A 72089-nucleotide genomic window follows, 5' to 3' on the forward strand; every position below is an offset into this window, starting at 1 on the left:
AAACCCTGCTAAGATTTTGCCTCTTAAACTAGCTAGCTGCTTTTGAAATATAATCTAGTGATTGCTAGATAAAGAATAGTGAGTAAGAACAAACCCATCCCCACTACTGGATCAGCGGTTCAAAACACAAATCCAGCTGATGGTGGACGGAAGCTGTCATAGTTATACAAAGAATAGTGCCCGCGTGGGAATGAAGGTACCAGCTGCGTGAGAGAATGTCTGGCAGCAAATCCACTCCTCCTACTAGCGCAGCACCGAACCCTGCACTGAGAAACCTTCAAAGTCCTGCGATGGCAGGGAAGGCATTCAAGGCAGGAAGTGCAGCACAGGCAGTTAAATGCAGAGGTTGTGCTCCCTTGATTTTGTAGCCTTAGAAAACCGGCGATTCCATTACTACTAATAATGTAGGCAGAGGAGCAAAGACGGGAGTGCTTTGCTTTTGAAGAGAAATCCCCACAGGAAAGCTGCTTTGCTCTATGTAGGTAGAAACAGACAAAGAGTTGCAAGAAAACAGTCACATTCTCTAACACTTTTATCTCCTTGCTGCCTAGCGACTTTCATAGGTAGTGTGGAGAGGAAAAATTCTCATGAAAGGCTGAGGATAAGCAGGCACCACGTCTGCAGTGCCATGGAACACGACCTCTGAAGAGCTGCCCCGTGAGAGAGCAGCTGCGCCTGGCCAGTACTGTTTGGGGGAGTGTTCTTACCTCTTCGTGCACAATCTGACTTTGGGTTGGTTCTTTAGGCTTCCTCCTTGGGCTGCCAGGAGGTGGAGGAAAGCTGTGTTATCTGAAGCCAAAGGAATATTATGGTTTAAAAGTAAGCAACAGCAAGCTTGATAGCATCAATTTCCACCACCTCCTCACTCTGGTGTCTCGACATGACGGTCCCTGTTTCTGCTGCCGCCAATCCATTGACAGGGAGAGCAGCTTGCTCCCTCTGTCCTGAGCTCCTCTAGCTCCTAGAAAGAGCAACCTAATCTTAAACCCAAATTTGACTTTCAGAGATCCTGAGAAAACAGTAATGTAAGACAGGAAAAAGCATAATTGAATAGAAAATATTCCCTTCAGCAGAGATCTGAAAAACCCACTAACTACAAAGTAGGATTTTTTAAAAATTCCTAAATTCAAACAATACATGTATCCAGAGGTATTGTGAAGAATTTCTGATTTTCAGATCTAGTAAACTAAAAAGTGTAGAGTATTAGAAAATTAACATTAAGAAGGATGATTTAATAGAGATCTATATGTGCACAAATAGCTTTCTATTCTTTAGAAAAATAGACATTTACAAATGCTTCTGGAACAAAATTTATTTAGGTATTAAATTACTAAAATCCTTTTAAGACTGCTAGTTTTGAAAATGTAGTTGTGTTCTGCTTTAAATATGCAATCAAACTGGAATTAAGTGAAAACAAAAATATACATATACTAACCACTTGGAAATTTTAACAACAAAAAATTCTTCATTCAGGAAAAAAAACCCTGAAGTTAGAGACTTTTCAGAAATAAACAATGAAAATATTACTAGGAATAAGCATTTGTTACCTGTGTGTCAAACACTGTTTTCATTACTTTATATTTAATCCTCATAATAACTCTATGAGGTAGTTGCTGTTTCTTCATTTTTCAAGTGAGGAAATGAAGGCACATAGAGGTCAAATAATTTGCCCAAGGTCATATAGCTAGTAAGTGGCAGAGTCAGAATTTGAACCGAGGCAGCCTGGTTCTAAAGCCAACAACCTTAACCACTACAATGTATGACTTCATATAAAAATGGCCAAAGCCATAGAAAAAAATTTATACTCTTAATAGATTTTTATATTTTAAAAAATAGATTGGCCGGGCGCGGTGGCTCACGCCTGTAATCCTAGCACTCTGGGAGGCCGAGGCGGGTGGATTGCTCAAGGTCAGGAGTTCGAGACCAGCCTGAGCGAGACCCCGTCTCTACTAAAAATAGAAAGACATTATATGGACACCTAAAAATCTATATAGAAAAAATTAGCCGGGCATAGTGGCGCATGCCTGTAGTCCCAGCTACTCGGGAGGCTGAGGCAGTAGGATCGCTTAAGCCCAGGAGTTTGAGGTTGCTGTGAGCTAAGCTGACGCCACGGCACTCACTCTAGCCTGGGCAACAAAGTGAGACTCTGTCTCAACAAAAAAAAAAAAAAAAAAAAAAAAAAAAAATAGATTAGTTAACCCACAATTGCAACATGATGGCATACTTAGTAAATGAGCCAATTGCCTCCGTCTGTACCGTCTAGAGAGGAGAAAAAAACAGAAGAAAGGAAAAGAAAACTGGAAGTTGTATTGCCCTGGCTGAGGATTTGCAAGTGTCTCCGTTGATGGCTGATGGCGTCAAGGTGAGAAGTGCAGATCTGCATAAACACACAGGCATAAGGTAAAAATTGGTTGGAATCATGGCTTTGGCTAGCAATGCCATAATTATATCAGTGCACATTGAGTCAAAATTATTATTTCTGTGCATATTGAGTCAAAATTGAGTTCTAAATGATTGCATCATCTCTGTAAATGGGAATTGCAGGGGTTAAGAGTCCAGGCGGTGGTGTCAGACCTTGACTTGAATCTGTGGCTTGGCCACCTGCTAATTTTAAGACCTTAGTAAAGTCACTTAACTGCATTTTCCTCTTACATAAAATGGCAAAAATGACAACCACCACCAATCTACTATCTCCCAGGGCTGTTGTATGGGCTAAGTAATTAAAAAGCACTTATGATGCTACCTGGCACAGAATAGCTTCCTTCTTTCATTTCATGTGCATTCCATACACATACTGCACTGGAACGTAAGAAACTGCTACTAGCAGACCAAAAATGGAAGAATACCAAACCTCCAAAGTCAGAAAGCCAGCAGAAATAAATCGTCAGAGAAAACTGTAAGACTTTAGATTATCTGTAATAATGGGCTAGGATATGGACAAGATCTCTTGAAAACAAAGCAAAAACAAACCTTGAATCTCTGGTTAAATGTTAAAAAAAGAAATGCAACCCTTTCTTAAATGTAACAGGAGCTAACAACATAGCTATAATGGAAGTTACCAGAACAAAAGGAACTCCAGAGGTAAATGAGCACAGAAGCCACCTTTGTCTGGAGGGGATTTGTTGCTCCCACCAGACTTGAACGTGCGTGTGAATGACTTTTGGCTGGAAAAGGGACATGTATCAAAGCCCAGACCCACATAAGGTGGTGAATCTAATGGGAGACTCTCCCCTCAATCAGCTGGGGCTGGAAGGGGAAGATGAAGCAGAGGAACCCAGGCCTCCTGTGAGATCTTACATCCTAGATGGTCCCAGAAACCAAAGCCTTGAACTAGGAGTAGGGTGGTCCAGTACTGGACTTGCCCTCCGGGGCCTAGCAGAAGCAAACTCAGGTACTCTCTGAAGGACTGTAACTTTGTTCTAATTATCCACTTGTTTCTAGGGATATTTCCAAGGCAATAGTCAATAATCAATGATAAGGACACACATTAAAAACAAATCACCATGAGGGGAAAAAACATTATGCACACACATGCATATACAGACACACACCCCAGATTTGGACTGACTGTAAGAAAACTCTATTATGCTTAAAGAAATATGAAAGATATGCTTGAAAACATCTGCAGGGAACAGGAAACTATTACAAAGTGATCTAGCAAAGGAGAAAGAATCACACAGAACTTCTAGAATTAAAAAAATGTCATAACCAAAGTTAAAAACTCGAACTTTAAAGAAACCTGGCCACATGGACTGGATGAGGATCGCTCCTCGCTGGCCAGGCTAGGACTGGACAGAGAGGTTGCAATGAGGGTGGTCTGTGGAGAAGGTGCTATCACCCCATAAAAAGGTTAAATTAAAAAAAAAAACTCGGTGAGTAAGTTAACAGCACATCAAGCACATTCAAGAACTGGGGGTCGGGGCGGGGGGACAAAAGAAGTTGTCCAGAATGTAGCCTCAAGAGACAAACAGAAAATGCAGAAGAGCCAGTAAGAAGTAGAAGACACAGAGGTAGGTCTAAGGCATTCAGCTGTGGTCCTGGAAAAAGAGTGGGACACAGACCAGATCTAAAGAGACAATAACTGGTTGGGCACACTGGCTCACTTCTGTAATCCTAGCACTCTGGGAGGCCGAGGTGGGAGAATCACTTGAGGTCAGGAGTTTGAGACAAGCCTGAGCAAGAGCAAGACCTCGTCTCTATCAAAAACAGAAAAATTAGCCCAGCATGGTGGTGGGACCTGTAGTCCCAGCTACTGGGGAGGCTGAGGCAGAAGGATCGCTTGAGCCCAGGAGTTTGAGGTTGCTGTGAGCTAAGCTGATGCCACGGCACTCTAGCCTGGGCAACAGAGTGAGACTGTCTCAAAAATAATAATAATAAAAAAGGAGACAATAGCTGAGAATTTTTCATAACCAATCCAGATTCAAGGAGCTCAATGAATTTCGATCGGAATCAATGAAAATAAGCCCATGCCTAGATACAGCGTAGTGAAACTGCTGCAAACCAAAGATGAGAACACTCCTAAATGAAGTCAATGAAAAAAAATCAACAGATTTTCTTCAAAAGAGTGTCAGATTGACAGCAGCAAGACAGATAATGGTGGAATGATCTTTTTAGTAGGTTGAAGATAATTGTCAACCTAGAATTCTATTCCCGGTAAAAATATTTCTTGAACAAGGATGAAATGAAGATATTTTCAAACAAACATAAACAGAGTTTTTCCATTCAAATAAAGGAAAAGTTAACAGATGCCCCTCAGGTCAAAATATTAATAGAAATGATTCAAAGTGGAAGATAAAAGATGGGAGAAGGATTTGTGGGCTCATCTAAAGATTGAATGCATAAAATCGGTCTTGTGGGTTTGAAATACAGAAATAAAATACATAACAATAACATATAAATTGAGAGAGGATATGTAGAGTTAAAACATAGATCGCTGCGTTTTCCAGGATGGTAAAGTTACCAATTAACTTTAAACTTTGATATATGCTGTAAATCCTAGGATAACATCTGAGAGGAATGGAAAAAGAATGTAGACTGTTTTAACTAGTTGAGAAAAAATAGAATTATAAAAAAAATTGAAAAATGCAAGAAAGCAGAAAGGGTGCAACACAACAAGATAAGCACAAAACAGAAAATAAGATGTTAGATTTAAACCCAAATCAGACAGTGATGACAATCTAATTAAAACATACAAAGAATGAGGAAGATCTCTATAAGATGATGCAGGGTGGCCTTCAGGCTGTATTTTTAAGTGCAAAAGAATGTATACCATCTTTTGTGTAAGAAAGAAGAAACAAGGAGATAACAAGTTTATTTTTGCAAAATAAAACAAAGTATAAATGAAATAAAATTAGCTACCTAAGAGTGGAAGAGGTTGGTATTCATGGGGGAAAAAGAATAGGAAATGGAATGAGACTTCTGACTATACTTTCTTATGTAATTTTAACTTTTGAACAATGTTCATGTTTTATGTATTCAAAACTAAATAGAAAATAAGAATGGGGAAAACTCTACAATCGAAAGCAAACAGATACAAAAGAACCAAGCTATATATCACGCAGAAGGAAAAGAATTAATCTAAATAACTTCTGAATACGGTACTCTGACAATATGCCCTCAGTAAAATACAGTTTAGTCTAAGGACAAAAGAAAATTGCAAAGAAATCTTAAACTTGGCATAGCAAGTTTGTTGTTGAAGCACTTATGAAATGTTTTGAATTTATGGCAGGACTGAGCAATATATTATTGGGAACCTAGACTCTCACTGTGGGAGAAGAGAGGTACAAATACCGAGTGTGGGCAGGAAACGTGGTGTTGCAATGGAATCGGAGGTATCGTCAGTATAAACACAAGATTCATGATTAATCTCTTAGTTTTTCCCACAGAAAAACTAGAACCTAGAATAAATTAAATCTCTATGCCAAAGAACACACCTCGAGTCCAGATTTTAGTTTCTAAGTACCATTCCCCGCTACAAAGGAGAAATGAACTGATCACAGGGCTCTTTTCCTGAGACAGAGAAAGTAAAAAAGACGACCTCACACCAGAGAGTGAAGAAGTGCTCACCAACGGATGGGAGTATCAGGAGGACACAGGATCCCCTGACACAGCAGCCTGAAAGAGCTCTCAAGGGCCACATCTAGGATAATTTAAACTTCAAAATGAATAGTGACAGGAGTGGATTATAATACTGAATAAACAAAATAATTCATGAATCCATGCTGATACTGATGATTTCTTTTAAAAAGGATGAGGCAAAGGAAAAAAAAGGGAAAGCCCTTTCTTTGAGTAGAATGCCAACTAATAAGTGTTTAGAAGCAATGGTAGAAACAGATTCTTTTGTAGCCAGTAAAAAAAAAAAAAAGAAAAAAAAGAAAATCAACAAAGAATAAAATATTGGGTAAGAGACTGGTGGGAAGCAGAAGGTGGAGAAATCTGACAGGCACTCACCTTAAGCAAGTGATCAAATTTGCGTCACGAACAATGGCGTCAATGGTATCATGCACCCCTAACATATTAATACCACACTGACAAGAACACAACATCATCTATCTATGTATTAACAGTATTCTTGCCAAAACTGGTTGCCTAGACCTGATCATGAAAGGGGAAAGAGTCAGATAAATCCACACAGAGAGACACCCAGGAAAACAACTGAGTTGAATTCTTTAAACAAAAAAGAAAGAAAAAGAAGAATAAATGCCATGGAAAACTAAAAAGAAAAGAAAAGGAAAAAAAAGAGTCTGGGGACCTGTCTTACATTATGGGACATTACAGGAGACTAAGAGTAAATGAAAATTAAATGCAGTTCGTGACCTTTGGTTGGATCCTCAGTAGGGGGGAATATTTAATAAAAGACCTTATTGGGATAATTGGGGAAATCTGAATTTGGATTGTATGTTAGATAATAATGTTGTGTCAACGTTAAAATTTTACAGTAATTATATTGCAGTAAGACAATGTGCATGTTCCTGAGAGATAAAGAGTCAACTCTCATACAGTTCATAAAAGCATATATACACATATTTACAAATTTTATGTAGGCATTTGTATACACACATATTTATAGAGAGAGAATATGGCAAAATGTTAATAATTGGTGAATCTAATTGGTGCTTATTCATGCAAATTTTCTAGAGATTCAAAATTTTTCAAAAGAAATTTGATTTAACTTTTTTTTTTTTTTTTAAGAGACAATAAGAACAATCTTTAAGCCTCATACTTCACCTATGCCCTAACTGTCATGGTACTAAGACACAGTCAGCCATATTATTTACACTGATTCATTACCATAGAACGCAACAAAATTTAGCATATCACTGTTCCTACTACATCCCTCCTCATCAAAAAAGTAAATAAACACCACACAAAATATCAACTTGCCCCAAATAGAAGCAATAATCGATGAGGGATTCTACTGTACTATTACTACCTAACCCAGGATATTTTAATCCTCTTCCTATCTATTTACAAAATATCCTCACAGAGTTCTGGATGCATTATAAACATTGTTGTATTAGATACTTTTTTTTTTTTAAGATATAAAAGTAAAATGTATTTTATCTTAGAGGAGAAGAGAGAGAAAGCTAGATTCCTCTTCTTGAGGTAGTTCAAAGTTTAAACACAGAAGATTTACCTATTTTTCTACACTACCATTGTGGGGCAATTACCATAAAAGGCCTACAAGCTAAATCCTCATCCCCATTCTCAGACTATGATGCTTTTTTCCCCCACATAGAACAAACTAACTGGAAACATAAGAAGAAAAATCATGCAAAAATTTAAAAGGCAAACAATCTGTAAGTATCACCATGCAAAGCCTGTGGCAAACTGTCTGCAGCTGCCTCACACTGGCACACTCTCAGGCTGCCGCTGTTGCCCTCTCCCTCAGGTCAGCTTCAGAGGTGCAGGGACAGTGGCTCACGCCTGTTGTGGGCAGGCCAAGGAGACCTCGGGAATGTCCGCTGGCTTTTTGTGCTGCACACTGGTGTCCTCCAGCACCTGCTGCCAAGGCAGCTTTGTAAAGTGCGTCTGGACCAGCACATCTTTCCGCTGTAATTCATTCCTTAGCTGTAAGACATCCTCTTTGATAAGTTGTTCTCGACAGATTACCTGCAATCTTTTTTGTAGGAAAAAACCATTCTGTCTGTCTTACAATATCTAGAAATTTCTGGATACACTGATCAACACCGAATCGAATTTCTTCATGATCAGTGTCATTGATGCAGTCCTGACTAGCCAGAGAAGCAAAACCAGCCTCAAGAGATGACTCCAACTCGTCCATCAAAGTACTGTTAGACGGTTTCAGAGTGCCTGGTGCTGCCCAAAGAAGCAAATCCTGGCCTGGGAGTCCCGGCGGAGATGGTGGAGGCTCTGGTGGCTGCCCAGAGAACATACTGGCTAGTGGAGCTGTCAAGTCCAGAATCAGCACCTGCCTTTAATACCTGTAAGATGTATGGAGGCCAGGCTGGTGCTGTTACAATGCCCTTCAGTCAGCTTCTTCGGTGGGGCTGGCTGCTGGGAGATAGAGCTGAGCCGTGGCAGGACATGCTCCATGTCCTGGAGATACTGCTTAGGTCTGTGGAGTTGAGAGCTTTGCGATAGCAGCCATTAGACCTCCCTTCCAAAAGCAGCTGCTGTGGGGCTCCTCGTACTCCTGTACTTCTTTTTGCACATCTTGTCTCTGCCTGGAGCAGGGGTTGGGCAAGAGTCCGTTCTTCTGAAGAAAAAATTACTTTTAGATTTTGCAACTCTTGTGGTTTTAGGGATGTTCTTGCTACCTTTGTGCTTGTTCATTTTTCACTCCACACTTTAGATCAGGATTTTCCAGAACACTGTAACCTATATGGTCAGGGGTTATAACACGTGGACATTGCTTCTTGACCAGAAGGGGGCACCAAGGACAAACAGCTCATACAACTGGAGACAGTTAACATGGAGGCTTCTGGAAGGGCCTTTGCCTTGGGCTATAGGACTATGCTTACGGCTTTCTGAAACTTAGTACTACTTCCTGGACCCGCATCCTTGGTCCCTCTCAAGCCAAAGCTGCTGCATTTGAGCCCTGGGTTGATCTGAAGTCCCTTGGTGCCCGTCTTGCCCCAGAGACAGCAGCGGTGGCTGCTGCATTCGAGCCCTGGGTTGATCTGAAGAAGCCCCTTGGTGCACGTCTTGCCCCAGGGACAGTAGCGGTGGCTGCTGCATTCGAGCCCTGGCTTGATCTGAAGAAGCCCCTTGGTGCACGTCTTGCCTCAGGGACAGCAGCGGTGGCTGCTGCATTCGAGCCTTGGGTTGATCTGAAGCCCCTTGGTGCACGTCTTGCCTCAGGGACAGCAGCGGTGGCTGCTGCATTCGAGCCTTGGGTTGATCTGAAGCCCCTTGGTGCACGTCTTGCCCCAGAGACAGCAGCGGTGGCTGCTGCATTCGAGCCCTGGGTTGCCTCTCTTGATAATTCTGAGGCTGTTGGTGCTGCTTCAGGTGATATTGCCAATCATTCTGCTGCTGTCCTTGCAACAGTGAACAATGAGGACGTTCTTTCCCCTGCTCTTCCTGCTCCTTTCCCACTCCATACTCACTATGAGCATAATGTGAATGAAACAGTCTTGCATGCTGGCTTTCCCTGGTCTCGGTTCTTTTTCTGACACAATAAGGCATAGAAGATATAGGAGGAACAAGGTATGTTACTGAGCTGTAGCTTGGAGAATGCCCACTTCCTGTGTTACCTTGATCCTCCAAAACACCACCTGGTTGGTTTTTAGTGCCTAGGCCCAGACAGGAGCAACTGGAGCCCGCTCGTTGACTGGGAACCCCGTGTTTCTCCAGAGAGGAGGAACCAGCTCTACCCATCAGAACCTTCTGGGCACAGGAGAGGCTCTGCTTGGTGTCATAGTTGGGAGCAGCAGCCTGGGTATCCTGGAGGCTTAAAAGTGGATGGGTTTGGACTTGGAAATTGTGTTGTTTCCATGTAACAAATATTCTGCGTCTCTCCTCAGGTGGAAGTCTGGCTCTGGTATTCTGGAACCAGTTATCGATGACGTTCAATTGACAATGGAAGTTTTTGGCCAGTTCATCTCTGGTTGTAAAATCAGGATAAGGGATGCATGTAAATATTTCCTTAAGTTTCTGCAGTTGTTCCGTAGTAAATTTATGTCGGTGTTTTGTTTTCCTTTTTTTCTTTGTTCCTCTTTCTTCCTTATGACCATCCTCATCTTCTGGAAAACCAGGGCCGGGGGAAGCCATGTGGATGGACTCTCTGGGCCAGGGTCTCTCCAACTGCACCCAAGATGACAAATTCTAGAGCAGAATTACTTAAATACTCACAGGTGCCCACCCTGATCACACCTCCACCACCCTAGTTGAGCCTTCTTGGATTTATTTACAGACCCCACCTTTTAAAATCCTATCTACCATTCATTTAGCATCCGCAACCACGAATTTTCTTCTTTAATTCTCGACTATCACATTTTATCCCCATTTTAGAGCTGAGGATCCTTGGGGCAGAATGGTTCAGAGCCCAGAGTCAGCTCTCTGACCCAGGCAGTCTGAACGAGCACCGAGCCCCTGATTTAACTTTTTATGAAAAATAAAATTTAACTGAAACATTTATCCACTTAAAAGGCAAAGTTTGTTATTAAAAAATCCAACTTTATGCAGTTTACTTATAAGAGCCACATTTAAGCTGAAGGATACTAAAAGATTAAAAATAAACAAGGTTAAAAAAAGAAAGCTGGGGTGGCTCTATAAATATCAAAAAAGATTTTTAAATAAAAGGCATTACCAGAAAAAGAGGATTATCTCAATGATTTTTTAAAAAGTTCAACTTGCCAAAAAAAATGCTAGAAAATTCTTAAATTATTTGTACCTAACAAAATGGCTTTAATATAGAAAGCAAAATTGACACATCTATACAGAGGAATAGAAAAACCTGCATTCATAAGGACAGACTTTAACCTAAATCTCCGTTAATGATGGACCAAGCAGCCAAAGTAGCATTCAAATGAGGGAAGCAAAGTGCAGACATGCAAGGAGCTGAATTTTAGCATCCACGGATACCTTCTGAAATATCGTTAAAGGTTGTTCTCTTGCCAAAGAGAAAAATAAATCCAAAAGGAAGATGTGAATACAAAAAACAATGGCAATCAAGAAGGTAGTAACACATCCTCTAAGAATTATTTATTATAGAAAAAAAAAAAAAAAAGCCCCAGAACTGAGATCATCATTCATTCATTCATTCATTCATTTGTTTTTAATGTAAGAGACAGGGTCTCACTCTGTCACCCAGGCTGAAGTGCAGTGGCAAGGTCATAGCTCACTGCAGCCTAGAACTTGTGATCAAGAGATCCTTCAGCCTCAGCTTCCCAACCAGCTGGTACTACAAGCACCCACCACCATGCCCAGCTATAGCTGTATCTGAGATTATTTTAACGTAAGAGATAGAAGAAATACAGGAAAAAGAAACTGAAAGCACACAAGTGTTCTTATTTCATGCAAGAGGAAGCTATATATTCTGATTAGAGGATAAAAAATGTTTAGATACGTGTCAAAAATTTATTGTTTCTGAACCACTAGAGTGAAAAAATAGAAACAAGAATAAAAGCAAACAAATGAACAAAGACAGGAAAGGGAAAAAAAACAAGAAAACAATAAACATGGTAAAATATGGCGTGTCAGTCTAACATGTCAGTGACTGCAACAGAAGTCTTACATAAAGGGAAGCAAACCTATGGCCTATTTACAATAGATACCCCTAAAATACCACATTAAAGTCAAATGGATAAATAACAGAAAAATGCTACCTACCAGATGAGTGCGATAATATCAATAGCTGTTTGAACTCTATTTTGCCCATTACCAAGAGAAAACAGAGACTGTTTTTATTTAAAAAATCACAATCCACAAAAGTTATAGTAATCACAAAGAGTTAATGCATTTTTCCCAAAACTTCAAAGTACATAAAGCAAAAAGCCTTGTAAAAATATAAGGTGGAGAAAATCCATAACCACAGTAAGTCAACACCCTTAGAATCCACTCCCATACTTATTCTCTAGGTTTCTCCTGATATATTAGCAAAGCCCTGCAATTCGCTTAGTGTGTGAGTTACTTCTTCCCAGATCTTAATATAGGCCAGTCCCTGCAGCATGCTGAGAACTGACCCTAGTTACAGGGCTTAGGGTAACAAGGGAGAATTGTGGCTGGTCTTAAAGACAGCGAGCACCCCCTTTCACGGCATGCCCCAAGAGAGGTGATCACAGGGTTTTCAAGCAAAAGGCAGCTAGTCTCTTCAGATATTGGAGGACAGTGGACTTCCACTGGCAAGGGAAGCTCACAGGGACTTGGAGTTTCAAGATTGTCAGTTTTACCATAATCCAATCAGATATTCCAAGTTTCAGAATGCTATTCTGTTCCTGCCAATGCCCTAAACTTTAACATGAGATACTTGGCAACAGTGAGAATTTAACAATCATGATTCAACAACCTACACCATTAAATTTTGTGTCTTATTTTCAGTAAGATCAGCTCTGTGGCCGTAAGTAATAAACAATTCTTTTAGTGCTGAAATAGATCTCTGGTTTTTAGACCATGACTTGAGCTTAGCATTAAAGGGCCCAAGACTGTCATTTTCCCTCCGTAAATACGCTAGTAAACTCAGGAAGATCCACCCCACATCACAGCCCATGTAGTCGTCATTACTGCCGTAAGAGTCAAGTCAAGCGGTTGCTTGGGATTCCAAGGAGTTCCCTTCCCTTGACATTTCATGACAATTACCCACAAGTGACAGCTTGATTAATTGTGACACCACTGTATGCCATAGATTACTTTCATCCCATTTCCCATTGGCAGCAGCTGAGCACTACACTTAAACCCAAACAAATCCCCAAAAACCATGTGTGTGTGTATGTGCTCTTGGGAGGGTCTGTCTTGTGGGACAATACCCTATACCAATTCTGAATCAGCTAGGGTCCAGGCAGGAGACAAACTCCCCAGCAAATTGAAAAGAGAAAGTTTAGCATGAAGAACTACTTATAGGGAGTATATACTAATAGATAAAGAATACCAGAGGGGTGAGAAGAGTAGCCAAGGAAGAAACAAACTTGGCAGGGCCACCCCTTCCCAAGGCTGGGATTCAGACCTCCTTTGAGAAGTGGGTGGGAGCTGGTCCAAACTCAGGGAGCTGAGGCAGGTTGGTGGCCAGAAAGCCTCCTACCAGGTGCTGCAGGCAAGCACACAGGCTGGGGACTGGCAATAAAACTTGCTGAAGAGTCAATGCCACCTGGTGTCCCACATATATGCTGCTGGCAACCATGGAGCAAGCAGAAATAGGTGCACACTAAAAACAGGAAGAGAGGCCCTTTCCTCCTGCAATGTCCCTCCAGCATCCTCTACTGACAAAGTGTAACATTGTGCTGGACGGCAAAGAAATGTGTACAGTCTAGCTCCATCATCAAGGCAATGAAGGGTGGACTCAGAGGTGAGAGTTAGGAAATTGATAACTGTTTAACTTATTCACTACCCATTGCCCTTTTCCTTCAACTAGCTCCACAGCCATCCAGGGCTGTTTACCTGGAACAGTAACCTGAACCCCCATTCCCAGTGGGGGCTGAGCCCTGGGCAGTGCTGCCTGGGGAGCATTGCAGGAGCTGTCTGGGAAACTTTGCTATGGGCACAGGCATAGGAGTCCAAGGACAGACCCCAAGGCAAGCCCTGAAACCTTCCATTTGCATTTCTCTGAATCCTCCTTGGGCAACAGTGACCCCTAACTTTCCCTTGATAGTTTCATCAATTACTCCAGCCAACGAGAGGTTTTGTTGTTATCCATTTTTGTCTGTTGACCTAGTAGTGACCCCAGAAGCTACAAATGACCAGGTGGTGCTTTCAACATACAAATTCAATGGAAGTATCACTGTACTCCAGGTAGAAGTATTTGTCCCTTGAACGCTAAAATCTCTAAGCTTAGCAGAACCCAGACTGATGGAGACAAGAAATACTTTGTAAGTGGGTTATCATATAATCGTTCGGAGTGGAGGCAAGGTTACAGGAGAGGAAATTGAGGCACGTGGAAGTTACATAACTTCACAGCTTGCATAATTAAAAATAGCTGAACTGGAATTTAATACCACGTTCAACTTCAAAGTCCACTGTTGTTTCCTACCGTCTGCCAAGCTGCTATGAAGTATTCATGATTCATTAACACAATGTCAAAGCCCAAACACCCCATGCTGTCTCTCAGCATGTAAGATAATCACCTACATCTCAGACACACGACACTGATGCTCAGCTGCTTGAGTATGTCCTGTCCGCTTGTGTGTTCTTTATTCAAAAAGCAGCACCAAGGCCAGGCGCGGTGGCTCACGCCTGTAATCCTGGCACTCTGAGAGGCTGAGGCGGGAGGATTGCTTGAGCTCAGGAGTTCGAGACCAGACTGAGCAAGAGCGAGACCCCTGTCTCTACTAAAACTAGAAAAATTTAGCCGGGCGTGTTGGCCCATCCCTGTAATCCCAGCTCCTTGGGAGGCTAAGGCAGGAGGATTGCTTGAGCCCAGGAGTTTGAGGTTGCTGTGAGCTAGGCTGACGCCACGGCCTGCAACCGGGCAACAGAGTGAAACTCTGTCTCCAGAAAACAAAAACCAGCACCATTTAACCAAGGATGGCAAAACCAAGTCTCTCACCTTTATAGCTAAAGTGGGCTTACCTTATCCCAAGCTGAGGCTTTTCCAAGCTTGAAGATGCAACAGCAAAAACTAGTTCATGAGTCTAGACCGTTGGCAGTTGTATTAGCACATTTTTTATCCTGTGGGCAGCAAACACTCGGCTAGTCTGGCTTAAGTGTGGTGTTAGCGGTTTCGCAGAAGAAAGGCAACAAGCTTCTGATGGAGGAAAAAGCTGACCTTTAAGGACTCCTCTAATCCCAGGCTCACCTGTTGTTCAGAAAAGGAGCAGCTGTGAAGGAGCTCCGCCCCCGCCCTCGCCCTCGCAGATGGTTGAATGCTACCAACCCTCTCCTTTGCAGCCTTGGAATACCTGTTTTAAGACAACCTCTACCTCCGGGGCACACTGATGGGGCTTGGGGAGACACATGGCCGAGATTTGGAGAAAACATTAACTGGGACCTACAGTAAATGCAGAGCCCTTTTGTTTTTAAGAGGCAGCTGGCCGTAATCTAATAGGGAAAGAAATGGCCATGATGTAATTATTCTTCTTGAAGATGAAACTTCATAGTAACATCACTTTCATTTGTAGAGGCATCGCCAAGACCAGGCTCCCACGTGGGCTTCAGAGACTTGATTGAGCGTGTAGAGCTCGGGCAGGGTCAGGTGTTACTCCTCTACCCCTTCCAGTTCACCAATGAGTCAGGGGAGGTGTGGAGGCAGAGTGCACCTTCGGAAACGTGAAATGAGACAAAGTGCCTTCAGCTGCTGCCACCCGGCAGGGTGCCTCCCCTTCCACCCCTCCACCCCTCCACCCCTCACACAAGCCAACTGGGTCCCCGCCTTATTCAGCTCTGCTTAGCACTGGCGGAAGCCTATTTGTCCCAGGCTCTCAGAACCCAGCCGTCAAATCTGATTCACAAATCAGTGCGCATACAAAGAGGCAAGCAGGCAGCTTCCCACTATTTAAATCTTTAAAGATAAGACATTCATTGTTTCTACTATAGCAGTAGTTATCACAATTTTTGTGTTTATTTAACAAACATGAATATGGTAGTCATTATGCCACAGGCGCTGTTGTAACCACAAATACTCACTCATGAAGCCTCATAAAAGCCAACAGGAAATATGTTCTATGATTAGCCCTATTTTAAAGGCCAGGAAGCTGAGGCACAGAGAGGATAAGGAATTTACCCAAGGTCACACAGCTAGTAAGCTAAGGCCGGTTTCAAAATTTCAATACTTTCACTTATAGCCACTCATACAAGTTTGGCTTTTACCTTCTAAATGCTCTGAATGGCAAGTGTCTCTGCCCTCACAATTAGAGAAAAGGTCCCTATTGCAGTCTCAAGAGATATGAAGACATGTATGGACAAAAACCAAATAAGGATGCATTGTTTTCTTAGAAGCCAGGCCTTTTTGGTCTATTTGCTCTGTTCCAAACTAGCAGTAACAGCAGTCCATCTCAGAGGCTCCCATCATCTGAAGTCAGCCAGTATCTGATGTCACCATCCCCTCTTGCTTGCTAATAAGAAGCAAGCTGGAACTGACAATACCTAAGGTTGTTCTCCTTCCAGCTCAACACAAAATAGAAACCTGACCCGAGGGATGAGAATGGTAAGAACTGGAGGGTCAGGGACTGTGGCTCTGTCTTGGCCCCTCAGCGAGAGCCTCTGTGCATTCTGCAGCCACAGCCCCGGCAGCTGTGGAGCCATCAGGGTCCAGTGACAAGAGCAGAGGGAAATCCAAGGACACTCACACTCAGCTGAGGCCTCCACAAGCTGCGTGGCAGACCCTGTCCTCACCAAAGTGTTTAATACTCCTGTAAGGATGAGTATTTTTAGCAAAGCATAGCTGTTCACTTGTTAAGTGACAAGTAATTGGAATCATTCTGGTTTTTGTTTTAATGTAGTCAAATTTATTATTTCTGTCTCTGCATTTTCAGTTATATTTGGAAAGCCTTTATGTACATCAAGGTTAAAGAGGAAATCATTCATTACTTACATGGTATCATTTTTTACTTTTAAATCTCTAACTCATTTAGAGTTTTTTCTTGCACATGGTATAAAATGTGGGTCTCATTTTATTTTTCTTTTATTTTTAGTTGATGCATAATTATTGTACATATTTTGGGGATACAGAGCGATCTTTGGATACATGTATACAATGTGTAATGATGAAATCAGGGTAATTAGTACTTTCATCACCTCGAACATTTATCATTGCTTTGTGCTGTGAACATGCAAAATCTTCTTCCAGGTTTTTGAAAATATATACTAAATTATCGTTAACCCTATTCACCCTACAGTGCTACATAACACTAAAAACTTATTCCTCCCACCTAGCTGTAACTTTGTAACCATTAACCAATCTCTCCCTGACCTTCCCTCCCCACTCGCCTTTCCAATCTTTAATAACTGCAATTCTACTCCCTTCTTCTATGAGGTCAATGATTTTTTAGCTCTCATATGTGAGTGAGAACATTCAGTATTTATTGTTCTGTGCCTGACTTATTTCACTAGGCTCATTCATGTTGCCATAAATATAGGATTTCATTCTTTTTTATGGCTGAATAGTATTTCATTGTATATATGTACCACATTTTCTTTATCCATTCATCTGTTGATGGACATTTAGGTTGATTCCATATCTTGGCTATTGTGAATAGTGCTGCAATAAACATGGGGGTGCAGGTATCTCCTCAATATGCTGATTTCCTTTCCTTTGGATAAATACCCAGTATTCACTTGTTTTCAATAGACTGAAAGAGGGAAAGTGCCCCAGACCTGATCCTAAGCCCTGCACTGCTGAACAACTCTAGAGTCCATGAATAAATATCAATATACTAGCCCTTTGGTGACTAATAATGGGGATTCTGGTCAGGTACTACTTTCAGAGCCTGCAGGATATTTTAGGGGCAAATAGAATTCTCAAAATTCCTTATACCATGCCAAGCAGAGCACATCTGCTCTACCCCTGTACAGCCCTGGAAAAGGAATGATGCCTGCTCTGCCCACATCCCCTTCTCAGAGAAACATCCTGAACAATCCTACAGGACACCACAGGATTCTACTTCCTCCCCTCCATCCACAACACTGGTGAGCATCTGACCACAGGGCAGTCAGTCCAGACTTCTGGTCTGGCTCAAAAAGATGAACTTTGCAAATCATATTCTTCTCTTGAGAATTGGAAAACTGAAAGCAACTAGAATGTCACACAGCTAGAAAGTCACATACCCAGGGCACTGTGGTCTAAAAGAAACTGAGAAGTGGGGGCAGGAGAGAAAGAGGTGGATGACTGCCTGGGAGTGTGCTCAGTCCCAGCTGCTCTCTCAGCTTCCAGTTCTAGTCCAGTGTGGCTTGGGCCCCTGCTTTTAGATGCTGATGACATTTCCTCCTGAATCCAGACACTGTGAGAGCACTACTGGAGGACAAGCATGGTGGCCCACTTACTAGCAACAGAACTTGGAGCAAAATCTTGGCTCCCACATCAGAACAGATGCGTCTGTCCTCAGAAGCAGGAGTGATCACGAAAATACTTTACAACTATGTGGCATGGGCCCCCCTAGTCAGAATGGAGGTCTGCCCCATCAGGTGCCTGCAGGGGACAAAGCAGATGTGTCCTAGCTGCCTGCTTAAGTCCGGGATCATGGCAGTTGGAGGAAGGCCATGGAGGGCAGCTTCATGCCCTTGACTGAGTGAGATAATGCCGCAGAGCTCACTATAAATTATCAAATGTGACAGTCTTTCCATTGCTCCCACCGGACTGCTTCTCAAACCTCACTCCCTCTGGGACCCCTCTAAAAGACAAGGAAATTGCCCTGGTCAGGCACACATACCCAAATCCTTAGGTGGAACGAAAGCAGTCACTTCAAACTGTGGTTCTTTTGTGTCCATGTGAGTTAGAATGGGTCAGGGTGTGGCCATCAGAGTGGGAGAAACTCTCCTTGGGGGAGACTTTTTAGGTCCCTATAGACAAGGACATGCAGTGCCTGTCGCCATGGTGACAAGCACAGGCATGTCCCCTCCCTAGTAGAGAAGGGACATGACTCACTCCTTCCCATAAGCCCTACCCAGTACCTAGGCTCTACCAGCGACGTCACACAGCTTAGCTTGCACAGCCACATGAGGCTCATACAAATAGGTACCGCTTGCATAATTTTAAGGTGACACCTAAATTTTTCATCTTAAGCTTGAATAGCTGCAAAGAATACAACTTCCAGTATATAGTAAATACCAACATTTTAAAATAAAGCTGTTTCATGGCTCCCTTAAATGTAAAAACAAAACTGGATTGGGAGATAGACTATGATGGGCATGGTGGGGGGAGAGATGGGAGGGACATTAAAGAGCTGAGATCTAAATGCCCCATCATCATCCGTGCTAAGCAGAAGGGGAGGAACATTTCAGGCAGAGGGAACAAGGGCAAAGGCCCTGAAGCAGAGACAACCCTGACTTGTTGGAAGAACAGAACAATGAGAGTATAGCAGGAACATGGCAAACCAGGGCCAGAGGAGTCGGAGACGGCTGTGAGGCGCAGGCAGGGGCTGGATCGCGTAGAGCTCTGGAGGCCGTTTGTACCGACCGTTTTGCCTTTGCCTCTCTTATGCCTCCGCCCTTGTGCCCCTGCTCTGAGCTACCGGGGTCCGACTGTGTCAATGGGCTCAGTTGACCACGGCTTTCTAGATGTGCTCAGCCCAGGGTGTGCTCCAGCGGGTCCAAAGAGGGAAGAGGGCACGGGTGGGTGTTTATTTCCCTGATGCCCTTCTTGCAGGCCTGTTTCTGGTCACAGCTTCCTTCTCTAACCCTGCACCCTTCATGCCTCTGAGTGGTTGTACCACCTACTGTTCCGGCCTAGAGGACTGCACTAACTCCTGTGGTTTCCCAATGGGAAACTTTTACCACCTTGGTAAAAAGTACTTTTCTTTAACTCTCCTCCAATTATCCTAATTTGTGTGTGTCATCTGTTTCCTCCTGAGACTCTGTCGGTACACCCTGATAACGTGTGTGTATTTTATTAGTAGTATTTTTAAGTCATTTGATAATGCTCTTGCATCCTGTGAAGCTACAACACCGATCTTTTTTTAAACTTTTGTTTCCAAGTGCTAATTGCAGTGCTATAAGAAATGCTTAGTGACCATGCACACGATGCATGACAGAGCTACGTGTACTTGTGAGACAACTGGTCCATTGAGAACAAAATTGGAGGCCATGAAGTTCAAGTCACAAGCAGCATTCCCATGCAAGCCCCTCTCTGGGGAACGGAGCCAGTCACTGCAAACCCCATTCCCCTCTCCAGGTTAAAAATTTCCTCTTCACCCCAGTGTTAGTTGGAAAAGTTTCGGCCATAACCATATTTAGTCCTATTTGGGGAGGGGGTGTGGTGGGTCAAAGGCTAGAAGGGAAAAAAGCAATGTATATATATTTAAATAGCTGAGATAACAGTTTACTCCTAACATACTTGTCTGGGAAAGCCTCGGATGGGGGTTATATGACAACAAAATAAAACAACATTAAAAACCCTTTCCCTTCATTTGGGTGGACAACTGGCTAGTTTGTCTCAGTCTCAGAATCATCACGTAAACTGGCGGCTTAGTTGTCACACCGCGGAAGCCTTCAGTGGCTACGAGGCTCCTGCTGACGGGAGACTAGTCCGTGCTAATTATTGCAAGTCACAGCCGTCTGGTTTTTTCAAAGCGGGTTTCCTTCATCAAGATAATATAAATTTACTGACAAAATGAAATTTACAGACCGGCCAGACGGGAAGCAGGAGGTAAGAGTGAATTGCCGACAGGAACGTACACAGAAGAGAAAGTTTCCCTGCCCTGGGAAGCTAAGCCAGGTTCCCAGCACGCCACCAGCTGCTCCTAGTTGGAAAAACCCTGGCGGGAGATATTGTCACCAGACGTCCTGCTCCTGCTCTCTGAGAGAGCCAGCGCCGGCTGGGCAGTGTACGGGCTCGGGAAAATAAGAAGCAAAGAGGAAAGGGTGTAGAAGGTGGGTTAAAAATAAAACTTATCAGATGAGAATTGGGTCCTGAGAATGTTATCTCTCCCCACAGGAGGGTGGAAAAAAAATAGGCATGTCAAGGAGAACACACGCCACAGGATGAATAAGCATAAAAATAGGAGGAAATGACCAAGCGAACGTGCCAAACACGCCAGAGGAGGACCCTTCTGGAAGTGCTGACTGTCCAGGATGGCTTGGCTCCGCCCCCTCCCGAGAGTTAGCCAAGGCCAAAAACCCTGGCCCAAGGGGCTCTTTCTGGGAGAGAAAGAGAGAGAGAGGTTTTTTTTCCCTCTGTAACTTTTCAAACTGTTTTCATTTCTTTCCCCATGTGCATCTATTACCTCTTCCAAAAAAATGAATGTTTATGGGAAAGGTTCTTGGAAAATTCCTAGTCCCAGCATTCCATGGCAGGTAGTCTGGTCCCCCAAGAAATTTTTCAAAATCCAGATAGTCGGTGAAAACTTAAGTCCTTCCACAGCTGCTTGCTCCCCTGCTCCCCTCACCCACACCGGCGCTTGCCCCCGCCCTGAAGCGCAGAGGAACAGCTCCAGGCGGCTTCTCTGACATGTGTCAACACGACCTACTCCCAAAGCTCTCTTCAAAACGTGCACTCACACCCTGTTCCCTTTTAAGTCCCATTTTCCCAGAAGCCCTCAAATGATAAATGTTCCTTCTATTCCTTAATCTCAGGTCACCTTTTACCTCTGTGCACACCATGCATCAGTCATAAGGGATATGTGGTTTTCCCTCAAGAAAGAGGCACAAAACAGAGACTACACGCACACCTCATTTTATTGCACTTCACTGCGCTTCACAGATACTGCCTTTTTTTGACAAATTGAGATTTGTGGCAAATCTGTGTCGAGCAAGCCTATTGGTATCATTTTTCCAACACTTCATGTCTATCACATTTTGGTAATTCTTGCAACTATTTCAAACTTTTTTGTTATTATTCTGTCTGTTTTGGTGATCCGTGATCAGTGATCTTTGATGTTACTATGGTAATTGTTTGGGGATTCTATGAACCACACGCCATATAAGACAACAACTTAATTGATAAATGTTGTTTGTGTTCTGGCTACTCCACTGACCAGCTGTTCCCCTCTCATGGCCTCCCTATTCCCTGAGACAAAACAATATTGAAATTAGACCAATTAATAACCAAACAATGGCCCCTAAGTGTTTAAGTAAAAAGAAGAGTCACACAGCTCTCACTGTAAGTCAAAAACTAGAAGCTTAGTGAGGAAGGCATGTCGAAAGCCAAGATGGGCCAAAAGATAGGCCTCTTGCACCAAGTTGCAAATGCAAAAGAAAAATTCTTAAAGGAAATTAAAAATGCTTCTCCAGTGAACGCACGAATAATAAGAAAGTGAAACAGCAAAGCTCTAACTTTTTCGATTGGATAAAGGCTGAGAGAGGTGACAAAGCTGAAGAAAAGCTGGAAGCTAGCCGAGGTTGGTTCATGAGGTTTAAGAAGCCGTCTCCGTAACATCAAGTGCAAGATGAAGCAGCACATGCTGATGCAGAAGCTACAGCAAGTTATCCAGATCTAGCTAAGATAATCGATGAAGGTGGCTGCACTAAACAAGACATTTTCAATGTAGACAAAACAGCCTACACTGGAAGATATCACCTAGGACTTTCATAGTTAGAGAGGAGAAGTCAATGCCTGGCTTCAAAGCTTCAAAAGGACAGGCTGCCTCTCCTGTTAGGGCTAATGTAGCTAGTGACTTTAAGTTCAAACCAATGCTCGTTTACCGTTCTGAAAATCCTAGGTCCCTTAAAAATTGTGTGAAATCTGCTCTGCCTGTGCTCTATAAATGAACAACAAAGCCTAAATGACAGCATATCTGTTTATAGCATGGTTTGCTGAATAGTTTAAGCCTACTGTTGAGACCAACTGCTCAGAAAAAAAGATTCCTTTCAAATATTACTACTCAGTGATAATTCATCTGGTCACCCAAGAGCTCTGATGGAGATGCACAAGATTAATGTTGCTTTCCTGCCAGCGAACACAACATCCATTCTGCAGTCCATGGATCAAGGAGTAGTTTTGACTTTCAAGTCTTATTATTAAAGAAATACATTTCATAAAGCTATAGCTTCCATAGATCGATGGAAATCTGTGATTCCCATCACAGATCTGGGTGAAGTAAATTGAAAATCTCCCAGAAAAGATTCACCATTCTAGATGCCACTAAGAACATTTGAGATTCATGGAAAATCAAAATATCAACATTAACACGAGTTTGTTAGAAGTTGGTCCAACCCTCATGAATGAATTTGAGAGGTTCAAGATTTCAAGGCAGGAAATAACTGCAGATGTGGTAGACATAGCAATAGAACTAGAACTAGAAATGGAGCCTGCAGATATCACTGAATTACTTCAATCTCATGAAAAAACTTGAAAGGATAAGGAGTTACGTCTTAATGGATGAGCAAAGAGTGGTTTCTTGCAATGGCATCTACTCCTGATGAAGAGACTGTGAACATTGTTGAAATGACAACAAAGAATTTAGAATATTCCACAAACTTAACTGATAAAGCAGCAGCAGTGTTTGAGAGGATTGAGTCCAATTTTGAAAGAAGTTCTACTGTGGGTAAAATGCTATCAAACAGCATCGCATGCTACACAGAGATCGTTCATGAAAGCAGAGTCACTTGATGTCTTTTTTTTAAGCCACTCGACCTTCAGCACCCACCAGCCTGATCAGTCAGCAGCCATCAACATCAAGGAAAGACCCTTTACCAGCAAAACAATTATGATTTGCTGAAGGCTCAGGTGACAGTTGGCAATTTTTAACAGTAAGGTACTTTTTAATTAAGGTGTGTACTTCTTTTTAGACAATGCTAGTATACAACTGAATGGACTACAGTATAAACATAACTTTTACATGAACTGAGAAACCAAAAAATTTATGTGACTTGCTTTACTGTGATATTTGCTTTATTTCGGTGGTCTGAAACTAAACTGGCAATATCTCCAAGGTATGCCTGTACTTGTTAAATTAATTTTTAATGACCCAGTGTTTATCTACTCCTAAAATAATGGATTTCACTCAACTGCTTTTAAATCTGTTTGCAAAACTGTAACAATAAAACACAACGGCCATTATCTATCTGAGATGTTTCTCTACTTAAAAAAAAAAAATCACAAAATGGCCTTTATAAACTATCTGAGAAAGTTTGGCACTTGGGAGCACAAGCAGCAAGTATTTCCAGAAAAGCTGACTTGTCTAAGTGTTAAGGTTATCAAAGATCAAACAAACAAGATATAAGAAAAAAAAAATTGGTACTTTTTCAACACTCATGATCTTTCATAGTATTTAAGTAAGCCAAAGAGCTGTGTGTTTTAAAGAAATTGAAGTGGCATCTTTCTACAGAATACCTTTAAAAGATTAGGTAGAAATGGCCCAAGTGCCTTTGAGAATCAAAAATGTTTGGAAATCTCCACTCAGTGTCACTCAGAGATGATAAAAGTACACCATGGACTTATCAGATAGAGAACTGTCAGTAACAGAATGCCACTGACAACTCCGCCTGAAGCCCAAGCTGGGAAGTTAGGTGTATCAGAAACAAAAGGAAATGTTTCCTTTCCTCCCTGCAAGTGCATCTAACACAGGGACATGAGGGCAGCATCTGTGCGTGGTACCTAAATGTCCCAGCATGCTGTGGCCTAATGAGAGGCCTTCAAATTGCACCCAGGAAATCCCAATTTGTTTCCACTTCTGAATGGCCCATGACACTCAACATATATGGGTGGGCACACAACCCAGACAGCCCGTGCCCAGCATTAGCACAAGAGGCCAGTGTTGGACATAAACCCAAAATTCCTCCACAATCCTGTGAAGCATATGGGAAAGATCCCACTGCAAAGTCAAGGGAGAATTCAACCATGAAGCTGGTGTTTTCTGCTTGTGTGGTTTTTGTTGAATAACTGACACTCCTTTAGGATGCTGTGCATTGACTCTCTTGTTCATAACCATAACACCATGCAAAAATATCGAGCAGCAAGCATTTAAAGCTGCCCCTCTCCCAGCTCCACTCATTCCTGCTCTTTTGTGCGTCATCTCCTCGGCAGGAAGGAGATACCAAAGACAACAAATACTGAAGAGCTGGAAGTCTTAAGTCAAATCCTGGTGTGCTACTCCATCACTGTGTAACCTTGGAAAGGCCACCTAACCTTCTGGGTACGTTTCCTCAGCTGTGAAAGAGGAAGAGATGTCTCACAGTGGTTGCAAAGAATAAACATGTCAGAGCACGTAGCACAGGCCCTGGAATATAGGTATTCTCTGAGTACGTACAGTCATCTTACCCATTGTTCTCAGCTTCTTTACATCATGACTGTTTAACCTCTGACCCTGGGCTCGCAAATGTAGATATAAACCATGGTAAATCCAGCCTCTCAAAGGACCTAATCTATTAACACAGCAGCAAGAGAGCAGCATATTAAAAACCACGTTTGGATGGTGGTAGACTGGGTCTGAAAGTAGACTAGGTATTTAATACAAACCTGCCTATATTATCCAAAAGAGTTCAACTACAGACAGCTTCATTTGAAAAGAACTGTTTATTTTTCCACTCTGTTCTGACAATAATATTTAACCACCTCGCTAACCAGTATTCTTCTCATATTTATCATTTAAAAGATTCAAGACTGAAGCTAAGTCAGTTTTATATTATTTTTAATGAAAATAACTTTACTAAGAATATCCCTTGTGCTTATCCTCCTAGCTGATCAAATATAAAAGTACCTGACATGTCCAAACTCCTGTCTTGCACAAACTGCTGACCCACAATGGCATTTCCCATCATTGCTATCTAAAACACAGGAAATTTCAAGACCGAATGGCTAAAAGAGTTAGGATAACCCAGTCTCTAAAAACCCTGAAAAACAAAATCATGTTTGAATGGATAATTCATGATTCAAACAGTCCAGCATTTAATGGTATTAACTACTCTACTAAAGATCTATTTAATGCACTTAGGTAGGACTTTTTATTTCCATGAAATTGGATCTTTGGTTCAAAATTTAATCTCCTCCCAAGGACTCTGAACCATATAGGTGACATAACGGTGAAATAGGCTCTTAACATTTCATTGCCAGGAATATAAATGAAATTGATCAGATTATTTGCCAAATGTTTCTTCAGGAGGCCTAAGTCTTCCCCCAAATGGCTGTCAGAGAGAGGAGCAAAAAGCAGACAGGGAGTATTAAAGTTGTATTTTCCAGCTTAATCTTCCAGGGCTCAAATTCAAGCATGAAAAATCAGTGTGTGCAAAAAATTGATTTGTTGTATAGTTTATTAGTTTATAGGACCTTGGTTTGGGAAGAGTAAGCAAGGCCTAAGTGGTCAGATCTCTTGACAAGTCAAAAAACTGGCTAAAATGAAAGATACAAGACATACCATTGGAACCATATATTATAATATTCCTTCTGAATATTGTCACTATCATTCTCATGACATTAGTAATCATGGAAAAAAGTTACAATTTTACAGAATATAAAACTCTTAATAATCTTCCTTCTTTCTCTCTTATCGAAGTTTTTCAAAATGTTCCAAAGGAGGAATGTACTCTGTCCTACTTGAAGTTACTCTTTTGTTGCTCCTACAGTCCCAGGATATAGAAGGGCAGAATAGTGGTCAGGGAATGACCTAGTCATAGGTAAACAAATATAAAATGACACTATGACCAAAGATTTCTAAAACTCTTAGCCTAAATTTATAAGTCAACCATGTTAGAAAGTTGTGTGTAAAACTTACAGCAAGCCCTTCCTGCCAAAGACGGAAGAAATGAATCAAACCATGAGAATGCTAACATAGGAGATCGAGTTTATTCAAAAAGTATTTACTGAGCCCTTACTATGTGCTAGGCACTATTTTAGGTGCTGGGAATATATTGCATTGATTAAAAACATACAAAATCCCTGTCTTCATTGTGCTTATACTCTAGAGGAAGGATACAAGACAATAAACATAATAAATAAGTAAATTACATAGTAAGTTAGAAGGTGATAAGTACTATGATACAACAAAATAGAGCAGTTGTGAGAATGAAGGACAAGTTTTATCTGGAAATTTTCCAAAACCAGAAGAGGAAAAATTAAACTTCTATCTTGGAAAGTCTCTCTCTCTCTCTCTATATATATATATCTCCGTACATAACAAAAGAACATATTTCTGGCTCTTTAATGTTCATGGGATTTTCAAGCAAGAAATCAAAGGAATTTAAAAACATGAAAGTATAACTGAAAACTAGGAAGGGTAACTTTCATAAAATAGGTGCTTTAATACAGAGTTCTTGAAGCAGTGGAATCCCTGCTTACTGCAGCAGTCGGGTGCAGCAGTAGAACCTTCCGCAGTTCTACAATTCCATGATTCTGGTCACACTGCCAACCACAGTGGATCTGAAGTGTCAAGTCAGCTAGAGAAGGGCTGCTAGGGACAGACAATGTGGAAGAACTCAAACAGCTTTTTGAGATTTTTTTTTATTTCCATTTCCTTTTTAAAATATAGCACCCTATTCTTTTTTATTTTGTTAAAGAAAAAGGGTGGGTTCATTAAAAAGGAAAACTGAAAAAAAAAAAAAACAGGAATACCCACATTTCCCACTCCATCTCCTCTCTCAAATTGCATAAGATGCACACATGTTTCTTGTAGGTCAGTAAACCTAGCTCTTTTGACATTGTTATCAGAGGTTGACACTAAACTACCAGGTAGATTTTGTTCCTTTGATTTAAATTCAAATTCCACTCCAACAAAGCAACCAAAACAACTAATGTCTAGCTTTAGCTTCTGGGGAATTAGGTTCTCCAGGTAAGAAAGGAAAATAGAGAAGAATGGTGCTGTCATCTTTGTTGAGAAAGTCATTATTGTCAGCAAAATGGGGCAGAGGCAGAAAATCCAGGTTGCAGGACTGGGAAAAAGGAGTGTCCATCCCATGGGACACTTACAAATCGATCACTGTGACAGCAGCCCTTTTTAGAGGTAATAATGTCATTAGGTTGTGATAATTCTCCAGAAACCCCAACAGCCCTGGATTAAGAACATCTGGAAATTGTTTTGATGACACAAATTTCTGTTTCCTGTTGTTAAGGCTTCCATGATGCCTCTCAATCTGCCACCATTTTCTTTTTTCTTTGCAAACCTCCTCCTTTCAAATCAGGAAGTACACATAAAGTGCAAGTAAGATTCGTCCCCTCGCCTGTGCTCCTAGGCTCTTGTCTTGATAGCCAGTATTACCAAATCTATCAGTTAAAGTGCTGGCCAACTAGGATGTCTGCAGGAATTTCTGGAGTGAGCAAATAAGTTCATCTGGCAAAGAGAGTATCTGCAGGTCAATGCAGTCTTGGCAAGAAAACACGAAGTACCACACGTAAGACAGGGATGTGGACGATGCAAGCAGTAGGGGGAGTTTGTCGTCACTGAAGAGGCCATCTTTGGATCTCAACTGTTAAAGCAAATTCAGGAACTGTTACTAAAATGAACAAGGCCAGCGAATTTCAGAGCACGGTCAATCTTCAGTGAGGGCAGATTCAGTTTTCCCTGGGGTGGGAAGAGAAGAAAAGAGAAGAAAGAGAGTAGGGAGTCAGATCTGATGAGTTTTAAGTCACAAATGTCACAAAAAAGCCTCCACTAAATACTTCCCATCTTATACAACAAAGTAAAGCCTCCTGGTGGAGCTTTTCGAAAGGTGTTTTCTTTGGTGTTTGATAGGTATACAGTCCAAATGGATTATGAGTTAGGCAACAACAGGATCTCTTAGAGCCTTAATGTGATATGCCAACGACCACCGTGACTCTTCAAGACAGGGATACAGTACGCAGCATTTCCACACTTTTGAGATAAGGAATTTACCTTTTCATAACCAACTTGGCAGGATTAATATTTTAATGCAATGTATTTTGGGAAATGCTGCCTTACAATACTAATTAGAAGGAACAGGAATGAGTCATATTCAGTTTATATTACATGAACCCTGCTTTTATATTAAGAGTCACAGTCTCACCCAAGTTATAATAAATTAGCCATTGGAACTGGGTTCCATTGTATTTCATTTGCAATGTGCCAAAATCACGGGCAAAACACTATGTTTGACTGGTGAACATTAATGATAAAAAGTTAATTATTTCCCATCTATCATAACCCAACACACAATCAGTGGGCATTCTTCGGGCTGTCCTTTGCATTTTTTTCTGATTTTTCTGAGAAACGTAAGGCCAAGCTTTCAGGATTAAACCCATGAAGATATCATTATATAGGAAGCTAAGCTGTAAACGAGATTGGACAGAGTATATTAGAAAATATGTAAAATTGAATAAAAATCAAGGATTGAGTTGATTAAAAGTCACGGAAAATTATCAAACATACTAGTTAAATTCCTGAATTTCTTTTTGGCTTCTGCCCTTTCTTCAGCATCAAAGTACCAAACAGTCATAGCGTATCTGTGAAAGATAAGCAGGTATGAGAAAAGAGATTTAATAATACTACTAAAAAACCAAACTTCCTATAAATCTCACACGAAAGTCATTTGTAAGACCAACATTTAAAGTTTTCCCTCTTATTAAAAGTCTACCCCATTTTAATTTAAACTTAATTTCTCTGCTTTTGATTTTGTTTAACTGTATTAAACACATAAGAAGTTCCAGGTATGTGCCAGGAATTATCCTGGGTATTGGGAATTCCAATGATCCTGTGAACAAATCTTCATCCTCCTCAAGGATCTCACGCTCAAGCAGGGGAGACAGGTGATTAAACATATAATATAATAGGTAAAGGTGATCTATACAGAAAGGACTAGAAGGAAGCCACTCTGGGGCATCCAAGTTGGTGGGGGGAGCACAAAGAAGAGGAGGTGACAGTTTCATGAAGCTTTTAGGAATAAGTTATTTAAATCACAGTAGGTTTAAAACTCTTGGCTGGCTTTCTTTAGTTTTGGACATTGAGGCAAAGATACAATTGAATAATAATACCCTCAGGATTTTTACTACATTCCCACTAATTTGCTTTATCCTGTCCATGGGATAGACTGTAATGGGAACAAAAAATGCTTGGATTTTTTAAAGTTTCATTTTGTAATTATTATTAGATACCGGAATTTCCATAACACTGAGTTTTTTCAAGGGCTTCCCATCAACATTTGCTAATGTTTTCCCTGTGAAGTCAGTCACCCAGGGACTGGGGAATAACCAGAAAATTCTGCCACAAATGACAGGGTCCAATTATTGTACCCCATGAAACAAGTCACAAGCAGACTTTGGTGGCAGAATTAGTTATCTGCTCATCTAGAACACATTCCAGTTGGCAGTTAATATATAACTTTGTTTGGGGCTCAGATCTATGATGTCTGGAGGGGGACACATGGGGTTTTAATTTAACTGGACTTGTCAAGGTTTAGTCATCATCCTACCAAAACTCTCCTCCTGCCTCCCAGTGCTATTCCCAACACAAGCTGCACCCACAGCACACCAGTACTGCCTGCTGTACAGCTTTGGCCATAGACAAAGGTACATCCAAGGCAGAATCAGGAATTAAAATTTTTATCAAGAATTTCTAGATTGGCTGGGCATGGTGGCTCACAGCTAAAATCCCAGCACTTTCGGAGGCTGAGGCAGAAGGTTCACTTGAGACCAGGAGTTCAAGACCAGCCTGGGCAACATAGCAAGATCCTGTCTCTATAAAAAGTAGAAAAAATTATCCAGCCGAAGTATCAAGCCTGTAGTTCCAGCTACTCAGGGGGCTGAGGCAGGAGGATAGCTTGAGCCTGGGAGTTCGAGGTTGCAGTGAACTATGAGAGCACCACTGTACTCCAGCCTGGGCGACAGAGCAAGACCTTGTTGCCAAAAAAAAATTACTCTTTCTTTTTTCAAAGTTCTTCCTCTGCTTGCAACTGGCAACTTGTAAACTCATCCAAAGTAACCAGAAAGAATTCCTAATATGTGATAGCCAACAGTCGCTAGGGGTAGATCAAAATTAGATTTTTTAAAAAGGCAGGAGGAGGTAAGTCAGGGGGAAGGAAAGGAGAAAGGAGAAAAACACTCTGAGACATTTGGAATCCAATATGCTCACCTAACAGAAAATAATTTATTAAGAGTTATTTCAAACCGAAGTTAGGTTTTGTGTACTAAAGAATCCAGTTTCCCCTTTAATTTTTATCAACTCCAAACAGGTTTTCTCTCAGCTTTGGGGTACAGTCAGTCCCCCATATGCACAGGACACGAGTTCAGAGAGTTCTCTGGGAACTGGGGTTTGTACGATGAGCCCCGGCTGTTACCTGGTTGCATAGGAAGGCTGGACTTCATGTGGGTTCCTGCGATCTGACCAAAAGAACAGGAGTCTGTCAAAAATGGGCTCCACGTCTGCTACGAATGATTTCCCTTCTGGAAATATCCGCAGGATCCCACCATGTAGCTGAGGGCCACAAACAAGGATAGATTATTTCCTGGCCTCACATACAGTTTACCACCAATGACATTTCAGCCCCATCTAGAAACAATGCCATCTTCTAAGCTCCACTCCAAGCATACGTTACCCCCAAATTTTTACTTCGATCTTATACTTTGTACCAAATTTTATTTCAAACTTGGCTAAAGACATCTCCTTATTCACCTCATACCAAAAAGCCTCCCCAGCCCCCACAGTCATGAAGCCCATGGACACAGACAGAACATAGTTAGATTGAATCATACAGAATTGCCAGTATTTGGCTGGTTTTGACCTACAAAAAAACCCCAGCAATTTCTTATGGTTCCGTCTAATATTAACAACTTCCTAAGACAATCATCACACATAACTTTCCCTTCAATTAGAATTTACAGCTTTCTTCAGAACTCCCTTAGCTGCTATCTGACCTCATTAGTTGGAAATTATATCTCTTTTTTCTGAACTCTCAGACCACCTTATCTGCACCTCTTAGGACACATATTACTTTCTTCCTTGCTTTATTTTTTTTACATGTATACCTAGTCTTTCCTACTAGATAACCATTTTTAGGCCTACACATCCATGTTTCCCCATACCACAATGCCTGACACTAGCAGGAACTCAAATATTTGTTAAATGATTTCATACCTTGCAATTTTATTATTTTCAACCTGATAACTTTACTTTCTTACTTACAACAGCACTTCGAAAGAATCTAAAGGAGACCTCATGGATGTATTCCAAGTCATGCTACCAAATAGGGAGAAGAGACAGCCTTTTCCTTGATTCACTGGTTTCCTAGGTTTTGTTTTTTCTGACCCCAGATAAAATATTATTGCTTAATGACAGCCAGTGTTGGCCCTAATGAACTTGAAATGGAGATGCAGAAGGTTCAAAAGCCAAATAATCTTGAAAAGTTTTGTGACTTCCCAGACTCCTAAATCATTCCTAACTTTCAGAAAGCAAACAAAGTCCAGACAAATGTTTGTAAGCATGGAACCAGACTTCATATCTCTATCTGTATGTTCTATACTAAAAAAATAAGCCACAAAGCCTTTGGCATTCACAAACCATAGTAAACCATGGCAAGCAGCCATCAACGAGACATATCACCCCAAGAGAGAAGGTTGTGTGGGAAATCTGTCTTGGGGATGGTTTTATATCCTACAGTTCTATTTTCATGGAATTTTCTCAGTGTAGCTGCTAGAGGGGGAAAGTGTAAATCCTATTCTGTGTTGAGAGCCACATCAGCTGTCAATTAGATAAAAAAAAATTTGATTCCTAATCCTAATATTAAATTATCTTTCCTTCATCAACCACCCTTCCCACACCTTAATAAACACCCTACCCCCCCCAAATTAACTTCATATCCATGATTTTCATCTCATCAACTTTAGCATTAATTTCACAGAGGGGAGGAGGAGGAAAATATGAAGCAGAGGAGATTCATCAGTAGGAGATTGGGCTATTTGGAACTCCGAACTCTCTTCTAAGTTATCTGAATTCTTTTCCTATAGTTTGTAATCCCGCACTCTATGCTCATTGTTCCAAAGTACCTTGGCATCCCAATTCTTGTTCAGATAGTAGATGCAGGTGATGCAGCGGCCATCACCGTTGGGGTTGTCCACATGGCGAACATAACCTGTTCCGTTTCCTGGATAGCAAGCCACCATTGCCTGTGGAGAAATCCAAGGAAGCTGGTTAACAAAGCTATGACAATCTCCTCCTCCCACTGGTGCACAGACAAATGACACAGTCTCCTTGGGTGCTACGTGACATTGATAGGTGGCTGCTGGCTTCTTAATTACACATACAGTATGTAAATTTGGACTTTACAGTGTGTAAGATTAACAGCCAGGTCACACCTTATGGCTCAGCCTTGTGGAAACTGGTTCAACAGTATTCCCACAGTTCTAGAACATTTTAGACAGTCTTTCTTAAAGTAATGCATCTCCACGTCATCATTAGCATGCCCTGCCTTTCTTCGATGATCCTTTTGGAAAAACCAGTTTCTGGGTTACCATCCCAGACCCCTAAAATCAAAATCACTAGGTGTGGAGCTTAGGGACTATGTCTGTTTAGTAAGTGCCCCTGAATCACTGAATCACTCATGCTGCTTGAGAACGATGGCTAAAGATATTTGCATTTACAAAGAGACAGAACCAATCACAAAGGAGAAAAAGGTCATGCTTATTCCATAAAATGCTTAGGACACAATGAAGAGAGAAGGACCAATAGGAAGCTGCACCCTAACCTGTTAGCACAGACAATACCAGGAGATCCCTTTCAGGGAAAGAGCCATATGCACATCTTAACACGTGTTTCTTAATGCTTGTCCTCCTCTTACCTGATACTTATCAAATCAGGTGTTAATCTCAAGTTCTCTTTCTTTAAGTCCTACCTATATCCACCAGGTAGAGGAATAAAGCCAAAAGCCATAACAAAAATCCTACTGAAAATTACTTTTAGAAAATAACAAATTTCTAATTTTTCCATGGAAAAATTATAACAGAGAGTAGGAAAAAAAAGGTAAAGTACAAGAAGCCAGTTCTCTTCTTCACAGGACACTGCCATATTTTAAAAAATACTTAATTTATACATATTTTAAATACATATTTTAAAAAATAGAGCCAGGTATGGTGGCTCATGCCTGTATTCCCAGTACTTTGGGAGGCTGAGGCGGGAAGATCACTTGAGGCCAGGAGTTCAAGGTTACAGTGAGCTATGACAGAGCCACCACACATCAGTCTGGGTGACAGTGTGAGACCTTGTCTCAAAATATATATATATTTTTATAGGGATGCAAGATGTTCAGGGAAGATAGTGGAACTGGCAACATAAGATGAGGACAGGATTTTTTCCCCTGTTCTTTTCATAGATGTATTCTTAGCACCTAGGACAGTGCCCAACACATAGAAGGTGTCCATTTAAAATTTGATGAATAAATCAATGAATTAGTGAATGGCTTTCTCTAAAGAGTAAATTCACATTCTACCTAGATCACAGCTATTTCTGTCATTTTAAAAACCTATCTTCAAACATACATGCAGGGCACACGCAGGTATCCAGGCCATATATTCCCTGATAAATGGCAGGATTGCTTCACTCGTAAGATGACCAGCTGGGTAGAGCCCCAAACTCACGCGCTAGTGGTTCAATGAAGCAGCTTCAGTGCAGCTGCCAAGTCACTTCCAATAGTAGCTCGAAAACATAGAACTAGGCATCCCACACTTTGCAGACCAGAACAATAAGGCTGAATGGTAACTTGGCTTTAATGATTTTAAAGCTTAAAGCATCATCTCTCTCACATTTTATATCCTCATGCAGCTAGCAATCCCCATATCCTGCCTCTGAACATCAAAAATGTCAATGCAATGTCATCCTTAGAGCTGAAGTTAGGCTGTTAGCATGAACATCTTTCAGAAGGCGAAATTTTGAGGTAACTGTAATAAAGATTTAACAAATGATGGTACCAAGCAAAGGGTGGCTTAGGGAAAGGTGATTGGTGGCAGACAGAAATGATGGGCCTAGCTGGAGAAAAAGAGATAAATGAAGTCACCTATAATGACTAGGGAATTACCCATCCCTTGAAGCAGCTATTAGGATTATAAGAGCCACCACTGAGCCAATAATGAAAGTCACTTAAGCCACAAAACAATTACAGGCTAGATTACCTACCATCTCAGCCTCTTCCCCCGGCCCCAACTGTGTGTCTGAAAAGAAGAAGTACTCCATCAATGCTATAATCTTATACTCTTAAACAGCTCTACTCTAAGGAAAAGGTCAGTGATCTGGATGCCTGCCATCTAGTTCACTCTGCAACTAATTGCGTGGTCTCAGGATCAGTTTCTTTCCTATAAAGAGGGGCTTGGCCTACACAGCCTCCGAAGGTCCAAAAACATCTAAGATTTGATGTAAGCATCAACTCAGAAAATACAACAGAGTTCTTCAGGGCATTATGAAGTGTTCTTCTGCCTCAGAATTCAGCTCAGATTAAAATATTGAAAAAATATAGATACAAACTCACAAAAGTACAACCTCTACTAAATGCTGCATCTATAAAACACACACATAGAGAAAGAGCCAATTCCAGAAGACTTAACTATTATAACAAAACCCCTGGGCAAAGTACCTGATTGTGTGAGGGAGAGAAATAGAGATAATTTTTCTGGCCAGAGTGAATATTCACCCTCTCTCCTAGTTCCAGAAGCCGCATGCATCACGTCTGAAACAATAGAAGGAAATCATTGCGAGCCTCAGTGGGCCTGTTGAAACTACACTGGGCCAATTTTATCAGTGTGTTTTCTGGAGGAGTGCCACAGGAGATGGGTCTTGGCTTGGGCACCTTCCCAACTATTTGCTGGTCTTCCACAGGGTCTACAACCAAGAGGCGAAGGCTGCACTGAGAAGCAAGCCTCACTTCAATAACTAGCCATTCACTTCTGTGCCAATTCGTGCACGGGGCAGTAACAAGCTCCGGAAACTGATCAGTTCAACTGAGTTGCTATCTAAACCTCATCAAGCCTGGGAAGGGATTTAGACTGTGTTACAGAGGAGAACACTTCAGTGCTCTATTGTTAGAAGAACAGGGCCAGAGGACTTTAATGATCATATAACAAACACACCAAGCAATAACACTGACGCATATCAGGAGGCTGTCTTATTTTTTATAGACTGTTCATTCACTAAAACTTCCTGACTAGTATTTGAAATTTATAGAAGTTGAAAAACACAATAGTGTCATCTACGGTGGCAAATATAGTATAGTCCTATAGTTCTATTCTTGGAGATGCAGATAAATTCACATATCCCCTACATTTTCACCATTCCCTCTACTGACCCCATCGTGTACCCACCCCACCTACCCCCATTGCCAGAGGCCTCTCCGTGGCTCAGTGGCAACAGCAAATGAGCAGGGGGTTGAACCCGGCGTTCCGGGCTGGCTCTAGACCAGAACATGTGCTCTAGACACCTATACAACCACGTTCAGGCAGGAAATATGTATGTATTCTTTGAAGATGCACACAGATATATAGAACTATAACAGTCAAATCAGAGTATAAAAATCTGCTCCCCAAAAGCCACAGGTAGAAAAGAAAACAGAGGTTCTGTTATAGTTATTGGTAAGCTGACTTCATAAAAATCCAGGTCTCATCAAGTCCACAGGTAAAGTTGAAAAATAAGTCTAGGATTTCCTTTCCAATGCCTAAACAGAAAGCTCTTGAATGCAATCAACCACAGCTTGATTGTCTGTAAAAACCATTTCAAAACATTGGCATCAGCAACCTCCATTGTCCACTCAGCGATGATGATGATTTTTCTTACCACAGTAAGAAAGGTTGGACTTACCACTTCTCTAGTAACACTCACAACATGTATTTTACATTGTTCATGACTTTGGAGTCAGATTTGATAGTATGACTTGATGACAAACAAGTTATAATAAAGTGGCATTTTATGCAAATTTCAACTCAGCAAATAAAAATATTAATCAAGTCTCACTTTATATGCAAAATTTGCAATAAGAGAAAATCTATTCTTTAAAATCTGTCCATAACAGCACAACTTCAAAGCTATCTGGTTGAATGACCTCTAAACCGGTACTTTGATCAACTGACAAATGCTAGACCTCCTCTAGCTGTTAAGCAGAAATACCAGCCAACCTTTGTAAGGATTTGTTTTGAATCAAGAATGGTCTTGAACAGAGCATATTTTGAATAAAATGCAACCTAAGTACAGGATAATCTGCAGTTAACTACTTTACACTTTGGTTTGCTCATTTGTAAAATGGGTTCACGAGGACTGAAGGAGATAATCTATGTAAAATGCTTAGTGCAAGGCCTGATACACAATAAGTGCTCAATAAATGTTAGCTATTCTTAAAGTTGATAATGTGGCATGTCTGTCTTCCCCTCAACCGGGGATTATAGAATGTCTCTCTTTCAGGGATCCAATTCTACTTGAAGTGCTTTGTAGTTTCCAATCCAGGGTTGGAAAACTAAAATAACTTTTGATACTTGGCAGTAACATAAATGATTGAAGCCAATCAGGTATGCATGTGTCAGAACTCTGGAGTGTGTGCTATGCCACCTACACCAGAGGATTTGCTGTCATTTTCAATGAGGGCAAATCTTCAGATTCTATGAGAGTAGCAGGCAATCAGATTTTTGTGTAAACTCTAAAATATCATTGATCCCAACTTTTTAATTAGGACCACAGAAAAATATATATCAGCTTGTACTTTGAGGTCACTGTCTGAGGTCTCCCAAGAAGTCAAGCTACTTTGAGATAGTTCTTGAGGGGGAGACCTTCCCTGTCTCTCTTCACCAGGCTCAGACACATCCTGTCCAAAGACAAAGCCTCGTGTATAAGTGCCATCCACATTCCACATGTCCTTCCCTTCTCCCCCGTCTGGCACAACTACATAGTCAATTCAATGTGTAAAGAGCTAGGAAGAAATACATGAGACCATGCACCTACTTTAGCTTGGAAAAACAGCCGAGCTACTCATCATAGTGTAGAACGCAATAGCTGAAGTTTTCTGGCCAGAAATGGGTCTCATTTATATTCCAGTGACAACAGTCTAGGTGACAAACTTGCCAATGTTTTTAGTCAGCTGTGGGTAGAGAAGCTGAAGGCTATACTTCCAGGGTCATTTATCTGGGTGATTTGTGTTCAGCACATATTTTAACACAGTGAATGTGGACAGTGAGGAGGGCAGCCCCCTGGTTGTGCACGTTGTACCCTGCATCGGTAAAGGCACCCTGCTGAGATAGGGGCCCCATTTGGTAATTCATCTGAGCAGGGGAGAGGAATTAGTAACCGGAACAAAGGCACTATATGTGCTGGCAGCAGTTCTAAAATTAAAAATCTCCTATTTAAAAAGAAAAATAAAATATCTTCAGGTATCCAAACTGCTATGTGCAGGCATACTGCAGGAAATGTCGGTGTGAGAAGAAGAAGATGCATGGTCTTTGCAAGTTTTGGTTAAAAAAAAAAAAAAACTAAAGATAAATCAAGCCAAAATGTCAAATTCCATTATTTTCCAATTGGCTCCAAAAAGGAGAGAAAAGAACTTCTCTCCTTTGTACCTTAAATCCAGAGGACATGAAAAGTAAACTAGAACTATTGCTTTAGCCTTTTGTCATCTCCCTTACTCAGGGCTAAGTGATCTTCAAGGATACCTGGGGATCCACTGTGGTCACTTAAATTCCTACAATGTTCACAAGGCTTCTCTACAAGATGATGGCAACTACGCAAAGCTTTCTCCAAGTTTCAAGAATATGTCTCTGACTCGAAGTTCACACTTGCTGCCAGTTGGTCCCACCCTTTATATGAAATTGAATAAAAAAGTAAAGTCTCAATGTGATGATGAAACAGAACTAACCTGTAAGCATTAAAAGTGCTTTAGAATTTTCATACATTCATTCTAACTTCACCTAGATTGGCATAAAGAAATTAGTTGTAGATAATGCAAGCACTTCAGAGAAAAAGTAGGAAACTTTGCTCAAACTGTCATTAGTTATCTTGGCATCTTGCTTGTTATCTGTGTTGTTGGTTAAGAGCAAGCCCAGCTATTTCCTGCTTTCTAGTGCATCTGGTTAGAGATTGATGTAACAAAATGAGGGGGAAATAGGAAATACGCTTTTGGTGGGCAACAACACGAGCTACCACACTCCCCTTCCCAAAGTTTCAACATCTGACAAGACAGCTCAGATGATTCCGAACGCCAGATAGTCAAATATCTGTCAGGTAAGTAATCCTTTCAACGAACGCCAAATGATTCATGAAAATGTTTCTTACTACTCTATTTCTACAATGAAAACTACTTCCGCTTTTCTCATTTGCCCTAAATCCGCACTAAAAATAAATCCTCTCATGAACCTATGTACCCAGAACACTGCTACACATAACCTCACCTTCAAATGTAGAGCAATAATCACAGTACCTGAATTTTGCAATAATGTAGGAGCTTCAGTACTTCCGAAAATAAAAAGCAAGAAGTTATAACTGACTCTCAGTTGCTTTAGTGAAGTGGATCTGCCCACCCCTCCCGGTTGGGAGAGAGCACATGCCTTAAGGGCAGAGAATTTACAATCTTCACTTTAAAACCTGTCCTCAGGTGAACTTGGCCCTAGCTTGGGTATCACCTAAACAAGCATCAACAACTACCCAGATTCTGGAAATATCAATTTAGTTCTCCTGGGTCAGTGATGACAGTTCTACCAGGTCTGATAGCCCCTTGAGATTCTTACATTAAAGAGATGTAAGGATTCCATCCTCTACCCCCAGGAATATGCACACATGCATCCACGGAAGTCTGCACACGGATTACAGGGGTTCGCAGGCCTGCATAGCCTAACTGTGCTAGATCAAGATTCTATGCCAGGGCATCCTGCACTTCATGCATGAACTTCTAACTGAATCACCCTCCCCCAAGAAGCCACTGAATCTCTCAGAGGCCAGGAATTTAAGAGACTATTGTCATTTCTTTCTGAATTGTGGTTAATTCCTTTCCTTGCAGGGGATTCAGCCAGAGCCCATGCAATTAGGCACCGTAAACAGGCCCGGCAACATGGACATATTAATACAGGCTGTTTGGGTTTGGGCAGGCCGCCCTTCCCGTGAAGGCCTGGCTCAGAGCCAGCTGGGTGATGGCTGAGTGACAGGGCTACGTGCGCTGCGTGAGGGTGGCAGCCAGCCCACACCCGAGCACACCGCCAGGGAGCTTGAGCAGGGAGCGGACACTGGGGAGCCCTCCTCCTCCCCCTCACCACTCCAGGCTCCAGAGAAATGTTTTCCACAGGCCTTCCTCACAATTATACAATCAGCAAAAGTCAGTCCAGCCTGGGGTTAAGGACATTAAGACAAGTATTTAACCATATCCTTTCTGATGCCTTTCCCCAAATACCAACAACTGCCATTTCCCAAGAACCCACGTAGCCGGGTGGCACTTTACACAGGTCTTGTTTAAGTTCCTGGGAAGGTGTGCAGCCGCTTGTGCCCTGAGTCACACTGCTCACAAGTCCTCGGTAGCAATCATTAACCCTAGAAGTTACCCTATGGACCCAGAAGATATCATACATATTTCCATAGAAAAACACAATATTTAACTTCCTTTGATGTGAGAAAACAACCTTATCAGAAAAATAAAACTTTACCTGTGGCTCTATAAATGCTCTGTGCATATCAGAGACGAGGCAAGCTCGTGACTGCGCGCCTGTCAAGAGTGGGGCTCTCTTCACATTTTCATGTGAAATTAATACTAAAATACTTGAAAGAAGCCGTGATAACTCAAAGACAATTGGTAAGACAAGGCATTAGTAATAGATAATGTATGAATAATGCGTAGTTACCAATCAAAACATGTCATGAAAAATGTCTTGAAGCGGTATTCTTAAAATAGGAGAAACCTACATTTGCATTCTGGCACTTCGAAAAATGTATCTGCTGAATGAGAAAAAGACACGCAGCAAGTCAGTGTAGAATTAGAACTCACGACATTTAGCAGCCATATTTATTTACTGAACAAACATTCACATAGAGCTTACTATGTGCCTGACACTGTTCTGTGTTCTTCACGAATATTACCTCCCTCACCGTTCATAACATCCCCACGAGGTAGGAACATTATCTCCATTTTACAGGTGCGGAAACAGACAGGTTAGGTAACTTGGCTTTTCGAGCGCAGTCTGGCGGAAGAGTGGGAGGCCTTAATCACCAAGCCATGCTGTCCCCACGCAGCTTACCCAATGTCTAGCATTAGCTAATTCATCCCCACCTTATTGTTGAGGGAACTAAGATCTTCAGCTTTACTTGCTAATTACCCTTTCAGGGGATAGAAAATCATAAAATGCAAAAAGGTTACAAAAATATGAAAAAATGAGTGTTGGTATTGAGTCTGCAAACTCAACCTCCAAGGGGGGGATGTTATCAAAAGCAAGAAGCCAAGGACATTGACCCTGAATCCTACAGCAAAGCAGCAGTCGTGCAAGTTGTCTTTGCTTTGGTTGTTCCCACTGCAGGGCCCACTTCAAGCCCACCATGAAATCTCTGTAGCCCCAGCAGGGCCCACGTGGGCTTCCCCTGCAGTTGGTCAACAGCCCAAGTATCCCAGGGCCAGCCCATGGGCCAGGCTGCTCTTCCCTCTCTGTGGTTCTGTGGGAAAAATCAGCCTCTCCAGGACTTTAGCTGAGGTCAACACCAGCCACAGTTTTCAGACTTATTTCAAAGTCAGAAGATAAATGACCAATTAAGGAAAAAAAGTAAAAGGAAATACAAAAGTGTATTTCCCCTGGGAAGAAAAAGAGTGGCACCTGGCAAAGGCATCCCAGGGATGAGATAAAATTTTCCTACTCAGGCACAAGGCTTAGGAGACACCTTGACTGTACTACGGCATTAATCCCAGTGGAGACAGGCAGACTCACTGTTGCTTAGAGGAGGGATGAGGTCCAAAACACCTGCTACAGGAGTAGAAAGTAAAAGGCTCTTCTCAGAGAGATGTATAAGCTATTTTGGGAGCAGAAAAGGGAGTAGAAATAAAGGAGTGCCTGGGGGGTGTTCATTTAACTGTACCCGTGCTCCTCAGAGACAGATTAAGCCCCATTTTACAAATGGGGAAACAGAGACAGGGACAAAAAGTAACTTATTAGACACTATAGAACAAAGTGGGTAAGCCGGAATTCCAAACCCTTGGTCTTTCCACCATTAAACACTCCTTCCAAAATATCAGGGAAAAAATTATGTGAAAACAGGTGCTATTACTTCTAGAATGACCATGAATAAAACTACCTTCCTTCAACTGCAAGATAAGGCAACAAAGGATTCCCAGACGATCCTGGTCGCTTAGCAAACACAGGCTCAAATCCCAAACTGGGAAATCAGATGGAGCTCTACGTGCCCAAGTGGCAACCACCTGCCCACCTACCTAATCATACCTTTGATTCCAATCAAGCTGGATTCCATTCGTTTGTCAAGTTTTCTCCCCCAAAAGCCCCACACCTCAGCTTTCTCAGGCCTCCCTGGATAGACATCTTACCCTGAGGGGCCAGAAATCACTTTAGGCTTCTGTGTGGTGTTCACAGTTAGCACATAAGAGATGCTCATTATTGAGAGAATCATCTGCTCTGCAAGGCCCTATTTTCCAGTTTGTGCTCATCCAGAATCACTGGTTCTCTCTCATTTTTCCTGGTGCCTTCGGCTCACACTCCTTGCGAGGCTGTGGGATACATTAAGGGAGCAATCCTGCGGTCATTAGCAATGATTTATGTTCCCCTCCATTCACCACAACAGGAGGAAATCAGTTCCAAATTTCGCTCCAATTCTAGTTCTGGAACATTAAGTTTGTTGGTACAAATAATAGAAACGTTGTAAGTGTGTGTTTAACATGTAGTGGGTTTTTCTCAAAATTTTCCCAAATGAACTAAAAATTCCTGTTATTTTTTAAACAATGAATAAGCTCAGGTCTGATCAACTGAACTCTGATTTTCTCGTTAACAGAGAAACTGTAGGAAGACAACCCCATCCCTATTTAGTCTTCTCCTAATGCATTGACTTTACTCAAACATTAGCCTGTATGAGTGTCACCTGGTGAATTTGTGAGTTTCTCATTCAGTCGGTTTGGGGAGAAGCCCAAGGATTTGCATGGACAGCATGTTCCCAGGTGACGGTGATGCTGCTAGCCCAGGGACCACTGTGAAGCGCAGCGATTATGTGGCAAAACCAAGAGTCTTTATGCAATGCCTCACCTTAAATAACAGGTAAAGAGGAGTTAGTCAACTGCGCTAATTAGTCTGGGGAACTGAAAGCGGGTGTGTAGAGCAGGAAGTGAGAGGAATTCCTAGGGTAGTTTCTGGCACTGGCTTTGCAGTGTCATTCCTAAAGCTGGCAGGAAACATTCCAATTGTAACTTTCCAGCATTGCCGTTTTGTGTTGGGCCCTGCCTCTGAGGATTACTGTCACGTCAGTGCTGGGGTTTGACTTTTGGTGTGAGTCTACTCTCTCTAGGAATCAAGTAATAGGAACTGAAACTACTCCTCAGATGGAAATTAAGTCTCAATTTTATTAATAATTTCTTATAATCCTAGAGGTAGGTATATAGTGTTATTGTACCTATGTTATAGGTAAAGACAGTGGGCTCTAAGGACTGACTAGCCCAAGATCACAGTGAGGCGAAATGTCCATCTTACACCTAGCAGTAGGTGCTGACCAAATTTAAATTAAAATTTAAAAATAAATGTCTAACTCATACATAAAGATGTAGAAATTGAAGTCATGCAATGCCACTTGCCAGGGGCTGAGCTAGGACTGGAACCTGGGGCCCTAGGCCTCATGGTCCCAGCTTCTCTGCTTCTCTGAGCCAGACCTGTACACATGAGTTGCTAGGATCCATGTGTAACTCAGGTTACTTTCTAGGGTGATGCACAGAATTTCGGAACCGAGAAAAAAAAAAAAAGTACAAAGCTAAGTCCTCCTTTGAGATGGTCTCTAATAGCATGCTACTCTAATAAAATTTTTAAACATTTTGGCATCAAGTTACAGACCAGGCTGCAAAACCTCCTCCTGTGTTTTTTCCTAACAAAATATTTATAGCTTTTTTGACACCCTGACATCCACTGAAATCAAAGTTCTTTTTGAAAATGAAATTAAGCCAACAAGCACCTATGAATTTTAAGGGACTGTTTTAGGCACTAAAAGTATATACAAATCTTAACAGTCTGTGTGTTCAGGGAATTTCTGAGTACATGGAGGGCAACGGAAGCAGCCCAATAAATACTGTGCTGGAGCAGCCTGGATCAAGCCACCCACAGAGTTCTAGAGAACAGAAGGAAAGACTTCATGGGACAGGCACTAGAAGGCACTAGAAGAGATGGATGGACTTCAAAGAGTGGAAGACAACGGGGAAGCTCATTATACCCGCAAATCAGCTCCTGCACTTCAGGGACTGGAGGGAAGGAAAGTGTAGAAAGATTAGACTGAGGCCTTCAACGCCTTGCTCAGTTTACAACGTCATACAGTAGTAAACAGAGAAACAACCTGGTTGATTTTTTTGTTTTTTTGTTATGTTCTTTAAGCATGGAGACGGCATGATTTGAGTTAGGTTTGAAATAATACACTCCAGCAAAAGCACATAAAATGGATTATAGAGAGAACAAAAACAAAAGGCAGGTGATTTATGGTTAAAGTAAGTTACTTCACAAAAAACCAAAAAATTTCCCTCCTGAAGGATTTCTAAGAAGGGGAAGCAAAATTTAGATTAAAAAAAGACAAAATTTGAGGTTCCATAGTGAACCTAAAAAACAAAACTAAACAAGCACAATAGGCCAAATTTTGACCAATAATATTGCATTTTTCTGCCTAAGTCTTCAATTTAAAAAGTGTTTAAAAAGGGTTTTGTTTATCCACCTTAATCACTCAAATTAACCTGTAAAACAATATGAATATGAAAGAATTTTTTTAAAAAATTAGAGATTTGTGAGTAATAGTCCCTCGGGTTTGACTAGATAGATGAGTAGAAATGGGAGGGAAGCTGAGGAAGGGGCACAGGCCAAATCTTTGTTCTCTGAGTATGGAGAACACAAAGCAAGCTCCTTAAGATGTGCAAACTGTTCAAAACAGTATATCTTCACTACTTCCAAGCAATGCTCACATAGAAAAATAGTGTCATGACAGTCTCAAAACAACTTCAAGTTTATTAGAACCAAGAATAGATGTCATTGACACCTGGAATTGAGTTTTTCATTTTGTCTTCTTCCCACTGGCAAATAATCAAGACTAGTATCATATTCTTTGATATTTTTTGTGGGTTTTGGAATTATTTTTATATGGTAATAATATTTTGGCCTCATTTTGGAAGGAAAAAAATATCTAATTTGAGGTAGGCACATTTATCCATAATTTGAGAAACATTAATCATCGTACCTTCTAAAGAATCAAAAAATCGGCTTGATTTAATAAGGAAGTATTGACACTGTACCGAACATGGAGGATACTCAGTAAATAGGTGCTGAATGACTCCAACACAAGATCTGAAAGGCTGCATTATGCAACAGCAAACCCACGGGTCTGTAAGGCTGGGATTGGTTGTGGTTGAGGGTGAAAAATACACACATGTCACTACCAGCTCACCAAAAATAGGAACAGAAGCTCGCCCACAAATCAATATCGAAAGAAGATGCAAAATTAAAGTCAGTGTCATACTGGTTTAAGACAGAAATAATGAAGAGAAAGGGGGTACAAATTCTATGTATAATTAACCAAGCTAACTAATCATGCTTGGCAAACACAAGGCTCTGAATCTGAGCCAAATCAACGGCACCTGGCAATCTGCCAGAGCTGAATTCTTTAGTCTGGCATCATAAAATGATTTGTCTGTTGTATTTACAATTCCAGTGCCTTTGGATTCGGGTACCCGCTGGGCACCCTGGCAGATGCCCAGCAGAATACATCTGAACTATCATTACTGTCAGAACATGTGCATTTGACAAACACTAGAGAAAAGCGACACCTATTTCTTAGAGCAGTATTTGTCAACAAAGTGCTGCTACCAAGGAATTATCAAGTCTGTCGCTATAACAATTAACAAAAAATTAATAACCTTCTCCATAGGCTTAACCTGCAAGCTATGCCTTGGTCGTCAATGGGCACAGGTAGAAATGTCATTTAATTTACCTGGGGCCACAAAGTTGAGTCAAAAGCAGAGAGGTCTTGCCAAACTGAACAAATGTGGCTCACAGGTGTGTGGCCTTCTCAGCTTTACCCTGAAGTACACAAGATGGGGGCAGGTGCTTATAGATGCTTCTCAGATGAACTCTGCTCGTTATAAGTTGGGTAGAACTTCACCCCCACCTTTAAGCTTCATAAGAGAAGTCTTTTTTTATGGGTTTTTTTTTTTTTTTTTTTTTTTTTTTTTGAGACAGAATGTCACTCTCCTACCCTGGGCAGAGTGCAGTGGCGTCATCATAGCTCCCTGCAGCCTCAAGCTCCTGGGCTCAAGCAACCCTCCTGCCTCAGCCTCCCAAGTAGCTGGGACCACAGGCGCATACCACCACGCCCAGCTAACAGAAGTCTTTCATACATGGTGTGTTCTCAGAGTGGGGTTGTAAGATGCTAGGCTATTTGTTATTTACAAAATTCCAAGTTTTTCTAGCCAGAATCAGAAATCAGGAAAAAAATTTACCATTGTTGCTTGAGCTGAAGCAGAAAGGTGAGAAAGAAAAATAATTCATGACACCCAAAGCCAAATGTAAAGATAGGCCACATAACTCTACCTAAGGGGGTTTATCAATTTTCAGCCAGAATCATATTTAAAATTCCCAAATAAAATGCTGATGCAGCTGAATTAATCTACCGACTCTGGGCCCCAGTCTACCAGACTCCTGGAACAACCCCAGCCATGGGGGGTGTAACCTCTCTATTAAAGCCCCTTTTCTCGGGCCCAACATGTACCCCCATTCCCCTCTCAAGGACCTGCTCAAGATATCATCTCTCCAAATATGAAAACAATTTAACTGCTGAATGATTGAGGGACTGGATAGATATGATTTTTAATATCTCTCTGGCTCTAAAAACCCATATTATTAAAGTCCTATGTAGTTTTGGTCACTTATTTTGGTCACTTCATTTTAAATTAACAGAGAAATTAGAGAAAGCCCAAAGAGAAACAATGATTAATGACTGTAAAAGTGGGATTTTTAGCTGGAAAAAGAGAAAGCAAAGTTGGTGACAACTATTGCTCTGGACTCAACTCTCAGATTAGTTCTTCAGGTGGTTTTTTTAAATCACTTTCCACTTGCCTTTGCCTACAGGTTTACCACAGTGCAAAGCACGGAATGATTTGTGAATGAATAAATTAAATAGATATCCCCTGATTTTCTGCTTCACTGCAATCAGATAAGGTTGTGGTGGAGTGGCCAGTGGTCCAAAACTGAGCAAAAGAAATTATCAATTAAACACACACACCCCTACTTTCTTTGTTCCCAAGTGTCATTCAACAAAATAGACAAAGAACGCCATGAAAACTCACCCATTGCAGCCTTGTCACTGGGGCTGTATTCTATAAATTATTATCTTGGAGTAATTTCCTTCCTTCAGGAGCTAAGTTATTTTTAATACCAAGCCTTTTATAGGAATCCCTTACATCCTTACAGAAAGATGTTCCAGTGCTTCAAATGCAGTGCTTCCTCTCTCTAAAATACTTCATTCATAGATTTTAACTGCAGAGATACCGTTTACGGTGTCCAGTCCTCAAACTTTGTGCTCTAAGAACTATAGCTGTCATGGACCTGGACACCATAATTGTGACATATGATTCTACATGCCCCCAACACCCCGAACCAAGGCTGATAGATCCTCTGAGCCAAGTAAGACAATCAGACTTTCTACCAGCTAATGAAAACAGGGATTCTGGAAGTTACTCAAGTCTCTGCCATCTCAAACTTTAGGTAGAAGGGGCCATTATGGGGCGGCCATCTTGAGCCATGTGCATGGAACAGCAACAAAAGCCGGATTGAAGGGCGGGGAAGAAATAAACAGCACAAGCAGGGAAGCAAAGATGGAAGCCATAAGGCTGCAGAGAAAAGAACTAACACACCAGCTGTCCTGGATGTTAAGGACTTTCTGGTTCCTTGTTCATGGCTCTAGTCTTCTGAGAACGCTGATTGCATTTTCTGCACCAGGGTTCTAAGAGCTACCATGATCTTTGCAGTACATTATCCTATTTTTGCTTAAAGTAGCTTGCAACCATGATAATAAGCTCCATTAAGTAATGGATATTCCTGACATCCCAGGAGAAGAGTGGGCCAGAACTGAGGAATAAACACACCACCTTGCAACGCATTTTTTTATTCATAAACTTTTTGCTGTTTCATCATTCCTCTGTATTGTTTCCAGAGGGGGACTGATCTGTTTACAACACCGCTGTCCAGAGCTACTCCAGTTAGGGATCCTCACAACAACCTTGTTAATAAATACTTTTCCTAAAAATAACAGAAGGAAAATACTAGCACACCACTCCATTTCCTCTTCAAATGTACTCAACTGGCCCACTTCAATGTTTGGGGTTTTTGGGTTTTGGTTTTGGGTTTTTTGTGGTTTTTTTTTTTTTCTTTTGTTTTAAGCTTGCGAATTAGTCAAGTGTGAGCTAGAGGATCCTACAATTCAAAAGTATATGCAAAAGTAAGCTCGTTCACCATGGCATTCCCACCCCTGCACAGCACCCCACACAGAGTGAACACTCCACAAACACTTGCTGAATAAATGAAAGGATGAGAAATCAGGATGGCATCATAGGAAAGAACACAGACTCTGGAATCAGACGAATCTGGGCTGGAATCCCAAATCTCCCCCTTGGAGCCCTCTAATATGGATGAGTCTCAGAATTCTGCTAAGAACTTTATGTACATTATCTTATTTAATGCTCCTTCCCCCTAAAAGCTTTAAGATATTATTTTCCCTCATATTACACTTGGTGAAAACTAAGCAACTTGTCTAAGGCCACAGGGCTAGTAACTCCAAGCCTAAACCTCTAACCCCTATTATAAACTGCTTCTTACCATTGATTCTGAGACTTTGGGAAAATTATTTAATCACTCAATTTGTTTAAGATTGTGGTTACTAAGGTTAAGTAAGATAGTATTTGTGAAGAGCTTAGCACAGTACCAGACAGAGCAAACTCCTCAATAAAAGGTAGTTGTTATTATTAGCACTATTAACTAGTGAGTCTACAGTGAGCTGCTTTGAGCAGAGCCACTTTTGGTTCTATAAAATACACATTCTCTGGAAAACAGCCAATTTCAAGATTTAGGCAGCCAAAGAAAAAGAAGCAAATTATGACCAATATTTATCTTGGATATGGTCTAAAACCTCTAAAAGGGAGTAACAGATAAATCCTTTGCTAGTCTGACAGCAATGATCGTGCTTGAAGTTAGGGGGCGCCATTCTGCTGTACAAAACAGGAAACCACTTCCCCAGAGGGTCTTGAGCACCCTAGGTTTTTCTCCAGCAAAGAAAAAGTAGAAACTTCTGACCATTAACAACTTTTTTTTGGTAGGGAGAGGGACCATCTAATATTTCTTTCTATACTCTTCCACAATTTCAAGTTTCATTCCCAATGCCTTTGCTATTGCTGCGTTGAGATAAAGGGCAATATTATTCAATGACCTTTCAAAATCCATCAAAAAACAAAAAGTATTTAATTAGGATGGTTGCATTAATAAGCATACCCCCAAAAATCTAAAGTAGCTAAAAAACAATTGGTCTAAAATAAATCTATATATTGGCAACTGTTGAAATGGGTGATGGGAGTTCATTAATTAGCCTCTCTATGAATATATGTTTAAAAATTTCCTTAATAAAAACTTACAAATAAATTTAAAATCTGTGTACACATTCTGTCTTTTAAAAATTTGGTTTTTACTGAAAACCTGCTTGAAGGATGCAGCAGGAAAATGGGTCTATTTCTGCTCGGGAAGCGGCACAAAATAAGGGACTCTGTTGAGGGAAGACAGTCAAGCAATGAAGAAAAAGGGTTAAATTAAGGTCAAACTAATATAAATCATGTAGAAATGGAATGTATTTCTACAATACTTTAACAATGAACTTCAAACAAGAGATCCAAGGCCACAAGCCATCGCTAAGGAGACTTTTCTACACAAACAGATCAAACTTTAAAAAAAATTATTTACTATACTAAATGTTTGCACAAGCCCGGTTTGCATTTGGTTCTGATTGGCCAGGGAATATTCCAATCTAGAGGTGATTTATCTAAAGGGCAGGAATGAAGAGCTTTGTGCCAACCCAGCCAAAGTAAATCTGGAAATCTGGGTATGAAACAGGATGAATTTTCTCTTTTCAACTCACAGTCACCTTCTGACAGGGTTAGCTGAAAAGCTATTCTACCCAAAAGATAACCCGAATTGAGGAATCATATCTACAGATCTTTGTTTTTTTCCTTACCCTGTCTTACACAGTGCTTTTCATTTCATTTGAGTTAAACTCTAGCCTGAAACCATACCCCGATCTATTAAGTCAAAGCTAAATAAAAATATTTGACTTTCAAATATGTTAGTGACCTCTTTCTGCCAATTGATTCTGACCTCTCTTAGAGCAAATTCTGTTCCTACAACACTGAGGGGAAATTCCTAACACCTGAGTTTGGAAGAAACGTTTAAAATCTGATAAGAAGCTATCAGCTCCTCCAGGTTAACTCTACAAACACCTCAGCAACAGTAAAGCTAACTCTCCCCCTCTCCCACCTCAGGAGACAAGCAAGGTCATTGAGTGCAAAAACCAAACTAATCAAAAGACAAATGACTTTCTAATCCACCACCACAACAACAGAAGAAGAGAGAAAAGAAACACTTTAACAAGGATCTTGTGCAGAGTTCAGCGAACACTGAATTTTCCCAAATCAAAGTAAAATTTAGAAAGCAGCATTTTCTTCTAAGATTATCTTTATTGTGTGCATTAATAAGGATGCTTTCAGGTATGCAATTCATGTCCTCCTGGCAGGAAAGGTGCACAGCAATCTCTCTCCCCACCCCACTCACCCAAGTCAACCCCTTCATGTCTACATGTTTTCAATCTTTACCACCTACCCTTTATCAAGAGTGTTCTCAGCTTGGTGGAGAAATGAGACAACAATGGTTTGTTTTATCACAGGATCAACCTGAAATTGAGAAATACTCCATTTGTTGTCAAAGAGTGCTGTATAAGTGAATGTTCTCGTGCCAGTATGCTTTGCTTCACTGGGTTTCAGTAAAAGTTTTCGCTAGTTTTGAGTGCCCCTTGCCCAGACCACAACAGAAGTACAAATCACTAAGAATTGCCACTGGGGAACTGGCTGGACTGTCACTTGAGGAAAGACTGAGTAAGGCTATCCCAAAGTAATGTACACGCACCAACATCATGGTACCTGCATGTTCCCATATTTCTGCAAATCTACCTGTAAATGTTTCCAAGATAAATTACCGCCCAGGGAGTCACTTCCGGCTTTGTGAACAAAAACACAGTTTCTTTCCAGAGGTGCTTGCCTAGTCTCATGAGCACTTAAATGGTTGTTTAGAGTGGATTTTGCTATCAATTGATAGTTAGCAAAAGGAAGGAGGTGGTGTAGGGCTCTGCACCAGGAGAGAATTTTCAGTCAAGTAGATGGTCTAACAAGTGTCCTGGGTCCAAGATGTCAAAGGCAGCACTCAGAAGTGAAGTGTTTTACCCTTCACATGTCAAACTCTTCCTTCCCACACCTGCCAAATTCCACAAACCAACTGCCACATTGCAAAATCACAACTGCCTCTGGAACTTAAGAGTGCGTGTGCAGGGACCCCTTCTGACCACAGTGAAGGGCAGTATCAAGTGGCTTTAAAGTAGGCATTTAAGATCATGGGTGCAGGTGCATCACAGATCGTACACAACGTTTCTAACATCCTTTCTCTCGTTTGGATCTTTGAGAACCTCCATGTCTTAAAATCTAACTAAAGCCACAGCTTGTCTGTTTTTTACCACACACCAGTCATTATTTCAAAGTCAACAGAAGGTCATCATAATGATACATTTGAGCCCCTTAATGTGGACTTTCGCCCAGAGGGGCTGGGGCAGGCGGGTAGGGAGGAGGTAGAGGGGAGCGATAAACCAGGCTGACTTCTTGGTTATAAACCAAAGTTCGCTTGCAGCCCTGCGAAGGCGACATACAAGGGACTCCGAATGCCTCGCGTCCCCGCGGGCGGCAGCTGCGGCAGGGCGCCCGCGCGCGTCCTACCTTGGACCTCTCCTTGACGTAGTATTTGCCCAGCCGGCTCCCGCAGTACAGGACCAGCCTGTCGATGAGGGACAGGAGAAAGCTGATGGCCTCGCAGCCCTCCTCGTTGCCCCCGATCCACGTGATCTGGTCGCCCCGCAGGTGCCGCTTGGAGACGCCGGCGCGCGGCCCGGCCAGCTGGCCGTCCCGCAGGGCCCCGTTGCAGTGCAGCTGCTTGACGCGCTCCAGGACGCAGTTGCCCACCACCTCGCCCAGGAAGTTGTCCAGGTAGCAGAAGCCGACCTCGTGCAGACAGGGCACGATGTACTCCAGGGCGATTTTTTCCAGATCCAGCCTCATGATGTGTCCCAGGGGCATCTCGCCCGCAAAGCCGAGGTCGGGGACCCCCAGCGTGCACTCAGAGAGGGAGCGACCTACACGAGCGCAAAGCCGAAGCGCGGGGAGCGTGGCCCGGGGTTCAGCAACCTGCGGCGGCCACAGTCCCCGCGCCACGGCAGCGCCGGGGACAGGGGAAAGTTGCTCGCAACTCTGGGAGAAGGGATCCCCGGTTCAGGGACTAGCGAGAGTAGCGCGGGGCCCCACGACCCAGCGCCCGACTGGCTCAGCCAGGAGGCGGAGGGCCCCTTTTGGAGATGCGAAACCACCACTGCTGCAGCGGCGGCCAGACGCGGGGAGAGGCTGAGGTCCGGCCCCTAAGCCGGCCGACTCCGCGCGTCACCGGCCCCGCCCCGGGACCGCCTCCGGGACAGCCCTTCCCCCGGCCCGTCACCGCCGCTCGGTCACCCCCTCCGCCAGGGATCCCGGAGAGCCCGGCGCCAACCTTAGTTGTTTGTGACCTGGGCAGAGGCTGGAGAACAGGCGGAATTTCTGGATTTGCATATTGTTTTGCATAAAACCCACAACAAACTTAAAAACCAGGATCCCCACTCTGAAAATGTAAATGGAATTAGCACAGTTTACTACCACATTCTGGACTGGTCACCTCGAAGGCTTTTGAGCAAAATAATAAACCCAGGAACGTGGTGCCTTCTTTATTCTCCTTTTGCCGGCCGTTTGACCCAGGTCAAGACCCTGAGCGATTAAGAGGAATGCAGTTTTAACTAAAATTAACACACTAACATTTCCCTCAGCTCCTACTGTGCGCAAAGCAATATGGCCACAATGAAGAAATGCTGAGTCGTACCTGATTGAACTCTACAAATTCTTAATTTTTCTTTGCTTGATGTTTTCATCTACTTATCTTTCAAGCTTCTTAATAAAATATGATGTCCTGTAATTCTACCATCAAAATTAATCACATGCTCGCGTAACAGTCAATATAGGTATGTCCTCCAAAAGCTGCACTGCGTTCCAGGTCTGTCCCTCCAACATTTCCCACAAGCAGCTGCACTTGTGTGGGAGGGGTGAACACCACTTAGAAGACTTTTTGATTATCCACAGATAAGCTGACAGCTTTATGGATTTTATTTCCCTTTCCTACTCAACACCAGAAATCAAAATCAGGGGGAAAACAGATTCATAAATTGGAAGCAAAGCCATTTCCATATTTTTAATTTCACATTAATCGGCACTCCGGTTCTTTGTTTAAGTTGAACAAAAGAATGTACAGGCTTTTCAGGTGTCGTTTATTGTGTGCAACTGCTTTTTCACTTTTATTCTCCTTCCAGTAGCCCTCTCCCTGTCTACCTCTGAGGGGAAAGCGGAGTGAGGTCCAGGCCAAGAACGAAGAGTAGAGAGGAAAGGCTGCTGCTACAAGATGGAAAGAAACGGACAGTGACTGCAGTGCTTAAGAAACTTTGGTGAAACTTCTAGCTATATTGAGAGAGGCCATCTGCCAAGTAGGTGATTGCTGGCACCTTTGGTGTGACCTTTCAGCACTGGGCCTCCGCTTAAGGAGCTGTTGTCTAAATTCCCATGGCTCCACGAGGACAGGAGACCATCATACTTGGAACCCCAGTGCTCAGCACACGGTAGGTGCCTAATAAATAGTTACTGGGAACCCAATGTCTGACCCTGAGCCAGGGCAACCTCCACATGGGATTCCGTGTGTCTGGGCTTGTTTGGAAGCCTGCAGACATGGTCCATTTGTAAGAGGGTCTGGGGAGCCTCTGCAAAGAGAATTCACTGGAAGAGGGTGTCAGACAAATTGGCCTGGCCTAGCACGAAACCTCGGAGGCCAGTGGAGGGGGCGGTTAGGAGTTCTGCAGGGCATTTGACTCTTGGCTTTGTCTCCCTATCCAGCCATGGCGGATGTTTGAGTCATGGGAGCAGGAGACCTTATCTGAAAGCTGGAGGACTGCTTATTTGCAGCAAGGAGAGAAATGGAGTGCAATACCAAAAGGAGAAATACCCTGCTCCCCACTTCTGCTTGAACCCTGCATGGAAGGAGCCACTTGGGCCCCTCCAGTGATCTTCTCCAGGGACACTATGGATGACAGGGTGACCAGGAGAAGCCTGGTCTGAGGCAGCCTGCATGTAGGCCCTGGTAGGCAGTGGCTTGTGGTTTCTGCAGCTTTGGGGACAATGTAGATCTCAGAAGTAGATATCCCGGAAGAGGGGCAGAATTTAAAAGGGGATAAATGACAGATAATCCTTAGTAGCTGGCTGGTATTTTTCTAGCTGAGGTTTCTTTGGAGATCCACCTGATAGAAATAATGAGAAGGGAATTTACAAAGGACTGGAAACCTGCAGCAGCCGGTGGAGGGGGTGGTAGTTAGTAAAATACAGAAAATTATATACCCACCTTCCAGAATGAACATATTGACCCAGAACTTTAAATCCCAGGACTGGGTGAACTTGGCCTACTACTCAAATAATATTTCAATATTTTCAGAGTAAAATTGTAGTCTAATTGTAACTAGAGCAATATTCTAAGCAAGTTCTAGTGACTGGTTAATGGCCTTAAACTGTTCTAGATTACTTTGGTTGCAAAGCATGGACAGTTTAGAGAGAAATGTAGTCCCTTGGCACCACTCCTGCTTGGCAAGGGCACTTATTAATCAATCAAGGGCCTCCCACTCAGCTCAGGGCTGCCAGTGCTGCATTTGGCAGAGGAGCCAGAGATATTGTGACTGGCAGAAATCAGAGTGTGCGATTACACGGAGGGGCACAGACAGGCTGGAGCCAGGCACAGGCTCTGAGTCTGAGCATCAGAGAGGCAAAACCCAATGCTAATTGTTCGAGTGCATTTGTTTTAGTTATTTGTCCATTAATTTGTGTCATTATAATAATGAATATTAAAATACCTTTCCATAATAACTAAAATTAATTTCCCTGTAATTTAATTACAGCGTTGTCTTCCAGAGTGTATCTGCAGTGCAGATGCGGTCATTTTCAAGCGTGTGGAGGAGCAAGGGAGAAAGAAGGATGTTGAATTGCTTTATCTTGGAATTTGAACTGGAAGGGATCTCTGTGGTCACCTAATACTACCTCGGTTTCCTACAGATGAGGAAACCAAGGCCTAGAAGGGCTGAACATTAGTGACTTTCCTAAGTAAAGAATTCTCAGGTAAGTGGAAGAGAAGCATGGCATGCTTCTGCCTTCTCAACTGTAACGAAGAGCACGCACTGTCCTCTTCATGTACATATTTTTTTTAAACAAGGTGAAATTCACAAAACATAAAACTAGCCATTTTATAGTGAACAATTCAGCTACATTCAGTGCATTCACGGTGTTGTGCAGCCACCACCGCTCTAGTTCCAAAACATTTGTACCACCCCAAAAGAAAACTGTACCTATTCCTCACTCTCTCTTCTCCACAGCCCCTGGCAACCACTTTTCTTTCTCAATGTATGTACCTATTCTAGATATTTCCTAACAATGAACTCATACCATTTGTAACTTTCGTGACTGATTTCTTTCACATAGCGTGCTGTTTTCCAGGTTCACCTACATTATACCATGTATTAGTACTTCATTTTTTTATAGCTGAATGATATTCCATTGTATGGATATACCACAATTTGTTTATCCACTCTTCTCCTGATGGCTATTTGGGTTGTTTCTACCTTTTGGCTATGATAAATAGTGCTGCTATGAGCACGCATGTGTAAATATTTGAGTACCTGTTTTCCATTCTTTTGGGTATATACCTAGGAGTACAGTTTTTGAGTCAGATGATAATTCTATGTTTAACTTTTTGAGGAATTGCTAAACTGTTTTCCACAACATCTGTACCATTTTGCATTCCCACCAGTAATGTGAGAGGGTTCCATCAAGTCTTTTTATTTCTGATGAAAACTATCTACATTTCTTCTGCCCCCTCAAAGACCTGCCATGCCTGAGGTTCCCTTCCTCCTAGCTGGTACCTGAATATTCTTTTGTGTGTTTTTGCCATACCATATTATCAGGAGATTTATCATTATTTTGGATGGCTTTAATGTGGGCAGGGCTCTCTTATTTATTAAGTAAACACTTTTGCAACACTTGGTACTGTGCTAAAAATTTTTACAAACATCACTTCAATTAATTCTTATAACACCACCAAGAAATAAGTACTATTATTATTCCCCATTGTGAAGATGACCAAAATGAGGCATAGAAGGGCCAAGGAACTTGTCCAAGGTCACAATGAAAGAGTGTAACAATGCAGGACAAAATTTGAGAGATTCCAATGTAAAATGGGGGGAAAAATCATTTTGAGCCACGTGCCTGCCATTGAAGTGGTTTTGCCCTTAAGTACTCTTTTGTTGTAACTCTTAATTACAACACTTTCACCCATAATGGCAATTTTAATTATTGGGTTCCTTACTGATACTTGGCGCAGAAGAAAGATAAGCAAAACTTACCATAAGTTATTTAATTGACTACATTGAGTCATTTTCCAAACTACTTATTCCATTCTGATTATGGCACAGGATATTCGGGAATCAAATTCAGTGATGTACCGGTCTGTTGAGGACAGTTGTCGGTAATGAGCTACACCTCAGTCCACTGTGGTGCATGGTCCCCCCCTCAGGACGGGGGAGTGAATTCATGTCAGTGGAGTTGGTGAAATGAGAGTGCCTGAAGTGGATTTACGGTCGTAAGCTCACCGGTATAAATTGGGTTTGGGGAAGGAAGCATCTGATGATGTTCCCTTCCCTGTGGAGTGGAGCCATCCTGCCCCTTCCCAGGTCTAGGAGGATGGTAAAGAAACTGACTTTCTATATCAGTTCTTGATTGTTTCTCCGCATATAGACAAGTTGTAGCCTCTCATTTGCTCTTGGATAATTCTGGTCGTGTGCAGATTCTAGGAACGTTCATTAATATTTTCCAATTCAACTCTCGTTTAAGCTGAAAATGTCTAAAAAAAAGACTTTGCATCAATCATAAAAATACAGCAGTGTCAAATGTTAATATGGAGTAAAGAACCTTTTTTGCTTGATTTTAGAAAGGCTTTTCCAAAGGTGTCGCTATTCATCGGAATTTTACATCTTAATGTATCTTTTTTAGAATAAACTTCATTTTAGAATAGTTTTAGACTGAGAGGAAAGTTGGGAAGATTTATACACAGTTCCCATATACCCCATACCATTTCCCCTGTTAACATCTGACATTAGCATGGCACATTGTCATAATTTATGAACCAATATTGACACGTTATTATTAACTGAAGTCCTTATTTTCTTCATTTTTACCTAATGGCCTTTTTCTTTTCCAGGATCCTGTTGAAACTGTGCAGAGGCTGAAATAAGTTCATAGAGTTTTCAGGTAAGTGTATACCAAGTCAGTTTCTTAGCCCCCTTTGCTCCTGCAGAAATGGTTACAGAAATTCCCCAGGCTAGAAAGGAATGGATAGCTACAGAAGATTCCTTCTCCCTTTCCTAACAGCTCATTTCAGTGGCTGAGCATCGGTGGCACTGTTGGGAGGCCCTCTTTGCACAGCCAGGGGTCTCTGGGGTTCTGATAGCTGGTCTCACTTCTCCCCTCTCTTCACCCAGAGGTGGAAGTGAGGAGCGCCAGGATCCACCAGCCCTGGGCTTCCAGTTTCTAACAGACCTCTCTGCTTTTGTTCACACATTTACCTCCTCCCTCACTCCAGAGAAAGAGCCTGATTGGTCTAAGGCTGTGGGTCTCAAATTTTAGTGGCCATCAGAATCACCTGGCAAGCCTGTTAAAACACAGAGTGCTGAGCCCCACCCCTATAGTTTCTTATTCAGTAGGTCTGGGTTGGGGCCGGATGATTTGCATTTCTGATAAGCCCTGGGGCTGCTTTGCTGGTCTGGGACCATACTTTGAGAACCACCATTCTAAGCCAATCAGTTTAAGGTAACTGTTGGCGATCTGGAGGTGGGCAGGGGACCTGCACCGGCCAAATCCAGTGGTTCAAAACCCTGGTCATACATCACAATCACTCGGGGGCTTCTAAAAATGACCCACAGCTGGGTCCCACCCCCAGATTAATAAATTAATATTTCTGGAGATAAAGCCTAGGTATTGGCAATTTTAAAAATAAAATTAAAAATATTGCACAATAAATTATTAAATAAACAAAATAAAATACCAATAAACAAATACAGTCATGTGTCTTTTAAGGATGAAGCTAAGTATTGAGAAATGCGTTGTCAGGCAATTTTGTGGTAGTGCAAACATCAGAGTGTGCTCACACAATGCTAGATGTATAGGCGGCCCCACGTCTAGGCTACAAACCTGTACAGCATGTTACTGTACTGAATACTGTAGGCAGTTGTAACGTAATGGTATTTGTGTATCTAAACATAGAAAAAGTACAGTAAAAATATGGTATTATAATCTTATGGGACCACCAAATATACGTGTCATATATTTGATCTGCCATTGACTCAGACGTCGTTATGCAGTACATGACAATAATTAATACAGTACTCTGGTGATTTTAATATGGAACAGTCCTGAGAACTACGGTCCTGCTTAAACTAAGGAGAAGAGTTTATATTGAAGGAAGCGGTCTCTCTCTCTCTTTTCTGCTGAACACAAGGAAACAGGCAGCCCTGTGGCCTCCGACAGCTGTCTCATCACCATAAAAAGAGCCAGTCTCAGGATGAAGCCAACGTGGAGGAAAGCAGAGTGTAGTGTTGAAAGAACTTGGGACCTTGGTGACATCACTGAACTGCTTATCTCACTGTTCCTGGAGCCTGTCCTACCTCTGGACTTCCAGTTATGTGAGATAATACATTTCCTCATTTTTAAAGCCAATTAAAGTCACAGTTTTCAGTGACTAGCTAGCAGTCAAAAAAAGTAAAATGCCAGTTCTTTTCTTATCCCATTCATTTCCTTCTTCTAACAGATAACACCAGAGAGTGTGTGGTCGTCCTGTAGCCATGATAAACAGCCTCTACACTTTGCCTGGGCGTCCTACCTTCGGCACACTTCAGAGGACCAGCTTCCCCGATAGAAGTCCCACTCCGCAGAGACCAGACCGACAGGGGCAACAGGATGGTTCTAGTGCTACCGGGTGTGTCCACCTGCAGCCTGCACGTTGCCAGCTCTGAAATTCTACTAAGAGTGTTCTCCTCTCCCCAACAAAGGAAATGAATGGCATTTTACCTTATATTTATTTATTTATTTTTTTTTTTAGTATAAGGATTTTTTTTATTTTTTTTTTATTTTTTTTTTCAATTTAATTTTACAGAATCAAAGAGTCTAACAGTATATCTTGTTAGATACAGTATGTCCTCATAATGTATACATTATTTCTTGTACAATGATATGAAATAATACGGGAAATATTCATGATAAATTATTAAGTGAACAGTGCAAGTTAAAAACAATAGTTTCATATTTTTTCCCCACCCCCCCAACCTTATATTTAAAATAATTAGTTTTCTCTTTTCATTTCAGCAAACAATCTCATAATAGCCAAATTGGAGGTTACAATTATATTCTTCACAAATGGTTTTCTTAAATTGCAAATTTGTTTTCAGACAGTAATTCCACTTTTAATCTTTATAATAGGAAAATATTGATAGAACATAAATACTCAACACTGGAAGTTAGTTGGAACAAAGTAAATGTCCAGCCAGTGCTTTATTGCATAAATTTAATATTAATATAATGGGTTACAAAACAGAATATAAGGTAAAAGTCCTTATAGTGTGTGTGTGTCAGAGAGAGACAGAGAAAGAGAGGAGAGAGAGAGAGAGATGTGTCAAGATGTTATTAATGATTGTTTCTGGGTAAGTGAGAATATGGAAGTTCTTTTATGTTCTATTGTGTGTGTTTTCTAATTTTTGTCTAATGGATATATATTGCTTTTGTAGAAAGTAAGAAAAAAATTTAAAAAGACATGGGATTGTTTTTGCTATTTAAAAACAAGTCTTTAATTCCTCCATGTGCTGGTCATTGGCTTGTTTGAGCTGAGTACCATTCCTGACACTGTGCACTGCTTTGTCGGAGGTGGCTGAAATCCTGTGAATTGCATTTCCCAGATTCCGTTGCCAGCTGGCCCAGTTAGATGCTGCCAGTGGGAAGCACTGGTGGGAAGCTGCATAAAATGAGGGAGAGACCCTTTTTTTTGAAGCTCTGGCAGTGGCTACGGCAGTGACTGGCAGCTGTGGGTCCCCTGGTGATTCCAGCAATGGCGCCCATGGTTGGAGCATGGCCAGTTCCAACAGCAACTGCCCAGTCCTTACCAGACACTCTTGGGCTCTAATAACATCATCACCTCCCTTTTATTACTTCTGCCTTAGAAATGGCAGTGATTTCCTGCAGGTACTTGTCTCTGTTACCACATCTTTCCCTTTTAGTTCCTCCAACTTTTTTAACAATTTATTGACTGATTCCTTATGTTAAATCCCCTCTGCTTAAAAATACCTAGAGTAATTTCTATTTTTCCAACTGGACACTGATGGATATGCTCTCATATCTTCAATTCCCACATCAAATTCACCAGCAAATCTTGCCACTTCTACTGCCCAATTATAACTCCAGCCTCTCTTTTTCTCTCTCCACTGCCATCATCAGCCCAGGCGCCATCATCTCCCACTTGGATCACTGCAGTAGTTCCTCTCCGATCTCCCTACTTCTACACTTGAGCTGCGTCGATCCATTCTTCACACAGAAGCCACAGCCATCTTCCTAGGAAGCAGGCATTGCCCATCTCAGCTCCTTATTTATTTTGTTCATAGCTCCTATCAAAACTTGACATTTTTGTTTGTTTCTTTGGTTAAATGAGTATGTTTATGTCTGTCTTACCCAGGAGTATGAGAGCAGGGAGCTGTTTCCCGCAGTATTTCCAGTGCCCAGTACCGTGCCTGACACACATCAGCTGTTCACTATATGTTTGCATATTTAACTGTGTTTCCATATTCATGCATAGAAATGAAGGCAATTTGATTTATTTCAATAAATTCTGTATTGTTAGATGTTTAGATTATGTTTCTCTAGAGACTAAGCCACAAGTTAATTAAAACCTAGAAAAGCAAGAAGAAAAAAGTAAACATTTTTAGAAAACAGATCAAGTTGATAAAAAGGTAAATAAAGAGCTGAAAAAAATCTTCCCAAGATGCAGTAGCAGCAAAATTTTCTACCAAATCTGACTTGGTCCAGATTCTTCAGTTGACAAATTTACTTTGACCTAAATTGACTTAACGCCATTGGCGAAAGCTGATTCAGTTCTCCAAGTTGGTTTCTAGCCACTTTTAAGGCTTTATGAAAAACAACCAGAGAATTTCACTTGTAATTGGATGTCATTCTTGCAACAGTTTCAGCTCTTGCTTTCTTCCTTCAGTTAGGGATTTGTTCCATTCATTCAGTCAACAAATATTTTCTCACATTCCTTCCATGTGCCAGTCGCTGTCCTCGGTGCCGGATGTACAGGTGAAGATCCCTGTGCTGTTGAGGCCACACGCAAAAGGAAGACCGAGAACAAGGAAGCACGTGAATAAGCTCAATAATTTCAGGCTGTGACTAAGTGCTGTGAGAAAACAAAACAGCCGAATGTGATAGGTGGTTGAGGGGCACCCTCAGGTCTGTGGTGAGAGAAGCTTGCCCTGAGGCCAGAGTTACCAGAAAGAGCCCCCAGAGCCTCACTGAGACTTAAAAATAGTCACATTACAATGTCTTCTGTTCACCCCAAGTAGTTCTAAATAAAAATAATCAACCAAGGCTTAAAATAAGTGCAAAGAAGGTGAATAAAATTCTGATTTTCCTTGGCAGCAACTACTTGAGTAATTTTTTTGTGGAAATACTAAAATCAGATTCTTTCCAAATTATTTTCTTGTTTTTAGGGCTCTCCTTTGCTGATTCTTGAATATTTATATATTTATTATATTTATATGTAATATAATATATTTATTATATTTCTAATCTGTTTACTGAGTTACCTAGCACTTGGAGCCATCCATGCAAAAATCTGAAGAGCATTCCAGGAAGAGGGAAGAACAAAATGCAAAGACTCTGACATGAGGGCTTGGTGCATACAGCCCATGGGCCAAATAAAGTTTTATTGGAACAGCCATGCCTGTTCTTTTACGTGTTACCTGTAGCTACTTTCACACTTGCATGCCCCTGAAAGTGACTGTCTCCTTACACTTTGTTTCTTTTGTGGCCTTACCCTAGTGTGGCCTATCACTGCAGTACAAAAGTACACTTGATGGCACATGTCAAGCAAAGCCTAAAATGTTTACCATTTGGCCCATTGCAGAAAAAATTTTCCAACCCCTGGGCTTATTTATTTATTTATTTTTGAATTGAGATCAGGAGTTGTTGGAGAATTTTCAGCCAAGAACGCGTGATTTCATTTCTATTTTTAAAAATGTGACCTTGGTGACAGTGTAGTGAATGGAGAGTTGGGGGCCGTTGGAATGCCAGAAGCAGAGAGACCAGGTGGCAGCTGGAGCTTGCACTTAGGAGCTGTAAGCCTCAAGTCTACTGAAGGGATGGTCCTTTGTGTAGTTACAACAACACACGCTTATTTTCCTCCTGAAGAGGCTCTAGGTGTCCTTCTGCAGTGTCTAGCTCTTTTCAGTTGTTAAAAGAAAAATCTCAGACAAATTAAATTTAACAGAGTTTAATTAAGCAAAGAACAATTTGCGAATCCAGCAGCCCTCAATCCAGAATAGGTTCAGAGAGACTCCAGCGCTGCCACATGGTTGCAGATTTATGGACAGAAAAAGGAAAGTGAGGTACAGAAAATGGAAGTGGGGCACTGAAACAGCTGGATTGGTGACAGCTCAGTGTTTGCCCTATTTGAACACGCTCTGAACAGTCGGCTGTGTTTGATTGGCCGAAACTCAGCAAACGAGTAGTTTACAGCCTCCTTAAGCACCCAGTTAGGTTACAGTTCACTATGCACAGAGAAACCTTTAAGCCAAACTTAAAATACGTAAGGCGACAGCTTTAGGCTAAACTTAACACAGTAGAGGGCTCTGTCCCACAAGACTGCCCCCACTTCAGACATCAAACGCAAGAAGTGGGTTGCCATCTATACTTCTGGCCCACCAGCTATAAACCTGGGTTCCCACCACCCCTACCTGGGGTCCGATTGATTTGCTAGGACGGCTCACAGAACTTGGGGAAACGCATCCGTGCGCAGCCAGAGGAAGAGATGGACAGGGCAGTCTATGGCGGGGCAGACCTTCCACGTCCTCTGAGGTCACATCACTCTCCCAGCACCTCAGTGCGCTTCCCGTTCAGCCAGCAGAAATTTACCGAGTCTAGTTCAAGTCCTTACAGAGCTTAATCTCCACCGCCCCTCCCCCTTCCCTGCAGGCCGGGGGTGGGGCTGAGAGTTCCAGCCCTCCAAGCCTCTCCAGTCTGGGTCTTCCTCTGACTGGCCCCACCCTAGGTCACCTCATTAGCATAAACTCAGGTGCGATCCGATCCAAAGAGGCTCATTGTGAATAACAAAACACACTCCAATCAGGAAATTCCAAGAGTTTAGAAGCTCTGTGACAGGAACTGGAGACTGAGACCAAATATATTTCTTATCATACCACGGTTGCCTTCTGAGCCTTCCCTGTCTATTATTCATCTTGTTTGACAGGCCCTTGACGCTTCTGCCCAACTTCAGGCCTTTGGAGGAACCTCTTGAAACTTAGGTATCCCATTCTCTTTCCAGGTGTCTGGAAAGTCCCCCAGGGCCTCTGCCAGCCGTCAGAGCTGTAAGGAACACACCCTGGCTGCTATGTGTTTCTCAGTCTCCCCCAGTGACAAGCTGGCAAGAACCCTGGGAGGCTAAGGGTGGAGTTCTGGTGCTGAGACTTCTCCAAGCCCGCCCCACCCCCACCCCACCCCTTGCTCCCAGTTCCTCATGGCAGGGCCCAGCGGCCTCTGGGCTTGGTGGATGCACCCACCCGCTCTAGAACGGAGTCGCGCCCCAGGTAGGCTTGTGCCCATTTAGTGTGGGCCACAGCAACGAAGCCTCTTTGCTCTACCTTGAGCCAGCCACCTTTCCGCAGCTCACTTCATTCTGCAACTGCTTTCTTCTCCAAGTACGGTTGGCCCTCTGTATCCAGGGTTCCATATCTGCAGACCCCACATGGAAAATGTAGCTAGGCCTACAATGCGTGATTCTATGCTGAACATGTACAGACTTTTTTTGCTTGTGATTATTCCCTAAACAATGCAGTATAGCATCTATTTCCATAGCATTTACATTGTATCTGATATTATAAGTAATCTAGACACAAAGTGTACAGGAGGCTGTGTGTAGGTCATATGCAAATATTAGGCCATTTTATATGAGGGACTTGAGCATCCATGGATTTTGGTATCTGTAGGGGGTCCTGGAACCAATCCCCCATGGACACTGCGGACGGCTATTGGAAAGGGAAGCAGAGGGGGGCTGTGGAGGGTGACGGAGGTTGCAGTGTATGACAGAATGCCTTGATTGATCAGGAGTGGCTGGTTTCTGCCATATTTCCTTTGTTCACTCTCCATATAACTGTATTCAAGGTTGAAATCAATTTTTAAAAAATAAATTGCTTTCTCCCAAATCAGTGTGGATTTGAATTGGAATCTTCAGTGTGAGGACTGCCTGAAGGCGAATCAGATGAAGGCTGTCTCAGATGCACCACAAAATGATATCAATAATGAAAAGAAAACTTTGTAGAACACTTTTTGCTATTTTTATTCATTAAAAAGAAGGAAGGAAGAGAAAGGGAGGAAGGAAGGAAAAAAGGAAAGGGAGGGAGGGAGGCAGGAAGGAAGGAAAATTGGAAAAGTAAATGGAATCATGTTTTACTAGATACAGTGATGCTGCTCTTAAGCCTGTTCCTCCATTTTTCAAATGTTCTCTGCCAATATTTTTGGCAATTGTGGTAAAAAAAAAAAAAAAGAAAAGAAAAGAAAAGAAAGAAAGAAACACATAACTTCACGCCCTGATTTATGTGACTGTAATCGTTCCTGCTGGCCTGGTTTACTCCCGCTTTGGCCTCCTCAAAATTTCTCCAAACCTCCCCAGCAGCAGCAGCTGTTTTGTCTGACAACTGCCAAAAAGGAAACACACAAAAAGTGTATATCCCGGCAATTTTTAAAAGATCAGAACTGTTCAGAGGCTGCCTGCCTTCAAGAAGACTGAGGGGCTTAGAGAATGAACGGGGAATGTCTTCAGAATATTGCCATCCTCTTGGTGAACATGAGATGAAGAAGAGTAGCTGTGCTTCAGATTAGAGGTCAGGAGAGCCAGGGAGAGGAAACAACCCTGGAGTCAGGGTCGGCTGATCCACGTCCTTAGGGGCACTTCAGGGGCCAGAAGAACTAGGCTGATAAGGGCAGGGAGGTGCGATGAAGTGGATGAAGGACACCTGAACTTTACCTGCAGAGGTTCATCTTCATCTGAAAGTAAGAATGACTTTGGAGCCTTAAGGAGAACGGGACGGGGGGGCTATGCAGGATTGGGGACTGGTGCATTGAACAGAGTAGTAGTGGATTTCAAAGGGGTGGAGCATATCAGAATCACCTGTGGAACTTTTTCAAACTCTCAATGTTGATCATCCCTGACCCCACCCCACTTCACCCCCATGTCTATGTCCACGTGCTCCTGCTACCACTGCGAAATTGGGCCTCCATTACTGACAGGAGTGGGTCTGGCTCCCAGTTGTACTGGGGCCTAGAGTGTATCCAGGTTTTGTCCAGCCTGAAGCTGATACAATTTTAGAGGCCCCCTTTAAGAAAATAAATACAAATAGAGAATAGAAAATGCCTGCAACCAATATAAAATCACTCCAAGCACTCCAGTGCCACATACAGATCTGCCTCATTCTTTTTAATAATTGCATACTATTTTATTGTACAAATGCACTGTGCCTCACCCATCCTATCGGTAGATCCATAGATTGTTTCCAGTCTCTTGCTATTACTGTATATACAATGCTGCCATTAGTACTTCTGTATATAGATCAATTCCCACACTCACGAATGTATCTGTAGGGCAAATTCCCAGATGTAAAAATCACTGGGTTAAAGGATTTGTGCATTTGTAATTTTGATAAATATTATCAAATTAGTTTCTATAGAAATCACTCCAGTTTATACTCCCATCAGCAGAATATGAAGGAAGCTGTTTCCCATACCTTTGCTGATACAATATTATTACCAATATTTTTTCTTTGCCAATTTGATAGGTGAAAATTGTATCTCTCTCTCTCTCTCTCTTTTTAACCATGAGCATTTTTTCCAATGTTTAAGTGGCATATGTAGAGTTTTTGTTATTTTTGTTGTTTTGGTGACCTGTTCATATCCTTCGAGTGTTTTCTCCTACTGGTTTATGGTCTTTTTCTTATTGACTTGTAGAAATATTTTCTATTTTAGGGAATTTAGTCCTTTGTAATGAGTTTCAAATATTTTTCCCCATTTTCCATTGGTCTTCTGATTTGGCTTAAAGAGGCTTTGCCATGCAGATTTTTTTTTAATTTAGCCTTCCAAGAGTAGGCTATTTAGCTTTGGTGGTCAGTGAAGGCTCCTCTAAAAAGGTGGCATTTGAGCAGAAACCTAAATATCTGCCACAAGCCGGAAAAAGTGCTCTAGTCAGAAGACTCCAGGGCAAGAATGTGCTTGTTGTATTAGAGGAATTGCAAGAAGCCCCAGTAAACACAGTGCACAAGAAGAAATGGCACACCATGAAGTGCAAGAGTTAGGCCCAACTCAGAAAGGTTTGGAAAGCCAGGGAAGGACGCATGGGCTAGATTTGGGGCCCCAGAGGGAAATCAAACTCAATGCGAAAAAAATAATGCAAAGGCAATTTTAGGTTCTACATGCTATTGGATGAACATTCTAATAATTAGCACAGTCCAGCCAGGAGTATTTGTCAGTAAATTCCTGTCCCTGGAATTTTTGAGGCAGAAGTGTAACAGCTGGGTGGAAACACTGTAGAGGAACTCCAGCATTAGATGCGAGTTTGACTAGTTGACATTTGTCTCCTGTCTAAGCTTAGCAAGATTCTGAAATTTTCTGTGGTATATACACCCCTGCTTTTCTCTTTCCTCATGGTTTTTCTCTTCTTTTTCTATTTTTAAATATACTTTCTTCCTTTCCATTATCCTCTCCCATGTGATACCACTGCCAATGGTTTATTCTTGGCTCCACCGATAGCATTAAAGGCCAAGGTTATACAGTGTTTACATAGAAATATCTTTCTATTTTCAGTGACGCCTGCTTATGTCTATGGCTTGCACATCTTGTATGTACCTGACACTGGAACTTTCTTTGGAGGTTCCTGAGGACAGGAACCACACCTCCTCCCTCCTGTGTTGTAGCCTAGTGCAGAGACATGGAGCCACCAGGCACTCAGCAAACAGGTGATGCTAATATGCACTCACAGGCTGTTTTTGCAAAACCGTTAATTGCAAATAGTATGATTTCCTCTTAACCGTTGAGCTCTAGTAACAGTGACTAAAGATTGGCCTGAAGATGGGCTAGGAAAGTGATTTGGGAGCCTTCCCTATAGATAAAGTAATGCCATGATTATGGAAGGACTTACTAAAGCAGAATGCAGTAGAGAGGGTGCAGAAGGACGTGGAAATAAAACATCCATGAGATCTCTAGCATAGGGACTCCTTAACAATTATAGGCAAATAATGTCACATAAGACTAGATTTAGAGAGAGGCCAGGTAGGATCTGACACTGAGATGGAAATAAAAAACAAGAAAAGAGGACAGAACAGGCTGCTCTAAGAGCCTGGGACCAGAAGTGAAGCAGCCCAGTGGGGATCTGGGGGAGAAGGGATAGATAGAGAGGAGTCTGAGCATCTTTTCTAGGCCAGAAACTGCTAAGTGCTTTGTAGATCTTGCCTCATTTAATTTCACAGCACCACTGCAAGTTAAGAAATTATTATCCCTGTTTCATATCGAGGCTCAGAAAAGTCAACGTCCGCTGTGAACATTGAGGCTCAGAAAAGTCAAGCGGTTTCCCCAAAGTCCCACAGCCAGTAGGTGGTGGAGCTGGGATTTAGACCCATTCTAGTTCCATGCCTTCAATCCTTTCTCTCCATCAGGGAAAAAGAGAAATTCTGCTGTTATCACACAACACTGGCAGGCGGCCCAGGGAGAGACCAGGCAGTCTCCAGGTGAAGAAGGATGGTACCTTCAGCCACGTGAACTGGGCCAGCAAATATGCTCTGCTCTTGGTAGAAGCAAGGAAAGGAAAACTGCAGCAATGACAGTTTTCTTGGCCTCTCTCCCCAGCCAAGTTAACATCATGTTAGTTCTAGGGCCATGTTTTATTCAAATAATATCTCAGCGTTTCCTCAGAGGAAGATATCAATGTGCTTAGTTTGGGTGTACCATTTCTTTCCAATTTCCTATTTCCCTGGGGCCACATTCCCTTGACACATTTGTCTTCTACACACAGCAACCCACTAATTTGGGGAATTGGAATCCTATACAGAGAGGGAAGATGCCTCACAGGAAAACAAATCTTAAAATGCTTTTTAAAAAATTCACTATGGATTTAGTTGGATATGGGAGTTGACCTGCTTCAAACACTTTGCAGTACAAACATAAAGAATCCTAAATTTTATGATTTGTTCACTGTTTACATTACATAATTTTGCATACATGAACAAAGGAAAACATTTGCAAACAGGGAGGAGAGGTAAGCAGCCAAAAATAACAGGAAACAGTTGATTTTCTGCTTTTTAAAAAAATCAGGAAATCCATTCCACATGACAGGTAATTCATTTTATTCCTTCCTTACCATATATTCTTATCAATGGGTACATAAAGTGCATGTATAAAGTTGTTATAGAATGAGTTCAAACAAAAAAGAAAAAAATTGCAGAACATAATGAATATTCCCTTTGTAAATCCTGAATTTAGAGTATGCCAAAAACCAGTAGAGAATGACCTTGCCAATCAGACTTAATGCTAGGCCCTTGAAGAAGTTTCTACATTTTTTATTTTTTATTTTTTGAGACAGAGTCTTGCTCTGTCGTCCTGGGCAGAGTACAGTGGCATCATCATAGCTCACAGCAACCTCAAACTCCTGGACTCAAGCAATCCTACTGACTCAGTCTCTCCAGTAGCTGGAGCTACAGGTGTGCACCACCACAGCCTGGCTAATGTTTTTATTTTTAGTACATATGGGGTCTCTCAAGGCAGGAACCACCTCACCAGCCAAGAAGTTTCTACATTCTAAGGCTTCAAATTTCAGCCTTTTTCTCATTCACGATTAGTCAACATGACCCCAGTTCTGCCACTCAGCTGGTGAGTGTGTGAGACTCAGAGCAAGTCACTTTCTTTCTCTGGGTCTCAGGATCCTCACCTATTAAGTGAGGAGCATTGACAGATTAGATTCTTCCAGATGCCACTTCCTATGTTTCTACGTAAAAACTTTGCATTTCTCTGCCATTTTCTGTTCATTTTATGGTCCATGCCAGAGCTTGACCATGGATTTTCAAGCAATGCTAGGGTTCTGTAGAAGGAGGTACATCTGGTTGGCTGGTACTTTTCTTAAGGTAATATACATACACTGTGTCCATAAAACATCCCACTATCACCCAGGTGGGGGTCCTTCTATACCTTCTAGAGACAGGCATAACTGCTCTCTGTAATATGATCACATAACTCAAGTATCATAAAAGTTAGTTATGTTGTGAACCAAAGACCATGGCTTAATCTTATTTAAAATCTAATCTAGCCTGATCATAAACAAATCATTTTATGTATAAAATTACCTAGACTTTAATTTTTTTGAGTTGCTCCAATTTTTATTTTGTTCACAATTATTTTTATTTGTTCTTTGACACAAATGACAACAATAGACAGTAAACCATTCACAGAACCTACATTTGTGTAACTTTTGTGGTGTGTGTCCATTTGATAAACCTTGATACTTGGTTAGAAAATGTGTAATCTCATAAGAGCAGTTTTTCTCAAGGCAAACCACTCTTAAAAAAAAAAACTAGAAGTTTGTCTTTAATTCCTGTTTTAGAAATGTTATAAACTTGCAAATTTATTTTCCAGTTTATTCAATCTGCCATCTCTAAATCTTTAGGGAGAATTACAGAAATGGAGATAAAATCTTGGTAATTTATTCAATTTTATCACTTCTACTGATCCCATAAAAAGACTCCATCTGTCAAATTATCTTTCTTTAAAAAAAAAAAAAAAACCTTTTCATCATTTTCTTTATATGGGTATGTTGAAAACGAGTAGTTTAAGTATCTGTGTCATGAAAACTATTGACGTTCCAATAAAATCTGTTCTTTCTAAATTATCTGTTCTTTAGCCTCTTTTGAGAGGAAAACTTCAGCTTCTATCATTTGTTTATAATTTGCTAGTGCAGCATGGGATTTATTGCTTCGGGTGAATATATTATGGGATATTTGAGTAGCGTAGAATAAAATATTCTTATGTTAACATATTCTGTGATTTGGATTCCAATCCATAATCAGTACATCTTTCTTTTTAAAATGTCTGCCTTGGTTCTCTTGAAAGCCAAATGGTAAGAATGGAAAGAAGAGAAACCTAGCTGAGTCCCGTCTTTGATCGTGTGTTTTAAACCTAGTTTCTATAGTCATAAGCTGTGTGAAAGCCCACACATCTGAGCTGTTAGAGAAACGCTCCCCTCCATGGGTTTTCTGATTTCTGCTCATAATTGGGCCCTCATTGTCCTAATCTTTGGGTAGCTCTCTTATTCTCTCAATGACTATACCAGATCTTCACTTTTCTATTCAACAGCCCACCTAGGATTGTGAGACCAAATATTGGATACCCAGTTAAATTTGAATTTCAGATAAACAATGAATAATTTTTTAGTATGGGTATGTCCTCTGCAATATTTAATATGCCCTGTATTCTTATTTGCTAAATCTGGCAACCCTACTTCTAATCTCTCCTCTCATAGCTAACTTTGCCTCATAGTAAAATTTGAAGTCATTAGCAGGAACTTCCTCATCTTTCTGCCACCTTCTCCACAAATTTACCTACCTAGAGGCACAACCTTCCCTGTCTCTCTCCCACCCTACTTACTGGCCTGTTCAGGACCACCCCCTCTGTGCCTAAACACTACATTAGACAGATGTCCTGGCACAGAAGTGCAGAGCCAGAGGCCATACTGCAGTGCGAATGATCCAAGAGAGCCTGGTACTGTATATATGTGTTTAGTGGAGAAGAAGCAGGCTTGAACTGTATGGAGCCAAAAGCTAGTCTAAGAAAAGTCTTCCAAATTTTACAGCTCACATAAGAAAAAACTGATAGTTTTCCCAGATTTGACAACAATCTTGAACATTTACGTGGATTACCAGTAATTGTAATGCTGAAAAAAACTCTACTTACCTATCAATTTTTAAAAGTGTAAATAACTATGCCAGAGGAAAGACTGAATTACCTGTTTACTCTATGAAAAATGATATTATAAATTCATTGTCATATGAAGAGGTGATTAACAACTATGAAGCCAAAAATTCAGAGGAAAATGTATTTTATAGGTAGTTTATTTTTTAAAATTATGTGCTTTTCTAGATTTTGTGATATTTGTCAATTTCTTAAAATTGATAACTATTGTCATTTATTTTCTCATTCTAAATATTTATTTATTTTTGTGTCTAATTTTGTATTTCTAAATTTGTATTCTTTTTCTTAACATGGGTCCCCACCATTGTGTAAACTTCAAGGTCGCATCCAAACCCGAATTCATCCCTGTCTAGAGGAAAACCAGAATAGACAATGTAAAGCGAGTCATCATCAGTCAAGGTGGAAAATGTAGAGCCCACACCAAGTGGGGAAAGGAGTGGACAGAAGATGTAGAAAATCTCTTGGGGGAAGCAAGAAGTAAACTTGATAAATTCCAGAGAGGGAAAACAATATCTTTGGCAGTTCTTTACATACTCCTGGAGTTCTCTTGACTGACAAGTCAGGAT

General features: G+C 41.6%; 2 protein-coding genes and 1 pseudogene across 3 annotated transcripts; all 3 read right to left on the reverse strand.

Moving 5' to 3' along the window:
• Positions 1-7861: 7861 nt before the first annotated feature.
• On the reverse strand, positions 7862-8676 carry LOC138398348 (mediator of RNA polymerase II transcription subunit 28 pseudogene; annotated as a pseudogene).
• A 327-nt stretch (positions 8677-9003) lies between these two features.
• LOC138398353 (cytoplasmic polyadenylated homeobox-like protein 2) lies at positions 9004-10236 on the reverse strand. Its single transcript, XM_069492751.1, has one exon. The coding sequence runs from the start codon at positions 10234-10236 to the stop codon at positions 9004-9006; it is 1233 nt and encodes a 410-aa protein (XP_069348852.1).
• A 16235-nt stretch (positions 10237-26471) lies between these two features.
• On the reverse strand, positions 26472-52493 carry EGLN3 (egl-9 family hypoxia inducible factor 3). 2 transcript variants are annotated; one of them, XM_069464143.1, is made up of 5 exons: positions 52111-52493; positions 32630-32749; positions 30925-31061; positions 29022-29095; positions 26472-28196 (listed from the first exon to the last, which is right to left on the reverse strand). In XM_069464143.1, exons 1-5 carry the CDS (start codon positions 52183-52185, stop codon positions 28165-28167), a joined length of 438 nt encoding a protein of 145 aa, XP_069320244.1. In that variant the 5' UTR covers positions 52186-52493; the 3' UTR covers positions 26472-28164. The 2 variants fall into 2 exon arrangements, with proteins under 2 accessions (XP_069320244.1, XP_069320242.1); XM_069464141.1 differs by having other exon boundaries at positions 51829-52493.
• Between the last annotated feature and the right edge of the window lie 19596 nt (positions 52494-72089).

The sequence above is a fragment of the Eulemur rufifrons genome, chromosome 2 (assembly GCF_041146395.1).
Source record: "Eulemur rufifrons isolate Redbay chromosome 2, OSU_ERuf_1, whole genome shotgun sequence".
NCBI lineage: Eukaryota > Metazoa > Chordata > Mammalia > Primates > Lemuridae > Eulemur > Eulemur rufifrons.

Excerpts from the sequence above, each read along its gene's own strand:
- LOC138398353 (XM_069492751.1), bottom strand. The coding sequence starts at position 10,236 with ATGGCTTCCCCCGGCCCTGGTTTTCCAGAAGATGAGGATGGTCATAAG.
- EGLN3 (XM_069464141.1), bottom strand. The coding sequence starts at position 52,185 with ATGCCCCTGGGACACATCATGAGGCTGGATCTGGAAAAAATCGCCCTG. Across the intron at positions 29,096-30,924 it reads CAGCCTTCCTATGCAACCAG|ATACGCTATGACTGTTTGGT; the intron begins GTAACAGCCGGG and ends TATCTTTCACAG. Across the intron at positions 28,197-29,021 it reads GAAATTCAGGAATTTAACTA|GGAAAACTGAATCTGCCCTC; the intron begins GTATGTTTGATA and ends TTCCCACCCCAG.